This window comes from Oryx dammah, unplaced genomic scaffold (genome assembly GCF_014754425.2).
Source record: "Oryx dammah isolate SB20612 unplaced genomic scaffold, SCBI_Odam_1.1 HiC_scaffold_23, whole genome shotgun sequence".
NCBI lineage: Eukaryota > Metazoa > Chordata > Mammalia > Artiodactyla > Bovidae > Oryx > Oryx dammah.
Genome location: NW_024070207.1, coordinates 88,599,188 through 88,671,276, shown reverse-complemented (window position 1 = coordinate 88,671,276; position 72,089 = coordinate 88,599,188). Strand labels below are relative to the sequence as shown.

At 40.6% G+C, this 72,089-nt stretch overlaps 1 protein-coding gene across 12 annotated transcripts; it reads left to right on the top strand.

Moving 5' to 3' along the window:
- Window positions 1-25,739: 25,739 nt before the first annotated feature.
- ZNF674 (zinc finger protein 674) lies at window positions 25,740-63,331 on the top strand. Of its 12 annotated transcripts, none has more exons than XR_005725449.1 (7): window positions 25,740-26,328; window positions 27,367-27,475; window positions 28,782-29,454; window positions 31,722-31,820; window positions 35,216-35,297; window positions 38,186-38,260; window positions 58,180-58,382. XR_005725449.1 is itself a non-coding variant. In XM_040266132.1 (7 exons), exons 4-7 carry the CDS (start codon window positions 29,440-29,442, stop codon window positions 61,290-61,292), a joined length of 1,731 nt encoding a protein of 576 aa, XP_040122066.1. In that variant the 5' UTR covers window positions 25,740-26,328; window positions 27,367-27,475; window positions 28,782-28,850; window positions 29,412-29,439; the 3' UTR covers window positions 61,293-63,331. The 12 variants fall into 12 exon arrangements, 6 of the variants coding, with proteins under 6 accessions (XP_040122066.1, XP_040122065.1, XP_040122064.1 ...); XM_040266132.1 differs by lacking the exons at window positions 35,216-35,297; window positions 38,186-38,260; window positions 58,180-58,382 and adding exons at window positions 31,279-31,405; window positions 59,803-63,331 and having other exon boundaries at window positions 28,782-28,850; window positions 29,412-29,454; XM_040266131.1 differs by lacking the exons at window positions 35,216-35,297; window positions 38,186-38,260; window positions 58,180-58,382 and adding exons at window positions 31,279-31,405; window positions 59,803-63,331 and having other exon boundaries at window positions 25,740-26,320; window positions 29,412-29,454.
- The last annotated feature ends 8,758 nt before the right edge of the window (window positions 63,332-72,089 follow it).

The window sequence follows — 72,089 nt, the reverse complement described above, 5'->3', positions numbered from 1 at the left end:
GCTCCAGACCTTCCTGTTAGACTGAGTCCTCAGTTGCAGTTGCTTTGAGGGTAAATTCTCCTTTTGTCAATACTATCCTCCTTAACTTCTTACAGATGTTTCTCCCCAACAAATCTTCTGTATGCAACTCTCCATCTCTGTTAAACCAGAACCTATACAAAGACAATGACAAAGATCTTTCTTCTCTTTTCATCTTTTTTTCATTTGTTTGTTTTTGGAGTATCACTAAGAACTCATGGGTTTTTATTTATTTAATGTACTACAACATACTGCAGCCATTATCTTCTTGGTGCTCAAATGATCAAATGTGGCCAGTTAAGGTCCTTCATGATGCCTCCTATGTCCTTTAGATGTTAGTCTTTAGGTGTGTCTTTTCTAGCATATGAAGATAACTCATGTTTATCACATATTCTTTCAGGTCCAGACCTAGAAAATGATATCACTCTAAAAATTTCTGGTTCCCTTAGTGGGAATGGTAGTTAAAGATCAAGATTTGGGCACTAGGGATAAACTGTTTGTTTCTTTGTTTGTTTTTGGTTGCACTGGGTCTTCATTACTTTGTGTGTGTTATCTTTAGCTGTGGTGAGCCAGGGCTATTCTTTCTTGCAGTCTATGGGCTTCTCATTGCAGTGGTTTCTCTTGTTGTGGAACATAGGCTCTAGGTATGCAGGCCTCAGTAGTGGGCTCAGTAGTTGTGGTGTGTGGGTTCTGGGGCACGTGGGCTTCAGTAGTTGCAGCATGCAGTCTTGTCAGTTGCAGCTCATGAGCTTTTAAGTGCAGGCTCAGTAGTTGTAGCACAAGGGCTTTGTTGCTCCATGGCATTTGGAATCTTCCCAGACCAGGGATCAGACCCATGTCCCCTGCATTGGCAGGTGGATTCTTATCCACTCTGCCACCAAGGAAGTCTGGGATAAACTTTTATTTTCATTTTCTAAATGTCTTTGCTGGTATATAGAAATACAATTTTTTTTAATATAGACATTTCTCTCTGATCACATTAGAATTAGAACCAAGTTACTCTGAATTTCAAACTCTATTAGTTAGAAATATTTTCAGCTGCAAATAACAGGAAGTTGACTCACAATGGCCTAAGAAAACAAGATGCTTAGTTAGCAGATATAATGAGTCTGATGTTAGCCAGTCCGGAACTGATGCAGTGGCTCTTTGATCCTGTCAAGGATACAGACTGTTACTATTTAACCACTTCTTAGTTTGCTCTCATGCGTCTTTCCTCATTCTTACAAGATGACTGGGCTCCTACAAGATATTATCTATATTCTAAGCAAGGACAAAGAAGAAAGATAAAGACGATAATGGTAAAAATATTTCTCCTTCCCAGGTCTTTCTTTTTTTTAATTTGAGAAAGATGCCTTCTCCATGTAATTCCACTTAATCATTACTAGACAGAACTCCAACTCTTGATAAGAGTCCAACTCTTGATATAAGATACGTGAGAAAATTGAGGGGTTTTATTTCTTAACTTCCAATAACTGCTAAAAGGAAAGTCAGAAGGAGTCAAGAATGGATATTGAAAGTACCTCTTGTGGTATCTACACTAAAGCCAGCATCCTTTCCACTAGATAATTCTGTTAGGTAAAGCTTTGAAAAAGTGTGACAAAGCTTGATTCATGTGAAAAAAAAAAAAAGGATTCCTTTGAGTAAAAAGACCTCAAAGTACTTTTATTTAATATGTGCAACTGAAGGCTACAAAAATGTGATCTTTATTCACTGGAGAAGAATTTATATTTCATTTTCTCAGTAAAATTGAGGCATAACATGAACATCATGTAAGAAGAAATTCTAGCAAAAGATTAATTACTTGTTTTGGACCAACTAGTACATGGAAAACAACTGGAAAAATTGGGGAAAACAACTGTTCGAAGGCATCACAGAACCATAGGCATTAAGACTGTACCGCTAAGACCAAGAAGCAGAAGGAAGCCAAGAAAGGCTGGCTTTCCTCTCAAAGTGATCACAATTCTGCACAGTCTACAAGTGAGAGCTGTTACTCAGAGATTTCAGCAGTCTTAGGTGGTTGTTGAAAGTTCAGGGCATGCCAATGCAGAGAGATCGTTATAAACACTCCAAGATTTTAACTGGAGTAAGTGTGAACTGAAATAGATCATTATTATTCCTAGGAATGAAGCTCCAATTTATATTAGCTCAATATCTGACTGGATTAAGGTGAGAAGTCACAAATAAATTAATATTGGGAATGAAAAAGGAGTATCACCACAGACCTTACAGACACTGGTGGTTTAGTCGCTCAGTCATAGCCGACTCTTTGCTATCCCTTGGACTGTAGCCCACCAGGCTCCTCTGTCCATGAGATTCTCCAGGCAGGAATACTGGAATGGGTTGCCATTTCCTTCTCCAGGGGATCTTCTCTACCCAGGGATTGAACCCGCATCTTCTGCATTGGCAGGCAGATTCTTTTAACACTCCACCACCAGAGAAGCAGGGTTTATTCCGGGAAAGCAATAAACTAAACTGGGTTTACTCTGAGAATGCAATATTTGTCAATCAATTAATGTAATATTATAATGACAGAATAAAGGAGAAAAGTCACATCTCAATAAACACAGAGAAGGCATTAATAAATTTAGCATCCATTCATATTAAAGCTTCTCTGTGAACCAGGGATAGAGGGAATCTTTCTTAAACCGGCAACTGATTTTTACAGAAATTCTACAGCAAGGACTTCTTCCAAATTTGACAGGTTATTGTCTCTCATAGAATTCTTTGGCTGATAGAAACTATGACAACTAGATAAAATATGAAAAGAGCTTTTTAAAGGTATCATAGATAAAGCAAGGAAACCAGCATTGCTGCTGCTGCTGCTGCTGCTAAGTCGCTTCAGTCATGTCTGACTCTGTGCAACCCCACAGATGGCAGCCCACCAGGCTCCCCCGTCCCTGGGATTCTCTAGGCAAGAATACCGGAGTGGGTTGCCATTTCCTTATCCAATGCATGAAAGTGAAAAGTCAAAGTGAAGTCGCTCAGTCGTGTCCAATTCTTAGTGACCCCATGGACTGCAGCCTACCAGGCTCCTCCATCCATGGGATTTTCCAGGCAAGAGTACTGGAGTGGGGTGCCATTGCCATCTCCAAAACCAGCATTAGAGAAGTCTAAATGATTAAGTGAAGGGAAACACATTGAGGTGAGCTGCTTCTTTTTCCCTTGAGGAATTTGTCAATTCCTAAGCAAAATCACTGCAGATGGTGATTGCAGCCATGAAATTAAAAGACCCTTACTCCTTGGAAGGAAAGTTATGACCAACCTAGACAGCCTATTCAAAAGCAGAGACATTACTTTGCCAACAAATGTCCGTCTAGTCAAGGCTATGGTTTTTCCTGTGGTCATGTATGGATGTGAAAGTTGGACTGTGAAGAAAGCTGAGCACTGAAGAATTGATGCTTTTGAGCTGTGGTGTTGGAGAAGACTCTTGAGAGTCCCTTGGACTGCAAGGAGATCCAACCAGTCCATTCTGAAGGAGATCAGCCCTGGGTGTTCTTTGGAAGGAATGATGCTAAAGCTGAAACTCCAATACTTTGGCCACCTCATGTGAACAGTTGACTCATTGGAGAAGACTCTGATGCTGGGAGGCATTGGGGGCAGGAGGAGAAGGAGACGACAAAGGATGAGATGGCTGGATGGACTCACCAACTCGATGGATGTGAGTTTGAGTGAACTCCAGGAGTTGGTGATGGACAGGGAGGCCTGGTGTGCTGCAATTCATGGGGTTGCAAAGGGTCGGATATGACTGAGCGACTGAACTGAACTGAAGTGAAGTTGTGTGGAGCCAAGGTGAAGAGTAAAAGGTAGTGATTCAGAACTTTGAGAAATTTAATGAAATAGGACACAAAAATTGGATTTATGGTTATTAAGAAAGCCAAGACTTCAAGGTCAAGACCCAATTAAAAAAAAAAAGTAACCAAAGAAAATGGAGCTCCAAATTTTGAGCACAATTTCTAAACTACATAAGACAAGATGTCAGGAAATCAAGTGGAAAGCAACAACTGAAAAGCTAAAAGTTTAAGCAGAGCTTTTGGATGTCTCATAGCAATAGAGGCACAAAAACTAGAAAACTAAAGATTAGGGTCTGCCAGGCTTTCAGGTAAAAGTTCTGAATGGTTTTGTCCTAGGAGAGGCAAACCAGTTATGGTTCAGCCTTCATGAAGACAAAATAGATTCTGAAATCATTTTAATCCTTGATGACTAAGGTTATCTTCTTCTACTATATCTGGCCCCAAGAAGAAAAGTAAGTTGTTTCTAGAGGATAAAACATCATCCAGAGAAATTTTTTAAAACTCTTCATATATAATTTATGGCATTCAGCAATAACAAAATATCACAAACATGCCATGAGTCAGAAGAAGGAAACCAAGATAAAACAGATAAGATAAATAAACCCAACAGTGATCCAAGTATTTGAGTTATCAAATATTTAACACAACTTAAAAAAAAATAAAACCTATGATTACTATGCTCAAGGAATTAGGTGACAAAATTATTGACATTAGAAAGAATCAAATGGAGATTCTAGAGCTAAAAAACACGGCCTTAAATTAGCACTAAACATATATTAAATGACAAAGTGCATGCTCAGTCGTGTCCAACTCTTTGCAACCCAAAGGAACATAGCCTGTCAGGCTCCTCTGTCCATAGGATTCTTCAGGCAAGAATACTGGAACGATTTGCTGTTTCTTCCTCCATGGGATCTTCCTGACCCAGAAAATGAAATCATATCTTCTGCATGGCAGGCAGATTTTTTTTTTTAAAGGGTAATTGCTTTATGGAATTTAGTTGTTTTCTGTCAAACCTCAACATGAATCAGCCATAGGTATACATATATCCCGTCCCTTTTGAGCCCCCCTCCCCCCTCCCACCTCCCACCCCATCCCACTCCTCTAGATTGATACAGAGCCCCTGTTTGAGTTTCCTGAGGCATACAGCAAATTCCTGTTGGCTATCTGTTTTACATATGGTAATGTATGTTTCCATGTTACTCCTTCCATACATCTCATCCTCTCCTCCCTTGTCCCCATATCCTTAATTCTATTCTCTATGTTTGCTTACTCCATTGCTGCCCTGAAAATAAATTCTTCAGTACCATTTTTCTAGATTCCATATATATGCATTAGAATATGATATTTAACTTTCCCTTTCTGACTCACTTCACTCTGTATAATAAGTTCTAGGTTCATCCACTTCATCAGAACTGACTCAAATGCGTTCCTTTTTATGGCCAAATAATATTCCATTGTGTATATGTACCACAACTTCTTTATACATTCATCTGTCGATGGACATCTAGGTTGCTTCCCTGTTCTAGCCATTGTAACTATTCCTGGGACGAACAATGGGATACATGGGTCTTTTTCAATTTTGGTTTCCTTGGGGTATGTGCCTAGGAGTGGGATTGCTGGGTCATATGGTAGTTTTATTTCTAGTTTTTAAGGAATCTCCATACTGTCTTCCATGGTGGCTGTATCAATTTACATTCCCACCAATAGTGCAAGAGTGTTCCATTTTCTCCACACGCTCTCCAGCATTTATTGTTTGTAGACTTTTTGATGGCAGCCATTCTGACCGGTGTGAAGTGAAAACTCATTGTGGTTTTGATTTGCATTTCTCTAATAATGAGGGGTGCTGGGCATCTTTTCATGTGTTTGTTAGCCATCTGTATGTCTTCTATGGAGAAATGCCTGTTTAGGTCTTTTCCTACTTTTTGGTTGGGTTGTCTATTTTCCTGGCAGTGAGTTCTATGAGCTGCTTGCATATTTTGGAAATTAATCCTTTGTCAGTTGTTTCATTTGCTATTGTTTTCTCCCATTCTGAGGGTTGTCTTTTCACCTCGCTTATAGTTTCCTTTGCTGTGCAAAAGCTTTTAAGTTTAATGAGGTCCCACTTGTTTACTTTTGTTTTTATTTCCATTACTCTAGGAGGTGGGTCATAGAGGATCTTGTTTTGATTAATGTCATCGAGTGTTCTGCCTATGTTTTCCTCTAAGTTTTACAGTTTCTGGTCTTACATTTAGGTATTTAATCCATTTTGAGTTTATCTTTGTGTATGGTGTTAGGAAGTGTTCTACTTTCATTCATTTACACATAGCTGTCCAGTTTTCCCAGCACCATTTATTGAAGAGGCTGTCTTTGCCCCATTGTTTGTTCTTGCCACCTTTGTCAAAAATAAAGTACCCATGGGTGCATGGGTTTATTTCTTGGCTTTCTATCTTGTTCAATTGGTTTATATTTCTGTGTTTGTGCCAGTACTGTCTTGATGAATGTAGCTTTGTAGTATAATCTGAAGTCAGGAAGGTTGATTCCTCCAGCCCCATTCTTCTTTCTCAAGACTGCTTTGCCTATTCAGGGTCTTTTGTGTTTCCATATAAACTGTGAATTTTTTTGTTCTAGTTTTGTGAAAAATTCCATTGGTAATTTGACAGGGATAATATCGAATCTGTAGACTGCATTTGGTAGTATAGTCATTTTCACAATATTGATTCTTCCTACCCAGGTACATGGAATCTCTCTCCATCTGTTTATGTTGTCTTTGATGTCTTTCATCAGTGTCTTATAATTTTCTGTGTACAGTTATTTTGTCTCTTTAGGTAAGTTTATTCCTAGATATTTCTTTTTTTTTTTTTTGCAATGGTGAATGGGATTGATTCCTTAATTTCTCTTTCTGATTTTTAATTGTTAGTATATAGAAATGCAAGTGATTTCTGTGTGTTAGTTTTGTATCCTGCAACTTTGCTAAATTCACTGATTAGCTCTAGTAATTTTCTGATTCTATCTTTAGGGTTTTCCATGCACAGTATTATGTCATCTTCAGTGAGAGCTTTACTTCTTCTTTTCCAATCTGGATTACTTTTACTTCTTTTTCTTATGATTGCTGTAGCTAAGACTTCCTGAACTATGTTGAATAGTAATGGTGAAAGTGGACACCCTTGTCTTGTTCCTGATCTTAGGGGCAAAGCTTTCAGTTTTTCATCATTGAGAATACTGTTTGCTGTATGCTTATCATATATGTCCATTACTATGTTGAGGTAGGTTCCTTCTATGCCCATTTTTTGAAGAGTTTTCATTATAAATGGGTGCTGAATTTTGTCAAAGGCTTTTTCTACATCTATTGAAATGATCATATTTTCTCTTTCAAATTCTTAATATGGTATATCACATTGATTGATTTCTGTATATTGAGGAATTCTTGCATCCCTGGAATAAACCCAACTTGATCATGGTGTATGAGCTTTTTGATGTGTTTCTGAATTCTGTTTGCTAAAATTTTGTTGAGGATTTTTGCATCTATGTTCACCAATGATATTCGCCTGTAGTTTTCTTTTCTTGTGTTGTCTTTGTCTGGTTTTGGTATCAGGGTGATGGTGGTCGCACAGAATGAGTTTGGAAGTGTTCTTTCCTCTGCAATTTTTTGAAAGAATTTTAGAAGGATAGGCATTAGCTCTTCTCTAAATGTTGCATAGAGTTCTCCTGTGAAGCCATCTGGACCTGGGCTTTTGTTTTTTTTTTTTTTTTTGGAGATTTTTGATCACAGCTTCAATTTCAGTGCTTATAATTGGGTTGTTCACAATTTCTATTTCTTTCTGGTTTAGTCTTGGAAGATTGAACTTTTCTAAGAATCTGTCCATTTCGTCTAGGTTATCCATTTTATTGCCATATAGTTGTTCACAATAGTCTCTTATAATCCTTTGTATTTCTGCATTGTCTTTTGTAACCTCTCCTTTTTCATTTCTCATTTTGTTCATCTGATTTTTCTCTCTTTTTTTCTTGGTGAGTCTGACTAAAGGCTTGGCAATTTTGTTTATCTTCTCAAAGAACCAGCTTTCAGTTTTATTAATTTTTACTATTGTTTCTTTCATTTCTTTTTCATGAATTTCTGCTCAGATCTTTATGATTTCTTATCTTCTACTAATTTGGGGGTTTTCTTGGTCTTCTCTTTCCAGTTGTTTTAGGTGTAAAGTTAGGTAGTCTATTTGATGTTTTTCTTGTTTGTTGAGGTAAGATTGTATTGCTATAAACTTCCCTCTTAGAACTGCTTTCACTGCATCCCATAGGCTTTGAGTTGTCTTGTTTTCAGTGTCATTTGTTTCTAGAAATTTTTTTATTTCCCCTTTGATGTCTTCAATAAACTCTTGGTTATTTACAAACATGTTGTTTAGTCTCCATGTGTTTGTTTTTCTTACAGTTTTTTTTCCTGTAATTGATATCTAGTCTCACTGCATTGTGATTGGTGAAGATGCTTGATACAATTTAAATTTTCTTAAATTAACTGAGGTTTGATTTGTTATGCAAGATGTGGTCTATCCTGGAGAATTCTCTATGTGCACTTGAGAAGGTGTATTCTTCTGCATTGTCCTCAAGATATCAAGGAGATCCATCTCATCTAATGTATCATTTAAGACTTGTGTTTCCTTATTAATTTTCTGTTTGGAAAATCTGTCCATTGGTGTGAGTAGGGGTAGGGTGTTAAAGTCTCCTACTATGATTGTGTTACTGTCAACTTCTCCTTTTTGTCTGTTGGTGTTTGTCTTATACAGAGGTGCTCCTATGTTGGGTGCATCAGTTCAGTTCAGTTGCTCAGTTGTGTCCGACTCTTTGCGACCCCATGAATCACAGCACGCCAGGCCTCCCTGTCCATCACCATCTCCCGGAGTTCACTCAGACACACGTCCATCGAGTCCGTGATGCCATCCAGCAATCTCATCCTCGGTCGTTCCCTTCTCCTCCTGCCCCCAATCCCTCCCAGCATCAGAGTCTTTTCCAATGAGTCAACTCTTCACATGAGGTGGCCAAAGTACTGGAGTTTCAGCTTTAGCATCATTCCTTCCAAAGAAATCCCAGGGTTGATCTCCTTCAGAATGGACTGGTTGGATCTCCTAGCAGTCCAAGGGACTCTCAAGAGTTTTCTCCAATACCACAGTTCAAAAGCATCAATTCTTCGGCGCTCAGCCTTCTTCACAGTCCAACTCTCACATCCATACATGACCACAGGAAAAACCATAGCCTTGACTAGACGGACCTTAGTCGGCAAAGTAATGTCTCGCTTTTGAATATACTATCTAGGTTGGTCATGACTTTTCTTCCAAGGAGTAAGCATCTTTTAATTTCATGGCTGCAATCACCATCTGCAGGGATTTTGGAGCCCCCCAAAATAAAGTCTGACACTGTTTCCACTGTTTCCCCATCTATCTCCCATCAAGTGATGGGACTGGATGCCATGATCTTCGTTTTCTGAATGTTGAGCTTTAAGCCAACTTTTTCGCTCTCCTCTTTCACTTTCATCAAGAGGCTTTGTAGTTCCTTTTCACTTTCTGCCATAAGGGTGGTGTCATCTGCATATCTGAGGTTATTGATATTTCTCAGGGCAATCTTGATTCCAGCTTGTGCTTCTTCCAGTTCAGCGTTTCTCATGATATACTCTGCATATAAGTTAAATAAGCAGGGTGACAATATACAGCCTTGACATACTCCTTTTCCTATTTGGAACCAGTCTGTTTTTCCATGTCCAGTTCTAACTGTTGCTTCCTGACCTGCATACAGATTTCTCAAGAGGCAGGTCAAGTGGTCTGGTATTCCTGTCTCTCAGAATTTTCCACAGTTTGTTGTGATCCACACAGTCAAAGGCTTTGGCATAGTCAAGAAAGCAGAAATAGATGTTTTTCTGGAACTCTCTTGCTTTTTCCATGATCCAGCTGATGTTGGCAATTTGATCTCTGGTTCCTCTGCCTTTTCTAAAACCAGCTTGAACATCAGGGAGTTCACGGTTCACGTATTGCTGAAGCCTGGCTTGGAGAATTTTGAGAATTACTTTACTAGCATGTGAGATGAGTGCAATTGTGTGGTAATTTGAGCATTCTTTTGCATTGCCTTTCTTTGGGATTGGAATGAACACTGACCTTTTCCAGTCCTGTGGCCACTGCTGAGTTTTCCAAATTTGCTGGCATATTTATCGCAGCACTTTCACAGCATCATCTTTCAGGATTTGAAACAGCTCTACTGGAATTCCATCACCTCCACTAGCTTTGTTCATAGTGATGCTTTCTAAGGCCCACTTGACTTCACATTCCAGGATGTCTGGCTCTAGATGAGTGATCACATCATCATGATTATCTGGGTCGTGAAGATCTTTTTTGTACAGTTCTTCTGTGTATTCTTGCCACCTCTTCTTAATATCTTCTGCTTCTGTTAGGTCCATACCATTTTTGTCCTTTATCGAGCCCATCTTTGCATGAAATGTTCCCTTGGTATCTCTAATTTTCTTGAAGAGATCTCTAGTCTTTCCCCTTCTGTTCTTTTCCTCTATTTATTTGCATTGATCATTGAAGAAGGCTCTCTTATCTCTTCTTGCTATTCTTTGGAACTCTGCATTCAGATGCTTATAACTTTCCTTTTCTACTTTACTTTTCGCCTCTCTTCTTGTTATGTCTTCCTCTTGGATTGATCCCTTGATCATTACGTAGTGTCCTTCCTTATCTCTTGTAATGCTCTTTATTTTAAGGTCTATTTTGTCTGATATGAGGATTGCTACTCCATCTTTATTTTACTTCCCATTTGCATGGAATATATTTTCCCCTCCTCTCACTTTCAGTCTATATGTGCCTTTAGGTCAGAAGTGGGTTTCTTGTAGACAGCATATGTATGGGTCTTGTTTTTGTATCCATTCAGTCAGTCTGTGTCTTTTGGTTGGAGCATTTAATCCATTTAAATTTAAATTAATTATTGATATATATGTTCCTATTGCCATTTTCTTAATTGTTTGGGGTTGATTTTGCAGATCTTTTTTCTTCTCCTGTATTTCTTGACTCTATAAGTCCGTTTAACGTTGTTGTAAAGCTGGTTTTGAAGTACTGAATTCTCTTAACTTTTGCATGTCTGAAAAAATTTTATTTCTCCATCAATTCTGAATGAGATCCATCACGGGTACTGTAATGTTGGTTGTAGATTTTTCCCTTTCAATACTTTAAATAAGACTCATCAAGAGAAAAAGGTAGAAAGATCAACAAAATTAGAAATGGAAATGGAGAAATCTCAACAGAGAACACAGAAATACGAAGGATCATAAGAGACCACTATCAGCAACTATATGACAGTAAAATGCACAGCTTGGAAGAAATGGACAAATTCTCATAAAAGTATAGCTTTGCAAAACTGAACAAGGAAGAAATAGAAAATATTAACAGACCCATCACAGGCATGGAAACCGAAACTGTAATCAGAAATCTCCCAGCAAACAAAAGCCCAGGACCAGATGGCTTCACAGCTGAATTCTACCAAAAATTTAAAGAAGTGCTAACACCTATCCTACTGAAAGTCTTCCAGAAAATTGCAAAGGAAGGTAAACTTCCAAACTCATTCTATGAGGCCACCATCACCCTAATACCAAAACCAGAAAAAGATGCCACAAATAAAGAAAACTACAGGCCAATATCACTGATGAACATAGGTGCAAAAATCCTTAACAAAATTCTAGCAAACAGAATCCAACAATATATCAAAAAGATCATACGTCATGATCAAGTGGGCTTTATTCCAGGGATGCAAAGATTCTTAAATATTTGCAAATCAATCAATGTGATACACCACATTAACAAATTGAAAGATAAAAACCATATGATTATCTCAATAGATGCAGAGAAAGCACTTGACAAAATTCAACATCCATTCATGACAAAGACCCTCCGGAAAGCAGGCATAGAAGGAACATACCTCAACATAATAAAAGCCATATATGATAAACCCACAGCAAACAATATCCTCAATGGTGAAAAATTGAAAGCATTTCCCCTAAAGTCAGGAACAAGACAAGGGTGCCCACTCTCACCACTACTATTCAACATAGTTTTGGAAGTTTTAGCCACAGCAATCAGAGAAGAAAAAGAAATAAAAGGAATCCAGGTTGGAAAAGAAGAAGTAAAACTCTCACTGTTTGCAGATGACATGATCCTCTACATAGAAAAACCTAAAGACTGCACCAGAAAATTACTAGAGCAAATCAATGAATATAGTAAAGTTGCAGGATATAAAATTAACACACAGAAATCTCTTGCATTCCTATATACTAACAATGAGAAAACAGAAAGAGAAATTAAGGAAACAATTCCATTCATCATTGCAATGAAAAGAATAAAATACTCAGGAAGATATCTACCTAAAGAAACAAAAGACCTATGTATAGAAAATTATAAAACACTGATGAAAGAAATCAAAGATGACACAAGTAGATAGAGAAATAAACCATGTTCATGGATCAGAAGAATCAATATAGTGAAAATGAGTATAGTACCCAAAGCAATCTATAGATTCAATGCAATCCCTATCAAGCTCCCAATGGTATTTTTCAGAGAAATGGAACAAGTAATTTCACAACTTGTATGTTAATACAAAAAAACCTCAAATAGCCAAAGCAATCTTGAGAAAAAAGAATGGAACTGGAGGAATCAACCTGCCTAACTTCAGACTATACTACAAGGCTACAGTCATCAAGACAGAGTGGTACTGGCACAAAGACAGAAATATAGATCAATGGAACAAAATAGAGAGCTTAGAGATAAATCCATGCACCTATGGACACCTTATCTTTGACAAAGGAGTCAAGAATATACAATGGAGAAACGACAATCTCTTTACATGCTGGGAAAACTGATCACTTGTAAAAGAATGAAACTAGAACATTTTCTAACACTATACACAAAAATAAACTCAAAATGGATTAAAGATCTAAATGTAAGACCAGAAACTATAAAAGTCCTAGAGTAAAACACAGGCAAAACACTCTCTGACATAAATCACAGCAGGATCCTTTATGACCTACCTCCCAGAGTAATGGAAATAAAACAAAAAATAAACAAATGGGACCTAATTAAACTTAAAAGCTTTTGCACAATGAAGGAAACCATCAGCAAGGTGAAATGACAGTTTTCAGAATGGGAGAAAATAATAGCAAACGAAGCAACTGACAAAGAATTAATCTCAAAAATATACAAGCAACTCCTACAGCTCAATTCCAGAAAAATAAGTGACCCAATTAAAGAAAAAATGGGTCAAAGAACTAAACAGACATTTCTCCAAAGACGACATACAGATGGCTAACAAACACATGAAAAGATGATCAACATCACTCATTATCAGAGAAATGCAAATCAAAACCACAATGAGGTACCAGCTCATGCCGGTCAGAATGGCTGCTATCAAAAAGTCTACAAACAATAAATTCTGGAGAGGGTGCAGAGAAAAAGGAACCCTCTTATATTGCTGGTGGGAATGCAAATGTGCAGCCACTATGGAGAACAGTGTGGAGATTCCTTAAAAAACTGGAAATAGAACTGCCATGCAACCTAGCAATCCCACTGCTAGGCATACACACCAAAGAAACCAGAATTGAAAAAGACACGTTTACCCCAATCTTCATTGCAGCACTGTTTACAATAGTTGGACAGGGAAGCAACCTAGATGTTCATTGGCAGATGGATGGATAAGAAAGCAGTGGTACATATATACAATGGAATATAACTCAACCATTAAAAAGAATGCATTTGAATCATTTCTAATGAGGTGGATGAAAATGGAGCCTATGATACAAAGTGAAGTAAGTCAGAAAGAAAAACCAATATAGTATACTAATGCATATATATGGAATTTAGAAAGATGGTAACAATGACCCTATATGCGAGACAGCAAGAGAGACACAGATGTAAAGAACAGACTTTTGGACTCTGTGGGAGAAGGCGAGGGTGGGATAATTTGAGAGGGTAGCGCTGAAACTTATATATTATCATACGTGAAGTGGATCGCCAGTCCAGGTTTGATGCATGAGACAAGGTGCTCAGGGCTGGTGCACTGGGATCACCCTGGGAGATAGGATGGGGAGGGAGGTGGTAGGGGGATTCTGGATGGGGAACACATGTGTGCCCGTGGCTGATTCATGTCGATATTTGGCGAAAACCACTACAATACTGTAAAGTAATTAGGCTTCAATTAAAATAAATAAATAAATAAAATACTTTAAATATATCCTGCCATTCCCTTCTGGCCTGCAGTTTCTGCTGAAAGATCAGCTGTTAAGGGTATGGGGTTTCCCTTGTATGTTACTTGTTGCTTCTCCCTTGCTGCTTTTAATACTCTTTCTTTTTTAGTCTGTGTTTATTCTTTCTGTGTTTAGTCTTTGTTAGTTTGATTAGTATGTGTCTTGGTGTTTCTCCTTGGGTTCATCCTGTATGGGACTCTTTGTGCCTCTTGGACTTGATTGACTATTTCCTTTTCCACATTGGGGAAATTTTCAACTATAATCTCCTCAAACTGTTTCTCATATCCTTTCTTTTTCTCTTCTCCTTCTGGGACCCCTATAATTTGAATGTTGGTGCATTTGATATTGTCCCAGAGGTCTCTAAGACTATCCTCAGTTCTTTCCATTCTTTTTACTTATTCTGCTCTTCATAAGTTATTTCCACCATTTTATCTTCCAGCTCACTGATTTTTTCTTTTGGTTCAGATATTCTGCTTTTGATTCCTTCTAGAGTATTTTTAATTTCAGGAATTGTGTTGTTTGTCTCTGTGTGTTTATTCTTTAACTCTTCTAGGTCTTTGTTAATTGATTGTTGCATTTTCTCCATTTTGTTTTCAAGGTTTTTGATCACCTTTACTATCATTATTCTGAATTCTTTTTAAGGTAGTTTGCCTATTTCCTTGTCATTTATTTGGACTTCTGTGTTTTTAGTTTGCTCCTTCATTTGTGTATTATTTCTCTGCCTTTTCATTATTTTTTTTAACTTATTGTGTTTGAGGTCTCCTTTTCCCAGGCTTAAAGGTTGAATTCTTTCTTTCTTTAGGTTTCTGCCCTCCTAAGGTTGGTCCAGTGGTTTGCATAAGCATCACATAGGGTGAGATTTGTGCTGAGTTTTTGTTTGTTTCTTTTTCCTCTGATGGGCAAGGCAGAGTGAGGCAGTAATCCTGTTTGCTGATGATTGGGTTTGTATTTTTATTTTGTTTGTTGTTTAGATAATGCATCCTGCACAGTGTGCTACTGGTGGTTGGGTGACGCTGAGTCTTGTATTTAAGTGGTTTCCTTTGTGTGGGTTCTCACTATTTGACACTCCCTAGGGTTAGTTTTCTAGTTGTCAAGGGTCTTGGACTCAGTACAAGGCCTTTTAGAACTAACACCCCAAAAAGATGTCCTTTTCATTACAGGGGACTGGAATGCAAAAGTAGGAAGTCAAGAAACACCTGGAGTAACAGGCAAATTTGGCCTTGGAGTACAGAATGAAGCAGGGCAAAGACTAATAGAGTTTTGCCAAGAAAATACACTGGTCATAGCAAACACCCTCTTCCAACAACACAAGAGAAGACTCTACACATGGACATCACTGAATGGCCAACACCAGAATTAGATTGATTATATTTTTTGTGGCCAAAGATGGAGAAGCTCTATACAGTCAGAAAAAACAAGACCAGGAGCTGATTATGGCACAGATCATGAACTCCTTATTGCAAAATTCAAACTTAAATTGAAGAAAGTGGGAAAAACCACTAGACCATTCAGGTATGACCTAAATCAATTCCCTTATGATTATACAGTGGAAGTAACAAATATATTTAAGGGACTAGATGTGATAGAGTGCTTGATGAACTATGGTCAGAGGTTCATGACATTGTACAGGAGACAGGGATCAAGACCATCCCCAAGAAAAAGAAATGCAAAAAAGTAAAATGGCTGTCTGATGAGGCCTTACAAATAGCTGTGAAGAGAAGAGGAAAGCAAAGCTATACTCATTTGAATGCAGCGTTCCGAAGAATAGCAAGGAGAGATAAGAAAGCCTTCCTCAGTGATCAGGGCAAAGAAATAGAGGAAACCAATAGAATGGGAAAGACTAGAGATCTCTTCAAGAAAATTAGAGATATCAAGGGAACATTTCATGCAAAGATGGGCTCAATAAAGGACAGAAATGGTATTGACCTAACAGAAGCAGAGGATATTAAGAAGAGATGGCAAGAATACACAGAAGAACTGTACAAAAAAGATCTCCATGACCCAGATAATCACAATGCTATGATCACTCACCTAGAGCCAAACATCATGGAATGTGAAGTCAAGGGGGCCTTAGGAAGCATCACTATGAACGAAGTTCATGGAGGTGATGGAATTTCAGTTGAGCTATTTCAAATCCTGAAAGATGATGCTGTGAAAGTGCTGCACTCAATATGTCAACAAATTTGGAAAACCCAACAGTGGCCACAGGACTGGAAAAGGTCAGTTTTCATTCCAATCCCAAAGAAAGGCAATGCCAAAGAATGCTCAAACTACTGCACAATTGCACTCATCTCACACGCTAGTAATGTTCAAAATTCTCCAAGCCAGGCTTCAGCAATACGTGAACCATGAACTTCCAGATGTTCAAGCTGGTTTTAGAAAAGGCAGAGGAACCCGAAATCAAATTACCAACATCTGCTAGATCATCAAAAAAGCGAGAGAGTTTCAGAAAAATATCTATTTCTGCTTTATTTACTATGCCAATGCCTTTGATTGTGTGGATCACCACAAACTGGAAAATTCTGAAAGAGATGACCTGACCTGCCTCTTGAGAAATCTGTATGCAGGTCAGGAAGCAACAGTTAGAACTGGACATGGAACAACAGACTGGTTTCAAATAGGAAAAGGAGTACGTCAATGCTGTACACTGTCACCCTGCTTATTTAACTTAGATGCAGAGTACATCATGAGAAATGCTGGGCTGGAGGAGGCACAAGCTTGAATCAAGATTGCCGGGAGAAATATCAGTAACCTCAGATATACAGACGACACCACCTTTATGGCAGAAAGTGAAGAAGAACTAAAGAGTCTCTTGATGAAAGTGAAAGAGGAGAGTGAAAAAGTTGGCTTAAAGCTCAACATTCAGAAAACAAAGATCATGGCATCTGATCCCATCACTTCATGGCAAATAGATGGGAAAACAGTGGAAACAGTGGCTGATTTTATTTTTGTGAGCTCCAAAATCACTGCAGATGGTGACTGCAGCCATGAAATTAAAAGACACGTACTCCTTGGAAGGAAAGTTATGACCAACATAGACAACATATTAAAAAGCAGAGACATTACTTTGCTGACAAAGGTCCATATAGCCAAAGCTATGATTTTTCCAGTAGTCACATATGGATGTGAGAGTTGGACTATAAAGAAAGCTGAGTGCTGAAGAATTGATGCTTTTGAACTGTGGTGTTGCTCCCTTGGACTGCAAGGAGATCCAACCAGTCCATCCTAAAGGAGATCAGTGCTGAGTGTTCGTTGGAAGGACTGTTGTTGAAGCTGAAACCCCAATACTTTGGCCACCTGATACAAAGAGCTGACTCATTTTAAAAGACCCTGATGCTGGAAAGACTGAATGCAGGAGGAGAAGGGGATGACAGAAAATGAAATGGTCGGACTCAATGGATATGGGTAAACTCTGAGAGTTGGTGATGGACAGGGAGGCCTGGTGTGCTGTGGTCCATGGGGTCGCAAACAGTTGGACACAACTGAGGGACTGAACTGAACTGAACTTGGAGATCTATCTAGTAAATTAGTATTCTTGTGGTTCTAGAAGTCCCTCCATTAAAAAATAACAACAACAACACACACACATGTAAACAATGTTTCCCAAGTTTTCATGATTTATTGTTGTTCAGTCGCTCAGTTGTGTCACTCAGTCACTCTGTTGTGTTGTTTAGTCACTCAATTCTTTGTGATACCATGGACTGCAGCATAACATTCATGATTAGAGAACCTTTTAATCACATCACGATTTTTAATAAGCCAGCGAATCACTGTTTCATTGAATAGATTCTATGAATGCTGACCCAGGACAGGCATGGCAAATAGATTTCAGCATGATTTCCAGCTCTGACCAGTAGAGGTAGTCTAGAACATACTGTTGAGAAGAATATAAGAGTTTGACTGATCTTATCAGAATACAATTATTGATAAACCATAGCTTCTGTGTAGGCAGACTATAATGGCAGCATAAAGGCAATGGACTTGCTGGTCTTGATCTAGGTTCTTTAGCTTCATTTTCTCTGGCAAAGGATTCCTCTAGTTCAGAATTAGTGACACAAGAATTCCTCCAATAGGAACTCAACTAGGAAAATGTGAAATCTTTATTCCTTATAATTTGTTCATGTTCACTGAGTCTTTACTGAGTGGACTGGTCCTTCAGGAAGGGGAGGAGGTGCTTTATATTGAAGGGAATGCTCTCAAAGCTACCATATAAAATAAATCCTGGAATTGGAATCTATCTCCAAGCTCAGTACCCAGGAGGATACTCCATACCCAGATGTCCCCATGCCTGTAGCCTTGGTCTGGAGCATTTGAGCAGAATCTAGGAATTTCTCCCTATTCTCTGAAGCCTCTTGGCTCTATCACCTATGAATATTTTGGCTCCTCCACTGTGAAGCTGCTCAGGGATTTGGAGCCCAGTGCTCTCCACTTGGGGATCTGTTGTCAGAGATGTGGGTTTGTGTGTGTACCTGTACACCTAGAAGTACATACATGTACAAGTGTGCACAAACAGTGGGGTATACAAGCATAGTGGAGGGCACAGATTAGAATTCACCTGATATCCACAGGGTCCAGGGCCAGGAGGAGAAAATTCTATGATACAAACCACTTCAGCAGCTGATGCTTCTTCGGTTTGCAGAGTGTCACCAGAGACACTGGTAGTCTGGAATGAGGAAAAGGGAGACAAATGTTTCAGCTTTAATGGGATTTTCCAAGATGTGCCAGGTATTGTCTGTTGGCACTCTGTGACACTCCCACCCCCATCCCCTCTCCTGTGCTGAGGAGACTGGAAGCATTGAGATGAGAGTTCTCAGACTCCCTTGCCAGTGTGAGCTCTCTGCATGAAATTTGGAAGGGAGAAGGGAGTTAGAAACCATACTTCCCCTCTAGCTGAAAAAGTAGACAAGTATCTTTCAACAGATGAGAGTTTAGTTTTCATTTTATTGTAGTTGATTTACAGTGTTACATTAATTTCTGCTATAAGCAGATGTGGGCTTCCCAGATAGCTCAGTTGTTAAGAATCCACTTGTAATGCGGGAGACCCCTGTTTGATTCCTGGGTCAGGAAGATCCCCTGGAGAAGGGATGGACTACCCACTCCAGTGTTCTTGGGCTTCCCTTGTGGCTCAGCTGGTAAAGAATCCGCCTGCAATGTGGGAGACCTGGGTTCGATCCCTGGATTGGGAAGATCCCCTGGAGAAGGGAAAGGCTCCCCAATCCAGTATTCTGGCCTGGAGAATTCCATGGACTGTATAGTCCATGGGGTCACAAAGAGTCGGACATGACTGAGCAACTTTCACTTTCACAAGTAGATGTGAGTTTTGCAGCACCTGTTAGACTCCCTTACAAGTTAATCACCCAGTCACCCTGGAGCCATGAGACTCCTGTGCTGTCAGCAATGATTTTCTGCAGTTTTTTGACCTCTGGGTCTCAGAAAAAAACTTCCTGACCCTTTTCTGTACCATGGTGATCCTGAAAGGCAGTGGTGGCTCCTGATCTGTACTCCTCCATTCTCTTTCTCACTTCTGGAATGATGACAACCAGAGTTCCCTGGAAATCATGTTGAAGAGGGCAGAAATGTCAACAGCCTGGGTCCATATGGGGGAATGCCATCTGTCTTTATGAAATACCCATGGTTTATTCTTTTTTCTTGTTTTGTTATTCTTTCTTTAAAAAATTAATTTGTTTAATTGGAGGCTAATTACTCTAAAATATTGTGGTGGTTTTTGCCATACATTGACAAGAATCAGCCATGGGTGTATATGTATCCCCCATTCTAAACCCCACTCCTACCCCCTTCCCCATCCCATCCCTTTGGGTTGTCCCAGTGCCCCAGCTTTGAGTGCTGTTTCATGCATCGAATTTGGACTGGTGATCTATTTCACATATGGTAATATATATGTTTCAATGCTATTCTCTCAAATCATCCCACCATTGCCATCAGCCACGGAGTCCAAAAGTCTGTTCTTTAGATCTACGTCTCTTTTGCTGTCTCGCATATAGGGTCATCATTACCATCTTTTTAAATTCCATATATATGCATTAATATACTGTATTGGTGTTTTTCTTTCTGACTTACTTGGCTCCAGTTTCATCCACCTCATTAGAATTGATTTAAATGCATTTTTTAAATAGCTGAGTAATATTCCATTGTGTATATGTACAACTTTCTTATCCATTAGTCTGCTGATGGACATCTAGGTTGCTTCCATGTCGTAGCTATTGTAAACAGTGATGTGATGAACATTGTAAATGGTAATAAACATTATAAACAGCTATTGTAAACAGTGCTGTGTGGTAAACATGTCTCTTTTAATTCTGGTTTCCTTGGTGTGTATGCCCAGCAGTGGGATTGCTGGGTCATATGGCAGTTCTATTTCCAGTTTTTTAAGGAATATCCACATTGTTCTCCATAGTGGCTGTACTAGTTTGCATTCCCACCAACAGTATAAGAGGGTTCCCTTTTCTCCACACCCTCTCCAGCATTTATTGTTTGTAGACTTTTTGATGGGAGCCATTCTGACCAGGGTGAGATGGTACCTCATTTTGGTTTTGATTTGCATTTCTCTGATTATGAGTGACGTTGAGCATCTTTTCATGTGTTTTCTTTTAGCCATCTGCATGTTTTCTTTGGAGAAATGTCTGTTTAGTTCTTTGGCATATTTTTTGATTGGGTCATTTATTTTTCTGGTAATGAGCTGTATGAACTGTTTGTATATTTTGGAGATTCTTTGTCAGCTGTTTCATTTTCTATTATTTTCTCCCATTCTGAAGGCTGTCTTTTCACCTTGCTGATGGTTTCCTTCATTGTGCAAAAGTTTTTAAGTTTAATTAGGTCCCATTTGTTTATTTTTGCTTTTATTTCCATTACTCTGGGAGGTGGGTCATGGAAGATCCTGCTATGATTTATATCAGAGAGTGTTTTGCCTATGTTTTCCTCTAAGAGTTTTATAGTTTCTAGTCATACATTTAGATCTTTAATCCATTTTGAGTTTAGTGTATGGTGTTAGAAAGTGTTCCAGTTTCATTCTTTTACAAGCAGTTGACCAGTTTTCCCAGCACCACTTGTTAAAGAGATTGTCTTTTCTCCATTGGATATTTTTGCCTGCTTTGTCAAAGATAAGGTGTCCATAGGTAGGTGGATTTATCTCTGGGCTATTTTCTTCCATTGGTCTATATTTCTGTCTTTGTGCCAGTACCATACTGTCTTGATGACTGTAGCTTTGTAGTACAGTCTGAAGTCAGGCAGGTATTCCTTCAGTTCCATTCTTCTTTCCATGGTTGATTCATATGTAAGTAGGAAAGCAGTTGTGTCTGAGCCATCATATATATATATCTTTTGGTCTAATTCAGCCTAATACAAGTGTTGTTCCATATATGTAGTTACTGGTAGTCCCTGGAGTTTTTGGACAGGCAGTTGAGCTTACAAATAGTGTCTGGGCATTTGAGAGGTGCCTGGGGGACTATTTTCCGCATGGTGTTACCAGCACAGGTATGTAGACTTACAGAGAGAGCTATTTGGACCTTTTTCCTGGGCTCAATACAGCCAGGTCCTCTTGAGTGGCTGAGTCCTGTACAGCATGGTGGACAAGGAGGCCTGGATTGGAGATCACCCCAGTGGTTCTTGAAAAGTCTTAAGTAATCCATCATTGAGCACCCATTCCTTTACTATTCTCCTCCCTCAGAAGCTCCTGTACAACAGAGGGAGGGAAGGAGCAGGGAGGAACGTTGGCTGGGAAGTCAAGTAGATTAGGTCCTAGTCTCAGCCTATTAACAACTCTCTGAAGCTTCCTTTCCCTCCATGGTCTTGAGAGTCTTCAAACCCAGAAGGAAGTTAGTGAGAAGTCTCAGTACTGAGATTCAGAGAGCACCTCAATCCTATCCCTCATCCCTGATTACATCTGTGTCTCTGTGTGTTCCAAGCAGAAGTCATAGCTGCTAAACTAGAGGGTCTGAGAAACCTTATTTGGATTCAAGGTGTATATTCTGAGGACCAGTACATTAGCACCACCTGGGAGCTCATTAGAAACACACTCTCAAGGCCCACCACATAACTACTGACTCAGAGTCTGCAATTTGATCCCAAGGGGATCCCTCTGTGCCTTCAAGTCTCAGATGTACTGATCCAGAGGCGTGGGGGAAAAGACCAATGTCAGCTTGAAAATAAAGAATGGGATTTGCAGTCAGGAGACCTAGGCTCTACTTTGAGTTCTGCCCTTTACTTGCTCTACACATTTCACCAAAATATGTAATCACCCTCATCCTTATTCTTAAATGAGGTGGCTCTCATAACCACTGAATGGAGTAGAGGTTAATGGTATATATTCTGGAGCCAAACTGCCTAAATCTTAATTCTTTATTTCATTTACTAGCTGTGAAGCTTTTGGTAAGTCACTTGACATGCACATCCTTCTGTTCCCTTATCTGGAAAGTATAATATAATAATGAGGGATTCTAATAATAATTTTAAGTTAGAAGTGAATATAAATAACATAGGACAGTGCCTGGCACAGCCTAAGTCCACAGCACATATTATTACACACTGGCTTTTTACAGCATCTTTAAAGAACACAAAGAGACCTTATTACTTATGGGGTTTGCATCGTGTACACCCTTCTCAACTGAAGGACACAATCACCCAAAGGCTGAGGTTCTAACCTCTAGGCCATCAGACATCCGTGAGACTGGCTTCATGCTACCATTCGGGAGCCATCAACCAGTCCCCTGGGTTCGATTCCCACCTTGTCTATTCCAGCTCCACTCACTCCACACACTTTCCTGCCTGTGGGAAATCTGCAGGAGTAGCAGATTTCCTTCCCTTTTCCTACAGAAACTCATGCAGTTCAAAAAGCATAATGTCATCAAGGCATTGCTCAACAGACCTGTCACCACAGTCATTGCAGGGAAGACTTCCAGGAAGGTGGAGGTACCAGGGACCTTCAGCAGAACCCTACAGCTCAGCAAGAAAACAAGCTCCCTCAGCTGCCACTAGGCAAACCTAGACAGTGTATTAAAAAGGTCCATATAGCCAAAGCTATGATTTTTCCAGTAGTCATGTATGGATGTGAGAGTTGGACCATAAAGAAAGCTGAGTGCTGAAGAATTGATGCTTTTGAACTGTGGTGTTGGAGAAGACTCGAGAGTCCCTTGGACAGCAAGGGGATCAAACCAGTCCATCCCAAAGGAAATTAGTCCTGAATGTTCAGTGGAAGGACTGATGATGAAGCTGAAACTCCAATACTTTGGCTACCTGATGTGAAGAACTGACTCACTGGAAAAGACCCTCATGCTGGGAAAGATAGAAGGCAGAAGGGGACGACAGAGGATGATATGTTTGGATGGCATCACCGACTCAATGGACATGAGTTTTAACAAGCTCCAGTAAATGGTAAAGGACAGGAAAGCCTGGTGTGCTGCAGTCCATGGGATCTCAAAGAGTCGGACATGACTGAGTGACTGAACATCAACAATAGTTGCTGCCCAGTGCACATCCTCAGGACCTCTGCTCCTCAGAGGTGGGAAAATCCCAGCCTTGCTCTCCAAGTGCTGTTCCTTAGGTTGGCCACCTCCTCACAAACACCAAGCAGATGTACTGCTGAGGGCACAGTCAGACTGGATTCATGAGCCCCACCCACTGGGATGTTTGTAACAACCAACCCGGGAATCTACAGCAACAATGTGTGCAGGGTCCCCATGGCTGGATGATTCCCTAGGATGACTCAGGACTTGGAAACACTGTTATGACTTCTCAGAGTCTGGGAGTCCTACTGAGCTGTTATATACATAGTTGATTTATGACAGTGAAAGTAAAATCAGCAAAGGGAAAGGCACAGGGGTGAAGTCCAAGGGAAACCAGTTGTGAGATCCAGTTGTTCTCTCCCAAAGGAGTCACATGGACAACACTTAATTCTCCCAGAAACGATCTGTGACAACGTGTGCAGTGTCACCAGTCAGAGAAGTTCAATCATGACTAGGGGTCCAGAGATTGTACTGGAGGTCAGGCATGCAGGCATGCAGCTTCCATGTGACCACTTCAGTTACTCAGTCTACAGCCCCCAGATGTCAAATGAACACAGCATGGCCCAGGGCCTCAGACACAAAACAGATGCTCATCATAAATCACACTGTTAGCAGGAGCTACCTGGTCAAATGAAACAGAGAGGGCTGGAATACAGAAATACCCTATTAGGCAGAACATGCCAGAGTCTTTGGGGTGGCTTCCCAGGAGTGCACAAAAACCAGTCTTCATCAGACAGACTTTTCTTTGGAATATAAGGGTTTGAGTAACTGGGACCTTCTGGAGTTACCATTTACAGTCAATTTTTAACTTATTAATATTTAGAGACTTAATTGCCATTTAGAAATGTTTTCAGTTGGGTATGAGTGGTGATCCTGTGCAAGGGTGATGACAAAGTGAAAGTCCACAGTGCAGGAAGGAGCAGTAACGGGGACTAGCATGCTCCCTAGTGCTGGGGAGAGGACAGCAAATGCTGCCACCAATTGCCAGGTGCCTGCTGTGGGCAAAGTCCTGGGCTTGGAGTTCTAGAGATGTTCCTTCAAACAATCATGAGAACTGTTTGGATGGGTGGTCTTTAGCTATGATATAAACAAGGCTCAAAGGGCCAGTAAGTGGTGGAGCCAATCCTCTTCTATGGACAGAAAGATCCCAACAGCTGGGTAGATTGTGGGCTAGAAGAATACCTTGGCATGTTTCCTGGATCCTGGACACCCAAGTCACACTAGGAAAAGCTGGTACTGTGTGAACAACCACACGTCCTTTACCAGCCCCTTCTTTCTGTGTGAGCACTCATTCCTGCCAAGTCAGGATATGGGCAGAGTCTGACCAGGACAAAAGACCAGGTCTTTCTGCAACTAGGGGTTTCTCTACTGTCCTTGGGACACTATCACACTAACTCTATTAAATTTCTCTTGCCTCTTGACAGTGTTGTCAGAAAAGGTTGTCAGGTCACTTCTTCTGGAAATAGGTTAGGATCCCCAAATCTGGCCATCATTTACAAATGCACCAGGAATTCACAGGTCCCTACTCACACGACTGACAGTAAACAGACTCTTCTCCTAGGACTTCTACACAAGACTGGGGCAGAGTCACTTCCCAAGAGACCTCCAGGTTGTAGATTTGGGCTATGATTCATCCAACTACCCTGGGAGTGTCAATTAACTCATAGGAGCGTGTTCACATGGAAGAATAAATAAATGTATGTTGGATGCCATGACTGCTTTCCTCACTTGTATCTCTCAACAGTGCCTGGCAGATATTGGCTGTAGCACAGGAGTGGGCATCCTGAGCCCAGATTCTGCCCTGCCCACACCAAGTTCTGCTTGCAATCAGGGAAGTGCCACAGGCACACAGCACACACTTAGCCTCTCTCCCCAAGACCCTGACAAGAAACAGAAAACTTTCCTGAAGAGCACTACAGGACTTTTTAGCAGACCACGTTGCCACAGGCTGGCATCATCAGAGAAACAGTTCTCCCCTACTTTATGCTGCATTTTTAAAATGGGCAAAGCCCAGGTTCTCCAAAGATCCCCAGGCTCCAAGAAATCAGAACTCCTATATTTATTTCAGGAGAATCAGGCATCATGGTTTCTTCATTCGTGCATGCTGCCGGCCCAGCAACCTGGCTCCCATCCGCTGCTCCAGGAAGCTTCCCGAACTGTGCCTGACCTCCGCTCTCTGATCCCTGACCTGACACCAGAGCCCGGCTCCAACGGGCCGGCCCCGCCTCCAAGATGGCCGCACCCATGTAGGTTGTAGTTATCGCTGAGGCTTCTTATTCTGATCTAAAGAAAGAGGAGAGCGTGGCTTTGCGGGATGGAGGGATGGGAACTCCCCAGGGAGCACAGCCACAAGGAGTCCCGGCGGCGCAAGAGGACTGGGAGACCAGGCCTCGGAGACAGCGGACCCGGCTCCGCTACGACAGTCTGCGCGGAGCCCGCTTGCCTCCCGCCTCTCGAGACGCTTCCCGTCCCCCCACCCCCCCGCCCCAGCCTTTCGTACGACTCGTCGCGGAAAATGGTCGCACTCCCTCGTCGCTTCATCTAACCTCAGAGGGAGCCACGTCAGAACCAGCGTCCCTGAAAGGCGCCATGTTGCCCATTGGCTGTCTTGCTATCCCCCAAGCCCCCTCACCTCCCTCCTGCGCGTGCGCAGCACTTGGGCTCCCAGGGCAACAGGGAACGGAAGTGTTCTGCTCACCCCGAGGGAGGTGCGAATTGGTGCTGGCTGTTTTACGTCCTCAGACCTCGGGTTCCTGGTAGTTTAGTAAGGGGAGGCGAAATTGGGGACGGGCTGAATGGGGAGGTCGGAGGGGCTCTGCGCCGGGGGGTAATGAGCTCGCGCCCCTGGGGTGTTGAGTGACAGGGCTGTGGGGGGGGGGAGGGGACTACGGAGTTAACGAGTGACTGGTTCATTAATTGATTCCTTTAGCAACTGTTTACTTGGTGGTGGTTTAGTCGCTAAGTCCTGTCCGACTCTTGTGACCCCATGGACTGTAGCCCGCGTCTGTCTATGGGAGTTTTCAGGCAAGAATACTGGAGTGGATTGCCATTTCCTTATCCAGGGAATCTTCCCAACCCAGGAATCGAATCCGGGTCTTCTGCATTGCAAGCAGATTATTTACCGACTAAGCTATGAGTGAAACCCAACTGTTTACTTAGTGCCTAGTGGAGAATCCCAGGGACGGGGGAGCCTGGTGGGCTGCCATCTATGGGGTCGCACAGAGTCGGACACGACTGAAGCGACTTAGCAGCAGCAGCAGCAATGAATACCAGACACCATTGTTTCACGTTAGTCATCACAATAGCCCCATGAGTAGGCACTACGATTCTTTTCATTTTACAAAGAGAAGGCAAGAACAGAAAGGCTCGGACACTTGACCAAAGTCACACAGTAAACTAGAGGGATCCTTGTTCTTTTTTTCAGCATACTATTTATGTGTTTCTAACTAACATACCCTGAATTTATCAACTTAATGGCTTACTGTCTCTCCCCTGCTCCTCAGGATGGGGGAACTCTGTTCATGTAGAACAGGCATAGTAGGCACTCACTTCTGTTATTAACTGAAGAAAAGCAGCAGAGCACGTGGTCAGTTTCATTCCATAGCCCAGACTCTTAGGAAGAAGGCAGTGCCTAGCTCTTTATCCAATGGTGGTGGTAACTGAACTTACTAAATGTCAATTCTTAAAACTAGAGGGAGGCACTGTGTCTTCTAGTGTCAAGGGAAACATTTGGATTTTCCTCAACTTTGCTCCATCGTAGACGTTGCTAACTGCACCTCCTGTGTGGTCATTCCCTTTCCAGGGTCAGGGTTCATGACAGCCAACAGCTCACCAGCTTCAGACGCCAGCTGATGTACCATGGGCTTCCTTAGTTAGTCTACAGAAGACCCAGTCTGAGACCTCAGAAGGAGGTGAGTTTGCCTGGTCAGAGGTAGAGACATGGTTCTGAAGGGAAGGTCCTAGCAAAGATATCTTTGTCTTTGAATCCTTGGGTTCTGCCTCCTTAGTAATAAGACAGATCATTTGGGAATTCCCTGGCGGTCCAGTGGTTAGGACTCAATGCTTTCACTGCTGAGGGTCCAGGGTTCGATCCTGGGTAAGGAAACTAAGATCCCACAAGCTGAGCAGCCAGACCAAAAGAACAAAAACAAAAACAAAAACCCTAAACCCCCAAAAGACAGCTTCTCTGAGGGGAGCTGGAAGAGAAGCACCACACCAGACCTCAGGGCAGAGTGGGGAGATCCACAGGACAGACTCAAATGCTCTGGTTAGAGGGAAGTGGGTCAGAGGATAGCAGGTTCTGAACCTGCAGTGCCCTCTGTCCCTTCCTTCAGCTGAGAGAGAGCAAGACTTCTAGCCACCATCAAGAGCTATGTCATGGTGGTCAGTTGAACCTCTATTTCAGGAGAGAGATGAAAGTTATGGATGGATGGAGGGATGCTGCCCTGTGGTAGTGCTAGCAAGGACATTATCAGGCTGGAAAGATTGACTCCCTACCTCCCAGGACTTTCTCCACTCTTAACACAATTGTGCACACACATTTGTGCTCCCCTCTTGTGCCGTGGGCTATTTCAGTCAGTCCCATAGTAGGAACAATCCACTTGCCTGTGGCAGAAATGTTGAAACTCCTCTACCCTGACTAAATGACTAAATGTTTCTGGTTTCTGCATTTCTGTGAAATCTCAGAGTAGTCTCTAGGTAGCCATCACCTAGCTATGCTACCCAATTTTCATGCTAGTAACTGGGTCTGGAAGCATGACTCACTAAGCTCCATCTTGCTGAACCTTGTTGTACTGATACTAAGGCAGGGATTGCTAGAGTGGCAGTGGTTAACAAAAGCTCCTTGCTGAAAATTTGTTTTGAAAACTGCCAAATAAGGAAGAGCTTGGCAATCAAATGGCCATGATGGGAAATAAGGAAGTATTAGAGAGGGAATAGGGAGGTGGTGGGCTGGAAGGACCAGGGTGGCGGGGAGCAAAGTCAGTGGTTTCCAGTTCCATGTGGACCTGACCAATGCCAGGCCCTTAACCTCCCTCCATCACCCTACCTTCCGCCCTCCACCCCTTTCCCTTCTGCCCTGCACTCAGCCCTGGTTAGTCTCCTTCTTCCAAACTGTAGCAAGTTGTCCCTATCTCCAGACTGCTCAGGGTGTGTCACTTAAGGGCTCAGTGTGATAATTAGGTGATTTGTAATGATTTCTCCTTTTTATTTTACTAGTAATTAATATTGTCAAAAGTGATAAAATGCAAGTAAACAAAAAAGGAAAGGTGAAATCAACCCTCAGAGGTAAGCAGGGTCAACGTTTTAATAGATGTTCTTCAGTACATGCATATAGCTTAACAAAGGAGATCCCACCCACCTGCTTTCTGGTAACCTTTTAAATATGTTAATACATGAGAACAGGATTCCATTGCATTTTTAAAGCCCATGTGGTATTTCCCATTTTGTGTATCTTTTTTTTTTTTTAAACTTGAGTCCCTGTTACTGGAGGTTTAGTTGCTTCCAGATTATTGAATGGTGGAAACACCTACAGTTAACATCTTTGCAAATAAATTACAATAAATTCCCAGGCGTAAAATTCTTGAGAGAAAGGAAATATCAGGTTGTTAATGGCTTCTGAGTAGAGGTCTTTAAACACGAGTCATACATCTGTCCAGGGAGAGAAAATCAATTCCCGTGGGATTGTACAAAACTCATGGGATCTTAGCCAAGGGAACAGCCTGGAGCTACCACGCCTTGTGTTCTGATCATCCTCACTGTGGGGCAGGGGTTATTGTTATTAGGCTGGTGATGGTGGTCTCAAGGCTGTGTGCACTGACCTCGACCCTCCTGATTCTGCCTTCCTAGATCTCCATCCTTGGTCTGAGCAGGAGCGATGGCCATGTCCCAGGTGAGTTCCTAATTTACCCCTACTTTGTTTCCAGTTAATTTGAGGCAACAATTAGGAAATTATATTGCAACCTTGAAAAAATATCTGTTAGTTCCCTCAGCTCTGGCTGTTTTCTGCTCAACCTGTCATCCACCTCAGGTTTCTCCAATCCTTCCTCTTTTCACCAAAAAGGAAAAAAAAAAAAAAAAGGAACGAGATAGAGAGGAAAAGACATTTTTGTCTACTTCTTACTCTTGGAACTGAGCTTCATATTTTTGCCTTCTCAAAGAAAATTGTTTAAATGCATAGATTTATCTTGCTTTTTCTATTCATTTTCAGTTCACTTTTTGCCTTTTCATTATGTTTGAAATTGTGAAAGTAAATCCATGTCTCATGTTCTAATATGCATAAAATAAACAGTATCCAAAAGATCCCTATTTCTTCTTCCCCCAGTACCACATCCTTCCTCAGAGATGCCCACTGTTAGCAGTTTGGTGATAAGGTGCTGTAGATGCATTTACTTCAGTTTAATTAACTAAAAATAGAGGTACATGTTGGAGAAGGAAATGGTAACCCACTCCAGTACTCGTGCCTGGAAAATCTCATGGACAGAGGAGCCTGGTAGGCTACAGTCCATGGGGTCTTGAGTCCAACAGGACTGAACGACTTCACTTTCACTTTTCACTTTCATGCATTGGAGAAGGAAGTGGCAACCCACTCCAGTGTTCTTGCCTAGAGAATCCCAGGGATGGGGGAGCCTTGTGGGCTGCCATCTGTGGGGTCGCACAGAGTCAGACATGACTGAAACAACTTAGCAGCAGCAGCAGAGGTACATGTAATGTGTTTTTTCTCAAATGCCATCACACTCCCATACCCATTTTGCTTTTCCCACTTGATTATATTATGAGTGTTGTTCCCCATCAGTACATAGAGACTGTTTCAGTTCCTCTTTTTATGGTATGGATGTCTCATTTAACTATTTCTTTCTTCATGAATATTTGTTTTTTTTTGTTTGTTTGTTTTATTTTTCTATTGTAAACAGTGCCTCATGAACCGCTTTCTATGTATCTGTTGGCCCATTAGTACAGGTATTTATGGAGAGTACACCTGGAAGAATTTTTGAACCAAAGGTATTCACACTTTAAATTTGCTTTCCCAAATCCTGGACTGATTGGTACTTTCACAAAATTTTAAATACCAGATAATTTTTGTGTTCAACTCTTCTAGGCTGTTGTTGAAAGACTAGAAGGAATCCAGTTCATGCTATGATGCCACCTAAATTTGAGGAAGATACTACAGAAAAGTAAAAAGTGAAAGACCACTTTTATTTAAGAATATGGATGTGGAAATTCTAAAAATGTGTTCTGAATAGAGCATTAATAAATTGAATTGAGCATTTTTTAAAAAGTACTCTGTACCTATGGTAAAACATTCAAACAAACACTTTGTTCAACAAAAGGTGAAAAATAATTTTCCTTCTTACATGTTTCCATATCTCCTTCATATTTCATGCATGCTGCCAGAAATCATGTGTGCATATTTATTTGTCTCGATGGAAGAATCCCCTTTTCTTTTATTTTCTTCCTTTTCACATATTACAGCACATTCTAGTCCTTTCTATGTCCATTCCATTTCACTGTGTGTTTGATCAACCTTAGCTTTTCTCACCTCAGCACTCTTGACCTTTGAGTCAGATAATGCTATGTTGTGGAGGGGTGCCATGTGCATTGGAGGATATTTAGCAACATATCTGGCCTCTATCCTCTGGGTAGAGGGATGCCAGTGCCCTGCCGCCCAACCCCCCCTTGTTGTGACAGTGGGCTAAGGAGAAGTGTGTTGTTGCAGGAAACATTGACCTTCAGGGACGTGTTTGTGGACTTCACGCAGGAGGAGTGGCAGCAGCTGGATGCTGCTCAGAAGAATCTCCACAGGGATGTCATGTTGGAGAACTACAGCCACCTGGTCTCCATTGGTGAGGAACCCTCCACAGGGTGACTGGAACACACCCCCTCGTGTTTCCCTCTCTGGGCTGCTGCAGCTCAGGGGTGTCTGGGCCCTGAATGAGTCAGGCCTCAGGCTCCTGGTCAGGAATTCCTAATGGCATTTGCCCCCTGCCCAGGATGGTCATGCTCTTGCCTTCTCTGTGGATGGTCTGCGCTGAGGGCCCACTGGCTAGGCTCACAGGGCAGTCACCAAAGCCAGATCATCCCCGCCCTGCAAGGATGGGCGTTGGTTCTGGGATGCTGCAGATGTTCATAACCAAGTCCTCTGTCATTTCCCCTCAACAGGATACCTTGTGGCCCAGCCACATGGGATCTTCAGGTTGGGACAAGGAGAAGAGGAGGCCAGGATGGCAGCTGGAGAAAGTGTGATGTGGAGCTGTCCAGGTAAGCTCACGCCAGTTCAGCTGGGCCAGGCAAGGGGACCTTCATGGCTCAGGGAGATCTTGGCCTCAGTGGCACACCCAGGAACTTATCTCAGAAACCCTAGGCTTGGGGACACAACTGAGGGCTGATGGAATGAACTGCTATGATAGCTACATGATGCCCCACATGCCACCCCTTATTCTTGGGGTTCAGACAGAGGCGGCTGCTATTGTTCTCTAGATCCTGTCTCCACCTTTTAGCATCTCCAGTATAGGGAGATGTGCCCAGGTTTGTCTCTTTCTTCTTCCCCTCCTTTCCGAAAGCTGTTAAACCTTCTCTCTTGGGTATTCACATGTACATCAGAAGCCAGGCAGATGGGAGGATGATCTTTCTTCTTTATTTGGCATATTGTGGGCCCTTAAAGTCTGAAATGCAGTGTCTTTTACCTCAGGGAAATTATCCTGCCTGGCTTATTGATTTATTGGAGTTGGGATGGACAAAAGAGCTTTGCTTAGTGACCTTTAGCTCTACCAGGCCAGGTACCACCGTGTCCTTGTCTGCTCTCAGTTTGAGGCTAAACAGTGTCAACTTCACACAGATTTCTGTTGCTTATTTCTCTCATGCCATTCCAAATCTGACTTGATTGCACCTGTTGTCAGATTCCTCCTCTTATCAATACTTCTCTCCTGCTTAGCTCTTTTGTCTTTTGTATTATCTCTATTTATTAAAATAAATAAACCTGAGAGCATATCATATTACTTCCACAGTGGCATGCTTCAGTGAGCACTGTCTGCTTTCCTATTTGTTTGTTTGTTTGTTTTTGCTCAGGGTCCCTTATGGTGACCGAGGAAGTCGTGAGACATTGGTCTTCATCTTTTTCTCTCCCACTCTTAGTGGTTACCCTTCACTGTGCTCCATGGACCAGCAGCCTGGGCATGGCCTGGGCTCAGAGTAGAAGTGCACATTTGGGATCCACTTCAGCTTTACTGAATCTGCATCTGCTTTTCAACAGCTGTTCAGAGATTAGTTTCATGGCTGTAGCTGTAGTCAGGCGGGCCCAGCTGATTCCAGGTGACTCTCTAGATGGCTTCCCCAGAGCCCACTCCTGCCTGGCAGGTGCACCCTCTCACTCAGAGCATCCCTGAACCTTCTCCCAAGGACATTTTGGCCTACAATTTACAATTTATCAATCAGTCCCATATCTGCTGCTCCACAGAGATTCATCAGGGTTTCTGGTCTGCTGATGGCCTGCTTTTTTCTGCTTCCAGTGTTTCCAGGAATTGAGTCTCATTCTTATTTCAATATTAATTGTGGAAGGAGGAAGCATAGACTCAAAGGCAGCTTCCACTCTTTGAAGTCATGTTTCCTATGTTGAGTCTGAATGTGCAGAACAGTCTGGGATATGAAGTAACCTCAGTGCATTCGCAGTCACACCTCGAAGGGCAGCTTCTTTTCAAGGTTTCTAATTCCTCTGATGAGCATCTCCAAAGGTCCAGGGAATACCTTCACACCTACATTTCTTTGTTCGCTTTCCCTCCTATGAAAAATAAGGATTTAGTTCAATTAACCTTGATCTTCTGCTCTGCAGGGCTTCACAATGTTCGTTAAATTTTTATTTTTCCTTTCTTTGTTGGCTATCTTTGTAACTTTCAACAACATAGCTAAGCTTCTGTTTTTGCATTCCAGTTGGTAACTTTCTTTAAACTGTAGCCAAATGCCTGTGGCTTAATTTTCTACCTGGAACACAAACCCTTAGAGGCAAGAGTCCACATCTTATTCTCATTCATCCAGGTGTGGGGCTGTAGAGGCACTAAGTAAGTATTGCTTTGATTGTTTAGGACTGGGGCAGAGGAAGGAGGTTAGTTATTCTTCCATAGCCCAGTGGTGAAGAGCTTGGACTTTGGAGCTCACAGCCTAGATTCAGATTCTAGCTTCTTCACTCACAAGCTGTCACTTTGTACATTTGACTTAGCCGCTCTTTGCCTGTTTGTAGAATGGGGCTAAATGCTAGAACTTACAGGACTGACAGAATTTAATGCATTGATAAATGTCAAGCACCAAAAAAAAGTGCCTAGGAATAAAGGAAGTTCTCAATATATGTTATCATTCTTTGTATTGTTGTTATGCCATATAGAATATTTGTTTAATGTAATGGTTGTCAACCAGAGGAGTATCACCTGTGGAGGCCTAGTTATGTGCATTGTAACATTCCAGATAGTTCTGATATCCATGTCTAGTTCAGATTCATTGCTTTAAATGTCTGCTGACAGAGGTTCAAAGGACTGTGAGACTTAGCAAGGCCGTCACCCAGGAGCATGGGTCAGATGGGGTAGTAAATAGGAGCACACAGCCTCACTACTGGATAGCTTGGTTCTCTTCCCCCATCCCTCCATTCTTCAAGCTACTTCAGGGCTTATGTTCCCCTCTGGGCCCTGGATGAAATCTCTGACAGATCTCATAAATTCTCGGATTGTTCTGAGATAATAAAAATCTTCTGTCAAGATCCACATATCAAGAGTAGCCTCGCTGTCATATTTATTATTTTCAATTTGTTGAGCTTTTCACAGAAAGAACTTCTACCTTTGTTAATTTTCTTTATTGTGTTTTCCATTTTGTTGATTTCTCCTTTTACATTTATTTCCATTTCTACTTCTTTGGGTTTACTTTGCTGTTCTTTATCCGTGTCTTTTTCCCTTCAACATTTTATTATAAAAATTTTCAGACAAAACAAGCAAAATAATTATAGTTTGAACATCCATGTAATACCATTTAGGTTCTACAATGAATGCTTTGCTGTATTTGCTTTATTGCCTATCTGTGTGCTAATTCCTCTCTTCTTCCATCAATCTCCCTTTTTTTGTGTGTGGAATACATTTCAAAGTAAGTTGTAGATATCAGTACACTTCACACCTAAATACTCCCACAGGCATATCATTAACTAGAATAAAATATTTCTTAGTATTTTTTCTAGCCTTAATGCTTAACAGGTATTTTCATAAAAAGAAATGCAAAACTAGCACAATATGATAGTGGGTTGTATATGGAAATGTTTTAATGTAATTTCCAGATGCATTTTCCATGTACTGTCATATATGTAACTGCAGTCTCTTCTTGAAAATGAGGTTTGGGTTATTGAGGTATAATTTATATACCATGAAGTTCACATCTCTTAAGTGTACAGTTCTATATATATTGACAAATATATAGTCATTTAAATACCACCACAGTCAAGCTATTGGACATTTTCATTCCCCTAAAACATTCCTTGTTCCTGTTTACAATTAAACTTCTCCCCTACTCTCATATCAGATCTTGTTTCTTCTAGTTTTGTTTTTTTCAAGAATGTGATATAAATTAATCTTATAGTATATAGCCTTATGCATCTTGCTTCTTTCATTTACCTTAATGCTTTTTAGGTTCATCTGGGTTGTGACATGTTTCAACAGTCTGTTCCTTTCTGTAGTCAAATGATACTCCATTTGCTTACCATAGACCAAGGTATGCACTTTTGAATTTTTTCTTATTTTTGGTTATGATGAAAGAAGCTGGTATGAACACACTCATGTTTAGGCATTTGTGTGGGCCTATGTTTTCATATTTCTGGGGTAAATAGAGTGGGATTGCTTGGTCATGTGGTAAGTGTATGTTTAACTTCACAAGACACTACCAAACTGTTTTACAGTGTAACTGTACCATTTTGGATGCCTACTAGCAACATATAAGAGTTCCAGTGTTTTGCTCTCTTGCCAGCACTTGGTATTATTAGTATTGTTAGTCTTTCTAGATGCTGTGTAAGAGTAGCTCATTGTACTATTAATTTGCATTTCCCCAATAACTGATATTCAGCATCTTTTCATGTTCTTTTATTTGCCATCTATATATCTTTGGTATATCTTTGGTGAACTATTTCTTGTAATCTTTTGCCATTTTTGTTATTATTAAATTGTGAGAGTTCTTTATGTATTCTGGATGCAAGCCCTCTATCACTATGTGTTGTCCAAGTCTTTACTCCCATGCTGTGGCTTGTTTTTATCTTAACAGTGTCTTTCCCAAAAAAGACGTTTTTAATTTTGATAAAGTCCAATTTATCAAATTTTTCTTCTACAGTTCATGCTATTATACCCTGTATAACAATTCTCTAACACAAGGTAACAGAGACTTTCTCATATTTTTACAATGTTCAGTTCACTTCACTCTCTCAGTCATGTCCGACTCTTTGCAACCCCATGAATTGCAGCACGCCAGGCCTCCCTGTCCATCACCATCTCCCGGAGTTCACTCAGACTCACGTCCATCGAGTCAGTGATGCCATCCAGCCATCTCATCCTCTGTCATCCCCTTCTCCTCCTGCCCCCAATCCCTCCCAGCATCAGAGTCTTTTCCAATGAGTCAACTCTTCACATGAGGTGGCCAAAGTACTGGAGTTTCAGCTTTAGCATCATTCCTTCCAAAGAAATCCCAGAGCTGATCTCCTTCAGAATGGACCGGTTGGATCTCCTAGCAGTCCAAGGGACTCTCAAGAGTTTTCTCCAATACCACAGTTCAAAAGCATCAGTTCTTCAGCACTCAGCCTTCTTCACAGTCCAACTCTGACATCCATACATGACCACAGGAAAAACCATAGCCTTGACTAGACGGACCTTAGTTGGCAAAGTAATGTCTCTGCTTTTGAATATGCTATCTAGGTTGGTCATAATTTCTCTTCCAAAGAGTAAGCGTCTTTTAATTTCATGGCTGCAGTCACCATCTGCAGTGATTTTGGACCCCCCCCCAAAATAAAGTCTGACACTGTTTCCACTGTTTATAATGTTAGCTCTTATATTTATTAGGCTTCCCTGATAGCCTAGTTGGTAAAGAATCCACCTGCAATGCAGGAGACCCTGGTTTGATCCCTGGGTCGGGAAGATCTGCTGGAAAAGGGATAGGCTACCCACTCCAGTTTTCTTGGGCTTCCCTTGTGGCTCAGTTGGTAAAGAATCCACCTGCAATGCAGGAGACCTGGGTTCAATTCCTGGGTTGGGAATATCCCCTGGAGAAGGGAAAGGCTACCTACTCCAGTATTCTGGCCTAGAGAATTCCATGGACTGTATCCCCTGGAGAAGGGAAAGGCTACCCACTCCAGTATTCTGGGCTAGAGAATTCCATGGACTGGAGTCCATGGGGTCACAAAGAATTGGACACGACTGAGTGACTTTCACTTTCACTTATATTTAGGTCCATGGCCAATAATGAGATGAATATTTTTATATGGTACGAGTTAAGGGTCATTGGTTTCCTTTTTTTTTGGCATATGCATATTTAATTGTTCAAGCAGCATTTTTTAGAAGACTGTCTCTTCTCCATTGACTTACCTTGGTACCCTTATCAAAAACTGTTGAGCACATATGCATTGATCTGTCTGCCAACATGGCACTGTCTTAATTACTGTAGCCTACATGTTCACATCAGGTACAGTGAATCTTCCAACTTTGCTCTTTTCATAATGTTTTGGTCCTTGATATTTTCATATAAATTTTAAAATCAGCTTGCCAATTTCTGCATGAAAGCCTACAGGGATTTTGTTTGGGATTACATTGAATCTGTGGATCATTGAAGTGCTAAGAATATTGAGTCTTCCAATTCACAAACATAGTGTATCTCTCAATTTATTTAGGTCTGTAAAATTTATCTTAGTATCTCAGTAATATTTGGTAATTTTGAGTGCATAGGTCTTGCATAGGGAATATAACTGCAATTTAAATATTTCATTTTAAACACACCTATTTGCTTTTTGTCAGTATCTCCTTTTTTTTAAAATTTAGTGGTTGCTCTAGCAATTAAGAGATACATACTTTATTAACCCTTTCACCGTATATAGTTATGTTTTAAGACTTTAAGTCATATGTAGAAAGTTTATAGCAATATAGGTCACTTCCCTCCCCTCCTTTATGTTATGCTATAGGTTTCAAATTTATCCACAACTGCCATACATATCTTAAAGAATTCAAAAGGAGAAAAATAGCCTGTGTGTGTTTTTTTTTTTTTTGCAACCCCATGGACTGTAGCCCACTGTCCATGGGATTTCCCCGGCAAGAATACTGGAGTGGGTTGCCATTTCCTTCTCCAGGGGATCTTCCCAACCCAGGGACTGAACCTGTGTCTTCTGCAAGTCTCCTGTATTGCAGGTGGATTCTTTACTGGTGAGCTACCAGAGAAGCCCATTCTGTATATTTACCCAGATGTTTTGTTTTGTTGTTGTTGTTAATTAATTTATTTTAATCGGAGGTTAATTACTTTACAATATTGTAGTGGTTTTTTTCCATACATTCACATGAATCAGCCATGGGTGTACATGTGTCCCCCATCCTAAACCCTCCTCCCACATCCCTCCCCATCCCATCCCTCAGGATCGTCCCAGTGCACTGTCCCAGAGTGCCCTGTCTCATGCATTGAACCTGGACTGGCGATCTGTTTCACATATGGTAATATACATGTTTCAATGCTGTCTCTCAAATCATCCCACCCTCGCCTTCTCCCATACTCCAAAAGTGTGTTCTTTACATCTGTGTCTCTTTTGCTGTCTCACATATAGGGTCATTGTTACCATCTCTCTAAATTCCATATATATGCGTTAATATACTGTATTGGTGTTTTTCTTTCTGACTTACTTCACTCTGTATAATAGTCTCCAGTTTCATCCACCTCATTAGAACTGATTCAAACACATTTTTTTTAATAGCTGAGTAATACTCCACTGTGTATATGTACCATAGCTTTCTTATCCATTCAGCTGCTGATGGACATCTAGGTTGCTTCCATGTCCTAGCTATTGCAAATAGAGCTGCAGTGAACATTGGGGGACACGTTTCTTTCAATTCTGGTTTCCTCAGTGTATATGCCCATCAGTGGGATTGCTGGGTCATGTGGAAAATTCTGAAAGAGATGGGAATACCAGACCACCTGACCTGCCTCTTGAGAAACCTATTTGCAGGTCAGGAAGCAACAGTTAGAACTGGACATGGAACAACAGACTGGTTCCAGATAGGAAAAGGAGTACGTCAAGGCTGTATATTGTCACCCTGCTTATTTAACTTATATGCAGAGTACATCATGAGAAACACTGAGCTGAAAGAAGCACAAGCTGGAATCAAGATTGCCAGGAGAAATATCAATAACCTCAGATATGCAGATGACACCACCCTTATGGCAGAAAGTGAAGAGGAACTAAAAAGCCTCTTGATGAAAGTGAAAGAGGAGAGTGAAAAAGTTGGCTTAAAGCTCAACATTCAGAAAAATAAGATCATGGCATCTGGTCCCATCACTTCATGGGAAATAAATGGGGAAACTGGAAACAGTGTCAGATTTTATTTTTGGGGGCTCCAAACTCACTGCAGATAGTGATTGCAGCTATGAAATTAAAAGACACTTACTCCTTGGAAGGAAAGTTATGACTAACCTAGAGAGCATATTCAAAAGCAGAGACAATACTTTGCTAACAAAGGTCTGTCTAGTCAAGGCTATGGTTTTTCCAGTGGTCATGTATGGATGTGAAAGTTGGACTGCAAAGAAGGCTGAGTGCTGAAGAATTAATGCTTTTGAACTGTGATGTTGGAGAAGACTCTTGAGAATCCCTTGGACTGGAAGGAGATCCAACCAATCCATTCTAAAGGAGATCAGTCCTGGGTGTTCTTTGAAGGACTGATGCTAAAGCTGAAACTCCAATACTTTGGCCACCTCATGTGAAGAATTGACTCATTGGAAAAGACTGATACTGGGAGGGATTGAGGGCAGGAGGAGAAGGGGACGAGAGAGGATGAGTTGGCTGGATGGTATCACCGACTCAATGGACATGAGTTTGGGTAAACTCCGGAAGTTGGTGATGGACAGGGAGGCCTGGTGTGCTGCAAAATTCATGGGGTCGCAAAGAGTCAGACACGACTGAGTGACTGAACTGAACTGACCTGAACTGAACTGATGGCCGTTTTATTTCCAGTTTTTTAAGGAGTCTCCACACTGTTTTCCATAGTGGCTGTACTAGTTTGCATTCCCACCAGCAGTGAAAGAGGGTTCCCTTTTCTTTGCACCCTCTCCAGCATTTATTGTTTGTAGACTTTTTGATAGCAGCTATTCTGACCAGGTTGAGATGGTACCTCACTGTGATTTTGATTTGCATTTCTCTGATAATAAATGATGTTGAGCATCTTTTCATGTGTTTATTAGCCATCTGTATGTCTTCTTTGGAGAAATGTCTGTTTGGTTCTTTGGCCCATTTTTTTATTGTTACCCAGATATTTTATCTTTTCTGTTAGTCTTCCCATCCACCCTGCAGAAGATCCTGTTTCATTTCTCTTAGAATAAGTCTGATGACAAAATCTCTTTGCTTCAGTGTAGAATTCTGGGTTGACATTTTTTTGCCTTTAGTAATTTTAAGAAGTTCCAGTATCATCTGATCTTCATTGTTTCTGATGAGAACATCACAGTCATTTGAATAATTGATTCATATGCAGTGTGCTTTTTTTTTTAACTGACTACATTCAAGATATTTTAACTTTGCTTTCCAGATATTTGACTGTAATATTCCTGGGTGTTTCTGTGAGTTTATGTTGTTTCTGCTATGCTGAGTATCTTGAATCTGTCATTTTATGTCTTTTTCCAAATTTGGGACTTTTTTGGCCATTATTTCTTCAGACCTTTTCTTCTGCACTAGTCTCATTTCCTTGGAGGACTCCAATGATGTGAATGTTGGGCCTTCTGATACTGCTCCATGGATATTTGATGCTGTATTTCTTTCTTTTATTTTTCTCAGTCTTTTTGTCTCTGTTCCTCATATTGGCAGGTTGGACCATTTCTGTCAGTTTAACTCCAAGTGTATTGACTCTTGCCTCTTTCGTCTCCATTCTGCTGCTCAATTCACCCCAGGTGTTGGTTTGTTTGTCTTTCTGATTTCAGAAACTATCTTTTTTAGTTCTAAAATTTACACTTTTTTAATAGTTTCTGTATCTCAGTTGAGAACTTCTGTTTATCCATTCACTTCAAGTGTGTCTGCCTCATAGAGGTGTTTCCATAGCTGCTTAAAATGTCTTTGGTATTTCCAGCATCTGGCAGCTGTTGGTTATCTTTTCTCTTGAGAATTGGTCACATTTTGCTAGTTGTTTGTCGTGTTAAATGATTTTGGATTCTATCCTAGATAGTGGTGATTGTTTTGTTGCTTTTAATCTTTATTTATCACTTAATAAACCTAGTTAGATTCATATCACTGGTTTTGTGTTGCCTTCTGTGGGTATTGATTCTAATCGATGTGGTGTTCAAAGCCTTTGCTTTGTGTATGCACCATTCAGGGGTTAATTTGAGACTTGAATGATGGCTTAAGTCTTTGTGCAGCTTTCAGAACCTTTGCTGGCTGGCTTCATGGTTGTCTCCATGCATTTGTCACTCAGGTGTTAGTCTCAGATTGAGCTGTGGTTGAAATATTACTTTCATTCAGTTCTTAAAGCTTTGATGTGAGGCTTTTGCTTGGATGAGCTCAGGACTTCTGGAGGTTTATATACCATTAGGACAGAGTCTTGTGAAAAAAGAATGGGGACTGAAAAGAAATGCCCTGGTATACGGGCTGCTTCTTCACTTGACTCACCTTCAGAGTCTATCTGCTTTTTTTTTGCTTTTAACTTGTCAGAATCCTGCATAGCTGCTTTACATATTTTGTCCAGAGTTCTTAGTTGCAATAATCAGTAGGAGAGGGGCTGTAGTAGACATACTCCATTGTGCCTAGAAATGGAAACCTTAGTTTCATTCATTCTTGCTTTTATATTTATTATTTCTATCCTCCTGGTAATTTAATTTTCTCTTTTGCTAGTTTCATAAGGTAGAAGTTTAGATAATTCATTTGATAGCTTCCCTGTCTAATATAAGTATTGTGAATGCTATGACTGCCTCTAAGAACTGATTAAGCTGTTTCAGCCTCTCTGTATTATACCACAATATACAAGAAACATACAAGAAACTGCATGTATTTAAAGTATATAATTTGATAAGTTTTCTGCATGTATTTAAAGTATATAATTTGATAAGTTTTGACATGTAAACACCCAAGAATCTATCACCACAATCAAGATGGTGAAGTCATAGAATGAGCTGGGAAGTATTCCCTTCCCTCTTTAGTTCTTTGGGAGAATTTGTATGAAATTGGTGTTATTTCTTCCTTAAATGTTTGATAGAATTCCCCAGTGAAGTCATCTATGCCTGGAGTTTTCTTTATAGGAAGGCATTAAACTACAGTGTCAATTTCTTTAATAGATACTGGATTATTCAGATTATTTCTTCATGAACGAACTTTGGTAACTTGTGTCTTTCAAGGAGTCTGTCCTTTTCACCTAAGTTGGCAAATTTATTGGTATAAAGTTGTTCATAGTTATTCCCTTATTATGCTTTTAATTTCTGAGGGTCTGTGGTAGTCTCATTTTAGTTTTAAAATAGTAATCATGTGTGAAGTGAAAACTATGAACTTCATTTAAAGGGAAATCTCTCCCCCCCAGCGAAGCTTTTAGTACTAAAGGAAGCATGCTCAGCTTTTTCTTTCTTCACTCCACTCTCCACCACCCACCCACCCCCTCTGCCCCCTGCCACTCGCTGAATCACCAACTGGGCCATCTCTGGCTCCTTGGGTGAAGCAAGTGAAGAAGGGAGTTAGGACAAAAATAGTTTGCCCTAACTGATAAAGATATAATCTGATATTGACACCCTCTGCATGTGGCAGATTCTAGAGACCGATTTCTTTCTGTCCCTGGTATGTTTTGGGCTTTCCAAGTGGCACTAGTGGTAAAGAACCCACCTGCCAATGCAGGAGACATAAGAGACACAGGTTCAATCCCTGGGTCGGGAAGAACCCCTGGAGGAGGAAATGGCATCTCCATGGCAGCCCACTCCAGTATTCTTGCCTGGAGAATCCCCATGGGCAGAGGATACTGGTGGGCTTCAGTCCGTAGGGTCACAAAGAGTTGGACACGACTGAGCACACACAAACTGGTATGTTTATGGTTTCTTTGGAGATGCCCCAGCTAGGGCCCTTGATTGCAGTTCCCTCAATATAGGTGGTGCCTCTTTTCCAGCAAGTTATTTAATATATCTCCTCCTTGCCCTCACCAAACAGCACCGTTGTAGACATCCAGTCTCTTTTTGCTGAGGTCACCTTGATGCTAGGAGAAAGCCCCCTCTCCAAAGTAATCCAACCCTGTTTCTATCCAGAGGGTCCATATATCTGGCTTGTGGAATGCGTGTCTGTGTGATGGGGCCTTGATCTCTTCATCATCTCCCACCACCACTCAATGCAACCTCTTTTCTGTGGCCACAGACTGCCACAACCTGCCTGTCACATGTAGAGTTTTCTAGCCACAAACCAGGTGCCAAGTCCCATGGGTCCCCCAGAGTCTAGTAGACATATATCAAGCAGGTTGTCTCCTTGAAGTTATCCTTACTAGATTAGGGCTGGGGCAAAAGTACTCCTGCCCCTGTTGTGTGAGAGAGAAAATGCCACCACTTTCCAACAGCTCTGTCTGAAGAAGGTTTCTTCCTCAGCTTCTTAAACCTTAATACTCCTACTTTTATTTTTTTAAACTACTACTTGTAAGGTGTCTTACTGCAGAGGGACTCCAAGTGGTTTTGACCTACTCTTTTAAGTCCTGCAAAGGTCTCTGGACTGCAAAAGCACTTGGTAGTATTTTATTACCAGCCTTTGAAATGAGTAGGTTTTTTTTTTTAATGTTTTATTTTCTTGTAGTGAGAACTTTTAAGATTCACTCTTTTAGCAACTTTCAAATACACAATACAGTATTATTAGCTATACTTGGGCTTCCCAGGTGGCTCAGTGATAAAGAATCTGCCTTCCAGTGCAGGAGATGCAAGAGACATTTGATCCCTGGGTTGGGAAGATCTCCAGAGGAAGAAATGACTACTTGCTCCAGTTTTCTTGCTGGAAAATTCCATAAACAGGAGGAGCCTGGCAGCTAGAGTCCATGGGATTGCAAAGAGTTGGACATGACTGAGCGACCAAGCATACACACACAGCTATAGTCACCATGCTGTTACTACTTCTGCAGTGTTTATTTAGAAAGCCCCAGGCTGGAATCAAACTAAGAAAAAATGTCACTGCTGTTTCCCAATTTACAGTGGAGCTGCCTCCTCACCCCTCCCCCCAAGTTAGTATCACCTTAATCCATGTGTACAGATCATTGTTAAATCTTGAGATGTGGGCAAGAGAAGTAGAAAAATAAAGGGCTCTACCAACAGTTTTTTTCAAAGCAGATGGCCTGCAAAGAGCTGTACTGATATCATGTTAAGCCAGTTCCTTCAGAGCATGGATTGCAGCTGGGTGGCAGATGTAGCTTCTGAAATATGTGAAACTTCTGGTTTTGAACAGGAAGCATCAATGTAAAAATGCAAAGCTCTGTAACCTTATGCAGCCAAACTGATGATACAGACAACGCATGATTTAGACCAGTGCTGTCCAAGAGAACTTTCTACAATGATAGCACTGTTCTCTCTATATAGAATTGTAGTATGGACACACTCCTTGGGCTTCCCAGGTGGCACTAGTGGTAAAGAACCTGCCTGCCAATTCAGGAGATGTAAGAGATGTGGGTTTGATTCCTGGGTCAGGAAGATTCCATGGAGGAGGGCATGGCAACCCACTCCAGTATTCTTGCCTGGAGAATCCTGTGGACAGAGGAGCCTGGTGAGCCATGACTAACAAAGAGTCAGACACAACTGGAGCAACTTAGCACACATACATACAGGGGCACACTCTACATTTAGTAATCTGTTAAGTATGAATTGGTATCTTACTGTAATTTTTGTTTCCCTGATTATAAGTAAAGGGATTTATCATTTCATATTTGGTGTGGACTAGATTTCCTCTTCTGTGGTGTGGTTTAATTGTTCATATCCTTTATTTGTGTTTTTGTTGGGGGTATTTGACTTTTTCAGATTTATACAGATTCTTTATATAGTCCTGATTCTGATTTTGTGTATAGTATCTTTTTAAAAAAATTTTATTGGAGAGTATAGTTGATTTACAATGTTGTGTTAGTTTCAGAGGTACAGCAAACTGAATCAGTTACACATACACATATGTCCACTCTTTTTAGTTAGTATTCTTTCTTCATCTTGGTTATTGTTGGTGTTTTTTGAGTAGAAGTTTTCTTTGTAGTGTAATTTCTTTGTAATTGATTGATTTTTTAGTTTGTACTTTTTGTGTAATTTCATGTAACTTTTCTCTGACTGAGCTCATAAAGATGTAATTTTCTTCCCAAAATTTCAAATTTTGCATTTTACTCTCTTAAAATCTGCCTAAGTCAGTTCAGTCACTCAGTCACGTCTGACTCTTTGTGACCCCATGAATTGCAGCATGCCAGGCTTCCCTGTCCATCACCAACTCCTGGAGTTTACTCAAACTCATGTCCATTGAGTCAGTGATGCTATCCAACCTTCTCATCCTCTGTCATCCCCTTCTCCTCCTGCCTTCAATCTTTCCCAGCATCAGGGTCTTTTCCAGTGAGTCAATTCTTTGCATCAGGTGGCCAAAGTATTGGAATTTCAGCTTTAGCATCAGTCCTTTCAATGAATATTCAGGACTGATTTCCTTTAGGATGGACTGGTTTAATCTCCTTGCAGTGCAAGGGACTCTCAAGAGTCTTCTCCAACACCAGAGTTCAAAAGCATCAATTCTTTGGCGCTCAGCTTTCTTTATAGTCCAACTCTCACATCCATACATGACTACTGGAAAAACCATAGCTTTGATTAGATGGACCTTTGTTGGCAAAGTAATGTCTGTGCTTTTTAATATGCTGTCTAGGTTGGTCATAGCTTTTCTTCCAAGGAGCGAGCATCTTTCAATTTCATGGCTGCAGTCACCATCTGCAGTGATTTTGGAGCCCCCCAAAATAAAGTTTCTGTTTCCATTGTTTCCCCATCTATTTGCCATGAAGTGATGGGACCAGATGCCATGATCTTAGTTTTCCGAATGTTGAGTTTTAAGCCAGCTTTTTCACTCTCCTCTTTCACTTTCATTAAGAGACTCTTTAGTTCTTCTTCACTTTCTGCCATATATATAGGCATATTTAAAATCTGCCTAGACTTTACATAATTCATGAAGAAGGGAACTATTAATTGCCCTTTTTTTCCCCAAGTGGGCATCCACTTGTACCATGCCACATACTGAACCTGTTCAATGGTGGTGTGAGATACCCCTTCAGCTAGAGGACAAGTTCCATATCTGTGTGGGGCTTTTCCAAGGATCTATTTTGTTCCATTGGTCTTTTTATCCCTTTGCCGTTTGCGTGTTTTTCTAACTTTATAACTTTAAAGTGCCTAATTGAATGCTATATAAATGTCAACTGTTATATCATTCTTACTGTTGTTGATGTTGTTAATAGCTGGTAGGATGATTCTCCTTATTCTCCTTATTCTCTCTTTGGACTCTTTGGTCTTCAAGTAGGAATCTAAGGATTAGTTTGTCAGGTTCCATGGAAAACTATGGGGATTTCAATTGCAATTGACCTGTGTGTGGAGATGAGTTGGAAGTATGTTGGGGTTTGGTATGTTTACTCTATTGAATTTTACCACCAGTAAACTCTTATTCAACCTGTCCTTTCTGCCATTTAGTAATATTTTGAACTTGTCTTCAGGACATGTTTGCACATCTTGTGTTACTTATTCCTAGATACCTCCTAGCTATTATTGCAATTGTGATTAGGATTTTTTTTTCATAGTATGGTTCCTAATTGGTTAATACTAATGTATGACAATGCATTGGTATTTATACATTCAGTTTGTGTACAGAAACCTGTCTGAATGCTTTTATTAATACTAATAGCTTTTAGATTCTCTTGGGTCTTCTATGTAAACAATTATCTTCTTAAAAGCAATTTTAGATTTCCAATTATCAGTACAGTTCAGTTGCTCAGTTGTGTCTGACTCCTTGTGACCCCATGGACTGCAGCACACCAGGCTCCCTGTCCATCACCAGCTCCCGGAGCTTGCTCAGACTCATGTCCATCGAGTCAGTGATGCCATCCGACCATCTCATCTTCTGTTGTCCCCTTCTCCTCCTGCCTTCAATCTTTCCCAGTGTCAGAGTCTTTTCCAGTTATACATTTTCTTTTTCATTTCCCATTCTATTAGTCAGGGCCTGTAATACAGTGTCTAATAGATATAATGATAGTGAATTCCTTGTTTCTGATTCTAATGGAAATAATGGTGAGGACAATGATAGAAATGTAATGATAGTCAATGTGTAAGCATGTGCTGTGTCCCACAAATGCAGTGCTCTGTCTGCTTTATATACATTACAGAGTTTAATCCTCCAAATGATCTTGTAAAGGAAACTGGTTATTATTTTATAGATGAGAAACTGAGGCACAGAGAATGTGATTTCTAAAACGTTCATCATTAAGTATATTTGCTGTGGTTTTTTGAAAAAATATCTTTCATCAAAAGCTTTTATGTCCCTGGTTTACTAAGACATTTAAAAAAAAATCATGAATGTGTGGTATTTTCTTGAATGCTTATTTTCTGCATCTATTGAGAAGATACTTTTTTCTTCTTTAATCTATTAATGTGGTAGATTATATTAACATTTTTCTCATGTTGTACTGTTCTTGCATTCCTGCGCTAAACTCTTAGTTTTAAAGCATTTTTAATTGATTGAATTCAGTTTACTCATGTTTAAGAGTTTTCCATTAATGTTCAGAGTGAGACAGATCTTAGATTTTCTTTTCTTGTACTGTTCTCTTATTTTGGTATCCAAGGTTATCCTCACTGCATAAAAAAAAAAATGTACTTTCCCCCCCCCTTTTTTTTTTCTAGTTTCTGAAACTATATTGACTGAACTATACCTGTTCTTAAGAGTTTGATAGCAGTCATCTACAACAGCATCTGGATAGGAAGCCTTTTTTAGGGCAAGACTTTCAAGTACACAGTAAAATTTACAGTTTTTTTTTTTTTAGGGTAAATTTTATTTTATTTATTTATTTATTTTAAATTTATTTATTATTTTACTTTACAATTCTGTATTGGTTTTGCCATACATTGACACAATTCTGATTTATTCATGTTTTCTCTATCTTCTGTCAGTTCTGATAATTTTTTAAGATAATCATGTTTCATCTGAGACTTCAGATTTACTGACCGAGGGAAGTATTCTCTTGATTAAAAAAGCTTTAATTTTTATCAAATTAAATCATGTCCATGGTTTAAAGAATAAAATGAATGTGATAAAACTATAATGAATGTCAAGGGCATAATACTGTACTTGGTCTTAGCTAACAAGCTGAGAAACAGTCAGGGCATGAGAAATATAAAATTCAAGATAGTGATTATCTGAGAAGAAAGAGAATGAAATGAGCACATGAACTTCAAAGGTAAAAATAATTTTTTTAATGAGTGGTGGATATGCAGATAATTTTTGGTATCTCTGTTTTTTATAATTTACATATTTCTTATAAAAATTATTTAAAACTTTCTGCTATGGAAGATGAAGATTTAGCTCACTTCATTGTTTTTGCCATTCATACACACACACACAAAGACTTCTTTTTTGAATATCAAGTTTTTTTCTTTTTTTTTGAAGTATAGTTGATATATTATACTGTGTTAATTTCAGGTATACAACACAGTGATTTGATTTTTTTATAGATTATACTCCATTTAAAGTTATTCTAAAATATTGGCTGTATTCCCTGTAACTAGTTTTTATTTTATACCTAGTAATTTTTATCTTTTTAAAAATATTTATTTGGCTGAGCCAAGTCTTAGTTGCAGCATTTGGGATCTTTAGTTGTGGCACATGAACTCTTAGTTGTGGCATGTGGGACCTAGTTCCCTGATCAGGGATCAAATGCAGGCCACCTGCATTGGAAGCACATAGTCTTAGCCACTGGACAACTAGGGAAGTCCCAGTTTTTATCTCTTAACCCCCTTCTCCTATTTTGTCCCTCCCTTTTCCCTCTCCCAATTGGTAACAGCTAAATTGTTCTCAGTATCTGTAAGTCTGTTTCTCTTTTGTTACATTCATTTGTTTTATTTTTTAGATTCCACATACAAGCGAAAACATACAGTATTTGTCTTTCTCTGACTTATTTCACTAAGCAAGACTCAATGGATATGAGTTTGAGCAAACTTTGGGAAATAGTGAAGAACAGGGAAGCCTGGCGTACTGCAGTCCATGGGGTTGCAAAGAGTCAGACATGACTTAGCAACTGAACAAATATACCCTCCAGGTCTATCCATGTTCTTACAGATGGCAGAATCACATTCCTTTTTATGGTTAAGTAATATTCCATTGCATGTATGTGTTTGTGTATGTGTGTGTCTTTGTTATCCATACATCTGTTGGTGGACACTTAGCTTGCTTCCATATCTTGGCTTTTGTAAATAATGCTGTTTTGAACATTGTGTCTTTTCAAATTAGTGTTTTCGTTTTCTTCAGCTGTATAACTAGGAGTAAAATTACTGGATCATATGGTAGTTTTTGTTTTTAACTTCCTGAGGGACTTCATAGTGTTTTCCATAGTGACTGTGCCAGTTTGCATTCCCACCAACAGTGTGGGAGGGTTCCCTTTTCTCCACATCTCTACCAACATTGGTTGTGGTCTTTTTCATAGTAGCCATACTGACAGGTGTGAGGTGATAGCTCATTGTGATTTTGATTTGCATTTCCCTGATGGTTAGTGATGTTGAACATCTTTTCATGTGCCTATTGGCCATCTGTATATTTTCCTTGCAACACAAAGACTTCTTGTTTGCCCATGTTCCCAGTATGATTATACCATAAATTTGCTTTCCATCAATACTGTTGTTTACATAATGACTATATGAACAAAATGACTATATGAACACTATAGATAGCTTAGCCATGTAGTGACCTATGATTAATTTACCTTTTCTGTATAACTTTTAGTTTCCTCTGGTTAATAATTGCCTTGTTTCTTTCATTTGCTTCTTTCTCTGAGTACTTCTCGCTAGTTCAGCTTAAACACTTCATGACCCATGATCCACAGTGATTTTAAATGTTTCCAGAGCTAAAAAGTGCTCCAGCAATGTCATATCCCTGCGTTTGTCTGGGGCCCTCTGACCACTCCCTTCTGGGTGGATTATCTTCATTCCTGTTTTGTGCAGCCACCATCCTGACATCTCTCTCCACCATCATCCTGGGAATTCCCCCCACTTTCTCATTGTTGGAAGTCCTCATTTGCTTTAATGCCATGCCTTCTACATTTCACTGGAGCACATTCTTCCAGTGCTTTCCTAAGAAAGAATGTAGGTCCATGGGAGGTAATTTTTTTTTTTTTAGATTTTTGAATATCTGAAAGCATTTGTTGAAACCTCATCCAAGGTGGGGAGTTGAGCTTGGAGTAGAGTTCTAGGATGGACATTTCTTTCCCTTAGACTTATGAAGGCATTGTTCCATTGTCTTCTGACTGAAATTTTCCTTTTGCAAACTCTGAAGCTTCTAAGACTTTTCCTCCCTTTATTTCCTGCTTTCTGACATTTCTTCATGTGTCCTAATAGGGTTCATTTCCACCCATATTGCTGGGCACTTGGTAGGAGACAAATCCCTACAGGGATAGTTGCCCCTTTCTCATGCAAAGCCAAGATGCTGCAGGGCTAGACAGCTGCAGTTCAAGTCCACGTGGCATGTAAGACTTTTTAGAAAGCCCTTTTCACTTTGTGGGAGATTCTCAGTTGACCCACTAAATAAAAATAGGCACATCCAGGCGTCTAGACACCCAGGAGAAAATCAGGTATTTAGTACCCCAGGTAGGCTAAAATCATCAAAATAGGGAACATTCCACAATCTGCATTCCCAAACATCAGCCAGGAGCCACGCCTGCCACATTAACACCTTGCTGGACATTACCTTTACTGGTGCTCTCTATTTTTTCATGAGGATTGTAGTTACTATATACTGTTTGGAACCGAGTTCCAAGTTAGATCAAGGTAGTAACAAAACTCTGGAGATGGGGCTTTCAGTGGAGCTCCCTTCAGTTGCTGTGAGGATGCCAGTTTTCATTCCTTCCAGACCACACAGTTGAGGAGCCAGGGGTCTAGGGTGGAGGTGGAGGTGGGGAGAAGTAACACCAAGTAAAAACCATGTACTTGGCTGTACTCAGTGAGGTTCACTGGTGGTTCTTAAATGAATGCTTTTCAACGTGGTGTATCACTTTGGTTAATTTCCAAAGTCCTGAAATGATAGATTTTTATAATTTTGCCAATATTTTCATTGCTTTTAAGGGTAAGACAATTTACTAAGGTCCTCACTCCACTGTTCCAGAAGCCCTGCTTTAAGGCATTTCTCTTAAAACTGCACAAAAGTATAGAAAGTCATAGTCATAAGAAATACTGTCATAGTTACCTTCCAATAATAGCAAATGCTAAAATTTTGTCATTTGGTGGTGATTTTTTTTGTTTATAAAAGAAATAGAGGTTTACAAATAAAGGTGAAGCCTCCCTTTTCCCCTCCTGAGTCCTGTTGCCTTCATTCCTTCCATAGGCAAACAGTATCATGAATTTGGTGAATATCCTCCTAACCCGTGTTTTTATACTTTTACTACATAAAGTTGCACCGGTAATCAATATAGCATTCTTTTTGTAAATTTACCAGATTAGTGCCCTAGAAACCATAGGAGATCTTTCTACAACTAACTTTCTATATTCAGTATTCACCTTTGAGTTTACCTGTGTTAGATTTAATTCATTCATTTTAACTCCTGTATAGCATTCCAACATCTCAGTATCAGAGTCCACCAATCTAAGCCTCTATTGGTGGGCATTTAGTTGTTTCTAATACCTTGTTGCCATTCTTGTACATGTACATATTTGCAGAATTTCTCTGTGGTGTAATTGTAAGTAGAATATGTAGTAGAATGTATACATTTTCAACGTTATTAGATGTCTAACCTTTTTTCTCTCATAATCAATTTGTCATATATATTTAAGTGTTTTGCATCTATGTAACTGAAATTGCTTTATAATATTCTCATATTCTGTCCTTATTTGTTTTTGGCATCCAGCTCATTCCGTTTTGTATAACATCAGATCAGATCAGTCGCTCAGTCGTGTCTGACTCTTTGTGACCCCATGATTCGCAGCACGCCAGGCTCCCTGTCCATCACCATCTCCCGGAGTTCACTCAGACTCACGTCCATCGAGTCAGTGGTGCCATCCAGCCATCTCATCCTCTGTCATCCCCTTTTCCTCCTGGCCCCAATCCCTCCCAGCATCAGAGTCTTTTCCAATGAGTCAACTCTTCACATGAGGTGGCCAAAGTACTGGAGTTTCAGCTTTAGCATCATTCCTTCCAAAGAACACCCTGGGCTGATCTCATTAAGAATGGACTGGTTGGATCTCCTTGCAGTCCAAGGGACTCTCAAGAGTCTTCTCCAATACCACAGTATAACATAAGCATTGTTTTACCAATTTTCTTTGGTTATTAAGTGCCAGGTGTATCTGTCTATGATTTTAACATTTCCCATTTTGTTGTCATTGTCTTTTAAAAACACATAGCTCATTTTTAAAAGTACAATTTAATATGGTTGGCCTATACTTAATGGGGTTAATATTTATTTATTGTTCTATTACTGTATTTGTATTTCTTCTTTTAGAGGAAACTGTATTTTCTAAAGATCCTGCTTTTCCTTTACCTCTTTTCATGCCTTTGCTGGATTTTCTTTACCCTCCCCCCCATACCTTTTTCCCCTTTACTCATTTTCCTCTTGAATAATTCAAGTACAAAGCATATTCTTCACAAGCTTTGTATGTGGCAAATTCTCTCTTTTCTTGTCCAGAAGCATCTTTATTTTGTCATCTTCCATTGCAATAATTTAGCTGGGGATAGAGATATCTAAAAGGTTGTCTAAGGTGACAGCTTCTCTCAGGACTTCAAAAATATTCTTTTGGCTTCTTTTTTAGCTGATGAAATCTGTTGTTGATCTAATTGTTTCTTTATAGGTGATTTTAAAAATTTCTCCATGGTAGCTTTCAGTACTTTCTTAAAGTCTTACAGTTACACAGAACTGTGTCTCAGTACTGTGTCTCACCACACTCAGGACTCTGGACATTCAAGGGTAGGATATAAGGGATATATGTATGCCTATGGATGATTCATGTTGAGGTTTGACAGAAAACAACAAAATTCTGTAAAGCAATTATCCTTCAATTAAAAAAATAATAAATTTTAAAAAAGGGTAAGATACATGACAGAAATCTCTCATTCATTATCTCTTCAAATGCTGCCTAGACTGGGGGTCCCTCAAGACCACTGCCACTTTCACAGATTCTTGGGAGGGATTCCCAGGCCTTGGCATTTAGCTGTATATACAGCTAAGATTATTACAGCAATGTAATAAGGTTATACAGGCCTCCCTGGTGGCTCAGCAGGTTAAGAATCTGCCTGTAATATAGAAGACACAGGAGATGCAAGTTCAGTCCCTGGGTCAGTTAGATTCCCTAGAGGAGGAAATGGCAACCCACTCCAGTATTCTTGCCTAGAAAATTCCATGGACAGAGGAGCCTGGCAGGCTGTAGTCCATAGGGTCTCAAAGAGGCAGACATGACTTATCGACTGAGGATATAAGGATATACAACTAGAGCATAAAGGGAGGAGACAGGAGCAGAATCTGGAGAACTCCATGTAGAGTTCCTTATGTTCTCTCCCTCCCATCTAGGGTCACACAGCACACATTTCTCCCAGCATTGAAAAGGCAGCAACATGTGTGTTTTTGTGCACAGAGAAGCCCATTAGAGACTCAGCATCTATACATATACCAACTGCCCCGCACATACCAACATTCCAGACTCCCGGAAGGAAAGCAGATCACCTTGTTTGTACAAGCAGCCTTATCAGTTAGTGAATGGTGGGGACATTCCTGAACTCTAAATTTCCAGATGGCAGCCAAAGACCAGCTTTGCAAGCTGGACTTTCTAAGTATAGCAGTCTCAGTATTGCTCTAGTAACCCATTTCTTGGCATATTGCCTCTCCCTTTTTCTCTAGTCTTCCATTTGGATTAGCTGTTAAACCTATTCTGAAACTTATCATTTCTCTATTTCTCTTACCATATTTCCATTGTTAGCTCTTCATGCTGCATTCTGGGTGATCTCAAGGTCTGTCACCTAATTTGTTAAATCTGTCTTTATCTGTGACTAGATAGAAAGTAGGTAGAGTTCTTCCCTTATTTCTTTGAACAGTTGAAATATATTTATCTTGAAATCCACATGGTATTACTAGCTATAGTTCTAGAAATGGGAGTATCTTTAAATATATCTGCTGCTTCCCTTTCATAGTAGGTCATTTCCTTGTGAGATTGTTAATTTTTCACTGTTAACTCTTCAGTGATAATTGGTATTCCATAGACATCCTGTGAGCCCTAAGCTATAAAAATACAAAAATATATCTTTTGGAAGATGTGCCACCACTGGGAACCTATTAATATAGGACTGATTTTCAGTCTAATTTTTTGGCTTAGGGGGCTCTCTACTACACTTATAATAATTTGGATTGAGTTACAGAACTAGGCTTTTGATTTTTAAAATCTTATTAATGTATAATTACAATGTTGTGTTACACTCTGCTGTACAGAAAAGTGACTCAGTTACACATACATATATTTTTCATATTTTTTTCCATTATGGTTTATCACAGAATATTGAATATAGTTCCCTGTGCTATACAGTAGGGCCTTATTCATTAATTCTATACATACTAGTTTGCATCTACTAATCCTAAACTCCCAATCCAACTCTCCCCCATCCCCCCTCCCCCTTGGCAACCACAAGTCTGTTTTCTATGTCTATGAGTCTGTTTCCGTTTCATTTATAGGTTCATTTGTATCATATTTTGGGAGAAGGCAATGGCAACCCACTCCAGTACTCTTGCCTGGAAAATCCCATGGATGAAGGAACCTGGTAGGCTACAGTCGATGGGGTCGTGAAGAGTTGGACACGACTGAGCAACTTCACTTTCACTTTTCACTTTTATGCATTGGAGAAGGAAATGGCAACCCACTCCAGTGTTCTTGCCTGGAGAATCCCAGAGGCAGGGGAGCCTGGTGGGCTGCCGTCTATGGGGTCACACAGAGTCGGACACGACTAAAGCAACTTAGCAGCAGCAGCAGTATCATATTTTAGATTCTACATATAAGTTATTTCATAAGGTATTTGTCTTTCTCTGACTTCACTTAGTATGTTAATCTCTAGGTCCATCCATGTTCCTTCAAATGGCATTATGTCATTCTTTTTGTGGCTGAATAATATTCCACTTTGGATATATATCTTTCTTACCCATTCATCTGTCAGTGGACATTTAGGTTGTTTCCATGTCTTGGCTATTATAAATAGTGCTGCTATGAACATAGGGTGTATGTATCTCTTCGAGTTAGTGGTTATGTCCAGATATATGCCCAGGAGTGGGATTGCTGGATCATATGGCAACTCTTGTTTTAGTTTTTAGAGGAACCTCCATACTATTTTCCAGTGGATGCACCAATTCACATTCCCACCAACAGTATAGGAGGGTTCCCTTTGCTCCACACCCTCTCCAGTATTTATTTGTAGACCTTTTAATGATGGACATTCTGACCTGTATAAGGTAGTACTTTATTGTAGTTTTCATTTGCATTTTTCTGATAATTAGTGATGTTGAGCATTTTTTTTCATCTACCTACTGGCCATTTGCATGTCTTCTTTGCAGAAATGTCTATGTCTTGTGCCCATTTTTTTTTTCAGGAAAAATTTTTTTATTGCCATATAATTGCTTTACAATGTTGTGTTAGTTTCTGCTGTACAACAGAGTGAATCAGCCATATGTATACATATATCCCCTCCCTCTTGAGTCTCCCTCCTCCCCGCCTCATTCCATTCTTCTAGGTCAAAACAGAGCACCAAGCTGAGCTTCCTGTGTTATACAGCAGCTTCCCACTAGATATCTGTTTCACACATGCTAGTGAATGTATGCCAGTGCTATTCTCTCAATTTTTCCTACCCTCTCCTTTGCCCCTTTGTCCAGAAGTCCATACTCTACATCCACACCTCTTTTTCTGCCCTGCAAATAGGTTCACCAGTATTATTTTTCTAGATTGCAGATGTATGCATTACCGTATGATATTTTTTCCTACTTACTTCACTCTATGACAGACTCCACGTCCATCCACATCTTTATAAACGACCCAAATTCATTCTTTATAGCTAAGTAATAGTCCATTGTATATATGTACCATATCTGTATCCCTTTATCTGTTGATGGACATTTAGGTTGCTTCCATGCCCTGGCTATTGTAAATAGTGCTGCATTGAACATGGGGTGCATGTATCTTTTTTGATTTTTAAATTGGAACTCTAAAAATTTATTTGTGCATGTGTGCTCTGCTACTGCTAAGTCGCTTCAGTCATGTCTGACTCTGTGTGACCCTATAGACGGGGGCCCACTGTCTCTGGGATTCTCCAGGCAAGAACACTGGAGTGGGTTGCCATTTCCTTCTCCAATATATGAAAGTGAAAAGAGAAAGTGAAGTCGCTCAGTCGTGCCCGACTCTTAGCGACCCCATGGACTGCAGCCTACCTGCCAAGGTCCAGCCTCAGCAGAGTCCAGGGATATCCTCAGGATGGATGACGTCGGTGAATGACGAAAGATAAAGAGATAAGGAAACAATGACAAGGGGTGACCAAGCTTCAGTGAGCGAGGCCCCTTTACTTGATTTTTCTCGGGGCTTTTATACCCTGAGTTGTACATATAGCAAGGTGAAAAATGCAGAGTCAACTCAACATTCCTTCAGTATTAACTTTTATCGATATCCGGTTCCTTCTTGCAAGACTCTTATTTTTTGTACATTATCTTCTGGCCTGGAGGCCTGTTGATATTTTATGACCTCTTTTTGATAAAGATTGGTCAGCCAGAACAATAATTTTCCCTTAAAGTGTTTCTTCTTAAATTCCTAGCCTGTGTCACCCTTAAAGTACAGAGTTACATTTTTATGGAGCAAAGATTCAGTGGGTTACAGCAAAGAAAGAACTTATTAACTCAAAGTCTGATGTTGCTAATGCTAAAGCTACTGCTTGTTATTTCTACATCCTGACTATATGCACTCCCAGGAACACAATGGATAAGGGATGTGAGAACTTGGCAGCAAGCATAGGCTCAACAATGTTGCAAGAGTCTCAGTAAACCTGCCAAGTAAGCTAGAATGCTAACAGGGGGTTTGAAACACTCATTTCATGCCCAGAAGAATTATCAACTAGAGCCCTAAGTTAACTCTTTCTAGAGAAAGGTGGTCGGGGACAGCCCCCTGTTAGTGTCAGAAGAGTTGGTGAAAGTCATGAAAAACCAGATTCTGGTTTTGGGGTAGATGCTCGAGAAAGGGGGGCCCCTTGAGGCCTGATCTCGCCTTTGCCCATCAGGCCTCTTCCTCATGACCTTTGCCATGGGCGGGATTCTCCACGCTGGCTCCCAGCACCTACCAGGCTCCTCTGTCCATGGGATTTTCGAGGCAAGAGTACTGGAGTGGGGTGCCATTGCCTTCTCTGGCATGTGTGATCAGTCATATCCAATTCTTTGTGATCCCATGGACTACAGCCCACCAGGCTCCTCTGTCCATTTTTCCCAGGCAAGAATACTGGAGTAGGATGTCATATCCTTCTCCAGGGGATCTTCCAAACCCAATGATCAAACGTGTTTCTGGCATCTCCTGCACTTGCAGGTGGGTTCTTTACCACTGTGCCACCTGAGGAGCCCCCAAAATGAACTGTTGCTCAGTTGTGTCTGACTCTACGTGATCCCATGGACTGTAGCCCACCAGGCTCTTCTGTCCATGGGGATTCTCCAGGGAAGAATACTGGAGTGGGTAGCCATTCCCTTCTCCAGGGGATCTTCCTGACCCAGGGATCAAACCCAGTCTCCTGCATTGCAGGAGGTCTCTTTACCATCTGAAGGAAGCCCCCCTCACAAATTTATTTGTCCATTTATTTATTTATGGCCTCCCTGGGTCTTCGTTGCTGTATGCAGGCTTTCTCTAGTTGCAGCGAGCAGGGGCTACTCTAGTTGCAGTGCAGTGGCTTCTCTTATCATGGAGCTCAGGCTCTAAGCCCATGGACTTCAGTTGTTGCAGCATGCAACTTCAGTAGTGAAGGCACATGGGCCCTGGAGTGTTCGGGCTTCAGTAGTTGTGGTGCATAGGCTTAGTTGCTCCACAGGATGTGGGATCTTCCCAGACCAGGGATTGAACCCATGTGCCCTGCTTTGGCAGCTGAATTCTTAACCACTGGACCACCAGGGATATCCAGAATACACTTTCTTCTTACCTGAGAACAGTTTTTCAAACACTCAGTTACCATCCTTTCTGTGTCTATCTTTTTTTTCAGGAAGGCAGAAAGGATCCTTAGAAACAACACCTCCTTGCATCCCAGGGCCCTCCCTTGACACAGTACTCACCAAGGACAACCTGAACCACAAGATGACCAGCATGATGACCCTTAGGCCCATTTTTTGATTAGGTTGTTTTCTTGTTATTGAGTTGTATGAGCTGTTTGTATATTTTGGAAATATACAAATATAGTTTGTATATTTAAGCCCTTGTTGGTCTCATCATTTGCAAATATTTTTTCCCAGTCCATAAGTTGTCTTTTCATGTTGTTTATGGTTTTGTTTGCTATGCAAAAGCTGGTGGCTGAGATGGTAAAGAATCAGCCTGCAATGTGGGAGACCTGGGTTCAATCCCTGGATTAGGAAGATCCCCTGGCAGAGGGCATGGCAACCCACTCCAGGATTCTTCCCTGGAGAATACCCATCGGCAGAGGAGCCTGGTGGGCTACAGTCCATGGGGTCACAAAGAGTTGGATACAACTGAGTGACTAAGCACACATGATTTCATTTGCTGTGTGAAAGCTTATAAGTTTGATTAGGTCCCATTTGTTTATTTCTGCTTTTATATCTATTGCCTTGGTAAACTGATCTAAGAAAACATGGGTACGATTAATGTCAGAGAATGTTTTGCCTATGTTCTCTTCTAGGAGTTTTATGGTATCCTGTCTTATACTTAAGTCTTTAAGCCATTTTGAGTTTATTTTTGTGCATGGTCTGAGAGTGTGTTCTAACTTCATTTATTTACATGTCATAGGTAATTTGATAGGTATTGCATTAAATCTGTAAATTCCTTTGGGTAGTATGACCATTTAAACATATAAATTTTTCCAATCAAAGAGGATGGGAGTTTTTTTCCTTCAGACCATCTTCAGTTTCCTTTATCAATGTTTTATGGTTCTCAGTGTATTAAGTCTTTCACCTCTTTGGTCAAGTTTATTCCTAAGTATTTTATTTTTTGATGTGATTTTAAAAGGGATTTTTTTTTACTTTTCTGATATTTCACTGTTAGTATAAAGAAACATAACCAGTTTCTTTGTGTTAATCTTGTATCCTGCTACCATGCTGAATTTATCAGTTCTAGTAGTTTTTGTGTGGAATCTTCAGGGTTTTCTATATATAGTATCATATCAGACTTTTAATTTCTTATATATAATATCATTCTTTCCAGTTTCCTTGACCAGTGGGGAGTCTTTCTAGTTCCTGTTTAACAAGCATGGATACCCTTTGTGGTTCCTACTTTAAGTGAAAATTACATTCCAGTTTCCTGAACATTTGTGCCCTGTGGTCTGGATTCCCCAGTAAATCTTCAAGCTTCAGTTTCTGTTCACCCCATCACTTTAATTCTCATTTCACTTTTGATGTCTAAAATTTATATTTTCTTAGTCTTGAGCTTGACTGTGAATTAAATTATTTTTGTTTAATATAGGCCAGCATTTCTTTGTATATACAGTTCAGGGAAGTGGTGGAGTATAGGAAGATGGTAGAATATAGGGAGGGTTCATTCACATCAGCTCAGGTCCATTAATAGGAGTTCACAGCAGGGCATTTGTGAATGAATTTTGTCCCATAACATTATCATAGAAATACTTACAAGTTTGATGAATCATTGCATTTTTCCCTAGAATTCTGGAAAGTTAATGACCAGACAGATAACCACAAGGAAAGCCAAGACAAACCTCTATGGCAAGCTGCATCCATAAATAAGGAAACACTGAAGGATAAAAGTGGCCAAGAATTCAGAACATATGGAGAAATCATTTATCCAAGCACAGGCTTTGTTTCTATAGGACAAAGACTCACTAAATATTATTCATGGGGAAAGCGTTCAAAACATAATTTCAATTTTCTTAGTCAAAGTAGAAGCTGTGTAAGAAAGAAAGGTGATGAATGTAAGGCATATTGGAAATTATTTTTTTATTCTAATCTTGATAAAGCTCAATCTGGAGAGAAATTCTTTGAGCCTAATGAACATGGAAAAGCCCTCCACCGTAAGCAAGCTAATAAAAGTCCAAGAATTCAAAATGGGGAGAAACTCTATCAATGTTCTGAATGTGGAAAAGTGTTTATCCAGAAAGCAAACCTTGTTGTACATCAGAGAATTCACACTGGAGAGAAACCTTATGAATGCTGTGACTGTGCAAAAACTTTCAGCCAGAAGTCAACCCTAATTGCACACCAGAGAACTCATACAGGGGAAAAGCCGTATGAATGCAGTGAATGTGGGAAAACATTTATCCAGAAGTCAACTCTGACTAAACATCAGCGAACTCATACAGGAGAGAAACCGTTTGTATGTGGTGAATGTGCAAAAGCTTTTAAGAGTTCATATCACCTTATTAGACATGAAAAAACACACATTAGACAAGCATTTTATGAAGCTATCAAATGTGATAAGTCCAGCATTATATATCAAAGGACTCATATGGGTGAAAAACCTGAATGCAATAAACATGGGAAAGCCTTTGATGAGACACCTACACCCATTAAACATCAGCTAACTCATACGAAAGAGACACTTTATGAGTGTAGTAAATGTGGAAAAGGCTTCAGGGGAAAGTCACATCTTTCTGTTCATCAGAGAGTTCATACACGAGAAAAATACTATGAATGCAGCATATGTAGGAAGACTTTCAGTGGAAAATCACATCTCTCTGTCCATCATAGAACTCACACAGGAGAGAAACCTTATGAATGCAGAAGGTGTGGGAAAGCATTTGGTGAGAAGTCAACCCTTATTGTACATCAGAGAACTCATACAGGAGAAAAACCCTATAAATGCAATGAATGTGGGAAAGCTTTCAGTGAAAAGTCACCACTGATTAAACATCAGAGAATTCATACAGGAGAGAGACCCTATGAGTGCAGTGAATGTAGGAAAGCATTCAGTAGGAAGTCAACTCTCATTAAACATCAGAGAATTCATACAGGAGAAAAACCTTATGAATGCAGTGAATGTGGGAAAGCTTTCAGTGTGAAATCAACTCTCATTGTACATCACAGAATGCATACAGGAGAGAAACCTTATGAATGCAGAGAATGTGATAAAGCCTTCAGTGGGAAGTCAACTCTCATTAAACATCAGAAAAGTCACACAGGAGATAAAACCTATTGATATACTTACTAATAACCTATAATATGATATAATAACCTATCATAACCTATTAATATATTAATATAGAGATAATTTCACTAGTTGTACCTCTGCTTCTGCTGCTGCTGCTAAGTCGCTTCAGTCGTGTCTGACTCTGTGTGACCCCACAGACGGCAGCCCACCAGGCTCCCCCGTCTCTGGGATTCTCCAGGCAAGAATACTGCAGTGGGTTGCCATTTCCTTCTCCGATGCATGAAAGTGAAAAGTGAAAGCGAAGCCACTCAGTCGTGTCCGACTCTTAGCAACCCCATGGACTGTAGCCTACCAGGCTCCTCCGTCCATGGGATTTTCCAGGCAAGAATACTGGAGTGGGGTGCCATTGCCTTCTCCCAGTTATACCTCATCGTATATCAATTCATCCTGGGGAGTAACCTTATAAATATCAAGAATGTAAAAAACTTCATATTACTATTTAATGTTCATTTAACTTAAGACAGAGCACAAAAGCATAATTCCAGAAGCATCTGATAAATGTGACCAATTTTTCATCCAGAATTCTTACACGAATGGAGAAAATTATATATCAGAGAATTCAGAAGTGACAAAACTGTGAATATATTGATGTAGAAAAGAATTTAGAAAGAATTTAAATGTCATTGAGTATCAGAGTATGCTGAAAAGAAACTAAGAATTTAAAGTCTAGAAAACTGTTAGAAATTATGAGAAAAATATGTTCCATATTCTATACCACACATTTTGTGGGAAAGATCTTGAGGTTCCAAACAAGCACTCAGTAATTAAGACATGTTCACTGTGGAGTAAGTATGACATTTTTGAAAGAAAAATATAAAGTATAAAATTACTAATCCTAGCTATGGCAAACTACGTTCACTTCTTAAACAAGTAGGAAAATTCCTCCCTTAAGTGGTATAAAGGGGAATGAGTCATCATGATCCCTGAAACAAGCACTCAAACAGGAGATCTTACACATGTTCATCAACACTTTCAGTGCAAAATACAAACCCCTTTCAGAAAAGGCATATAGTATCTTTGGAAGGAATGATGCTAAAGCTGAAACTCCAGTACTTTGGCCACCTCATGTGAAGAGTTGACTCATTGGAAAAGACTTTGATGATGGGAGGGATTGGGGGCAGGAGAAGAAGGGGACGACCGAGGATGAGATGGCTGGATGTCATCACTGACTCTATGAACGCGAGTCTGAGTGAACACCGGGAGTTGGTGATGGACAGGGAGGCTTGGTGTGCTGCGATTCATGCGGTCGCAAAGAGTCAGACACGACTGAGCAACTGAACTGAACTGAAGCTTTGACACACTTCACTTAGGAACATTGCTTACAACTTAATATTTAAGGGTAACCATTTTATGGTTACATTTTATGCCTCATTTTATTAGTCAATAAAAGATTTTTAATTTTCAGATTATCTCCCTTAATACAATATTATTTAAAATAGGAAAAAATTGACTATCCAGTAGTCAATTGATTCAAAATTGACATATCAGTAGGATAGAATAGTATGCACTAGTTAAAAGTGTTCTTGCTGCTGCTGCTGCTAAGTCTCTTCATTCGTGTCCAACTCTGTGCGACCCCATAGATGGCAGCCCACCAGGCTCCTCCCTCCCTGGGATTCTCCAGGGAAAAATACTGGAGTGGGTTGCCATTTCCTTCTCCAAAAGTGTTCTTAAGTTTGAGGATTTAGGGAAATGTTCATGATAATTGGCTAAGTAAAAAAAATTTTTAAATGTACCACATTATTTACATTGTAAAAATGTATTGAGAATAGATATGCAGCATTATATCAGTGATTCTGGGTGGCAGAAAAGTAAAATTATATGTACATATATGTATACAAATATATTTGTTTTATATTTGTATGTGTTTTAGATTGTATAGTTGGACACATAACAAAATGCTTAGAAGGAAATATACCAAATTATTAAGCAGATTATCCAGATTATTACTTGGGTGTTAGGACTGTTGATTTTTTAATTTTTAAATGTAGTCTCCAGAAACTACCGGTAAAATAAATTGTTTAGAGTAATCTTGGGCATGCTTGATTCTGTCTTTCCATCCATACTTTAATGTATGACATCATTGTTTTCTTAAAATAACCTCATTTTCACATATGTGTACATATTCTTTATTCCTTTTTCATGTAATTATCTGAGGGTATGGTTTTGAGTATATGTTTCGGATCTTGACAATGAATATCCTGCAATTTTAATATCTGTGTGATTTTTTGGATAAAAATGTGTCTCTATAGTTCTTTACTCTGTGATCACCACACCTCATTACATAAATTATCAGCTAACAAACTATACAGGTGAGGAGAGAGGTAGTAAATTGGTCAAAGGTACAAGTAATGAAACAAAACTGACTTCTGACACCAAATAGAAATCTCTTCAACTGTGATACCTGTGAATGTTCCTCTTCCCTCTTTTCTCCTTGTCCTGTTGTCAGCAGTTGTGTCAGGCACATCCTAGGTGACTCCAATGATTTATGCTCTATATAATCCTCTCTGCTTAAGTGTAGGCAGAACTGAGACTTGCTTTCAGCCAATAGTTTATGGCAGAGGTATAGGATATCACTCCCATGACTATGTTATGTTATACAACACTTCATCTTAGGAGACCAGAGAGAAATTTCCCTTGCTGGCCTGATAAAGTAAGCAGCCATGTTGAGGAAATACATGTGACAAGGAATTGCAGCTGGTTTCTAGGGCCTGAAGGAGCCCTGAGCTAAGACAGTGGGACTTCGGTGGCAAGCTCATGCAGGCAAGAAAAGTAGCAATAGACAGCTACTTTTTCCCCACAAGGAGCTCGCTGATTGGTAAATGGCATAGGACAGATTCAGAGATGTATAGCAGCCAAGAACCTTATGTGCTAAGGAGATCAACTTAGAGATCAGACCCCACTAGTGATTATGGGCCCAGGTAATTATCAGAGTTTCAGTTGGAACCTCTGAAGAACTTAGGAGGAAATTCATAAGAAAATATAAATTAATCCCAATTATTTACTTTTTTGCTTAGTTTTTTATTTTCCTGGAGTTTCTGCTGCTGCTAAGTCGCTTCAGTCGTGTCTGACTCTGTGCGACCCCATAGATGGGGGCCCATTGTCTCTGGGATTTTCCAGGCAAGAACACTGGAGTGGGTTGCCATTTCTTTCTCCAATGCATGAAAGTGAAAAGTGAAAGTGAAGTCGTTCACTCGTGCCCGACTCTTAGCGACCCCATGGACTGCAGCCTACCAGGCTCCTCCGTCCATGGGATTTTGCCCACTGGAGTGGGGTGCCATTGCCTTTTCCGGGAGTTTCTAACAGTGCTTTTAAAATTTTTGTTTATTTTTCCAGGGTCATAAAACATACAATCATATCTATGGAATTCTCCTCTCTGGTATTAGAATTCAGGATAGTTAATAACTTTGAGGGGGAGGACTTAGAAAGGGCAAAGGGAAGATCCTCAATTAGGGTCAATAGCAGGCTAGAAATTTTTTTTCTCTGAAGACTATCTGTCTGCAGAAGATGGTATTGCTATGTTCCAAAACCCTCACAGACTGTACTGTGACTCACATACAGGGACCTTCCAAAATTTCCATACACCATGTCCATCTGCCACAGACACTTCATATGCTAGGTCATTTGGTAATCTGCACCTATTGCAAAGTCTATTCTTGTTCTAGGTCACACTGAAAACTGGCAGTTTTGTGGGTTATTCAGTAAATGGAGCAGAGCAGCAAGATAGAAGGAGGTTTATTGTGCCTAGTGACTCTCATGAGTTATGGGACCCTGCTATCTCAAAAGTAGTATAATTCTCTGACACGTATTTCATGGCCTTACTCAAAAATCTAAGGCGCTTGTTTCTCACTCTGCATCTTTTCCCACCACTGACACCTTCAGCCCCTTAGGGCAGCCAGACCATATGGTGCAAGCAACAAGGCTGTTGGCACTAGAGCCTGGGCTAACTGCAGAGCCTTTCCTGCCCTAGGCCCCAGTCAAAGCTGGCAGCCTTTTGTGTCACCTGGAATATGGGCCAGACAAGTATTTCTAGGTGTAAAATGTGTCACCTCTGATCCCAAAGAGGACCTCAAGGTGCTATATTTCTCTTTTGTGAGGTTAAACCTGGTGTGGTTGAGCTTGTGGTAGTTTAAACTTATTCTCTGGGATCCAGCTGGTTTCTTCAGGGGCCAGAAAGATGAAATAAATATAACTGTGGTAAGGACCTCCACCCCTTAACCCCTGACTTGGCATGGGCTTACCTGGACAGCTCCACGGTGGGCTTTCTCCAGCTGCCATCCCGGCCTCCTCTTCTCCTTGTCCCAACCTGAAGATCCCATGTGGCTGGGCCACAGGGTATCCTGTTGAGGGGAAATGACAGAGGACTTGGTTATGAACACCTGCAGCATTCTGGAACTGAGGCCCGTCCCTGCAGGGTGGGGATGGTCTGGCCTTGGTGACTGCCCCGTGAGCCCAGCCAGTGGGCCCTCAGTGCAGACCATCCACAGAGAAAGTGAGAGCATGACCATCCTGGGCCGGGGGCAAATGCCATTAGGAATTCCTGACCGGGAGTCTGAGGCCTGACTCATTCAGGGCCCAGACACCCCTGAGCTACAGCAGCCCAGAGAGGGAGACACGAGGGAATGTGTTCCAGTCACCCTGTGGAGGGTTCCTCACCAATGGAGACCAGGTGGCTGTAGTTCTCCAGCATGACATCCCTGTGGAGGTTCTTCTGAGCAGCATCCAGCTGCTGCCACTCCTGCGTGAAGTCCACAAACACGTCCCTGAAGGTCAGTGTTTCCTACAACAACACATCCTTAGCCCAGTGATTAGCTTGCAGACGGAGATAGTACATCAAATCAAGTGCCCACTCTGTGCCCATCCTATGTTCTTCATATGTAGAAAGATTTCAGCCCTCCCCACCACCCAGGAGAGCCCTGACAGATGAGTTCAGGAAGGTTCATAGAGTGCAAGGTCACCTGTCCCGGGTCACACAGGAACTAGGAATCAAAATCCATGCGGTCTGATTTCTGCACACACACTTTTAGACACTGCATTGCCTTTCTTTATGTAATTGTTGTTATGCTGTTCATCATCCACAATTTGACATAGTATAGTGTATAGGGTGCTTATGTAACTAAAATTACTTTAAACTGTGGGAAAAGAGATGAAGTGTTAGAAATATCTCACCCTGGAAGTACATTCTTCCAACACATATTGACTAGAGACCAAGCTGATAAGTTCTGAGGATTTAAGATTAATAAAAACAAACACCTCCTGAGTTGAAGGCGTTACATACATTCTAGTAGAGGGAGAAAAACACCACTTACACATGAAAGGGTGGGAGGAAAGGAAGAAGGCAATGGCAGAGGTAGGGCAGGGAATCCAAAAGAGGAAGAACTCAGTTCTGCTTGGGACTGACAGAGAAGGCTTTGAAAGGGATGTAGATCTAGAACAAACAGTTCAAAACATAGCCACTCAGTCATGACCAACGGCATGGATAATCCGATCAATCATGAGTCAAAGAACAGGACAGTATCTGGCCTGGTCAGCAAATTTAGGTAATAAAGAAAAGGTCTATATTTGATCTTATCACCACCAAACAAGGATTTACTTCTTTAACTTCCTGGAGAGCAATAACCCACCCATTTCCATTCTGGATCCCATCCTGTCCCACTCACCCTCGGTGGCCTTAAATTCAAGAAGACATGTTGCAGACACAAGGCCTCCGTGGGCCATGTGTGGCACCAGTTTACTCAGCTTTGCAGAGGGAGACAGGAAACAGTGGGCCAAAAGGTAGTGACAGGCCTGTGTCGCCAGCAGGAGGACTTTGTACAATCCAGTAGCTCAACCTGCCCCTGCCACTACCCCCGCCATGTGCTAGTTGAGGTGCCCAGGAACAAGGCCACACTGTCAAACACAGCCACTATCCGGCCTAGAAGCCGAAAGCTGCTCCGTACACCAGTATGTCTTGTAACAGACCCCCCAGGCACACGTTTTGCCAAAAGTTTTACTTTCATTTTAGGTTCAAAGGATTCATTAGAAAAAAGAAACCACTCATTACTCACACAACAATTTGAATATTTAATAGAAGATTATCTGACTTATTTTCAATATACAGTCATTAAAAGAAAAGAAATAGAAGCAAGAGAGAGAAGTAATAGCATATACATCACCAAATTGGACCAACACCTACATCCAGAATTTAACAGCGCTGGGACGTCCCAAGTAACAGCAATCTGGAGTCCCAATTGGGAGAGGGTCCTGGGCAGTGCCTCCACCCCACTGGCGAGATCAAATTGCAGCTTTGGGGGCTCCTGCTTATAATCCCAGGCCGCAAATTGATACAATCATCAGTTTGTGAACAAAAATGCAGCTCTGTTTTTTCTTTAAACTTTGACAGTGCTGTTTATTCCATCTTCTGAGTCACCAGATATTCCAGACCCCAGAGGCTGGCCAGGCCTCCAAGAACTCAAGAAAATTCCAAGACCCATTCCCTCTCTTATCTAAAGAGGTGCTTGATAGCTGGTAATAATCTTCATGCTCATGGGCAGGCACATAACCCAGGGAGTGTCCAGGCAGGTCAGAAGCAGGTCAGAAGCAGGTCAGAGGCCTGATCCCTTGCCTCTGAAGCCTGAACAAGACTACCTCCATTTTAATTTCCCTAACGGCATATTTTCCAGGGTCCTGGTGAAGGACATGCTCAGTTATGAGAGTTACCCTGGACCCAGGAGAACCCAAATCAATGGCTTCCTACCAGCTATTTTTAGTTATTCACAGGCCTCCCAGTCCAGGTGCAGTTTGTTTACCAATCAAGAGTCATATTGATCCTAAGTAACAATGCCTGGTAATACAGCTGTTATTCCACAATTATTGGATTTCCAGAGACACAAAGCTAAAGCCAGGTTATCTCAGATTTCTGTGATGAGGAGAAAGAGTTTTATTCATACTAGACTCAGTGTTATGCTTTAATAATGACAATGAAGGAATTTAAAAACTACTAACAGATCCTACACATACAGGGTCAGAATTTAGTTCAGAACGAAAGCATCTCAAATTGCTGCAGAAAAGAGGTTAGTAGCAAAATCTGGCTACGTATTTATGCAGGGAAAAAGCATACCATAAAACTGCATTAACTACCCCACTCCAAATTCCAAAATAAATTACAGATGAATTAGAGATTTAAATGTGTGCAGGATAACCATAAAATTATTAGTTAAAAGTTTTTATAAATGCAAAGTAGTGAAAGTCTTTCTAAGCCATCCCCAAATTCAGAAGACATACAGTTAAAGACTGGCAAACTTGATTACCTAGACATTAGAAATATCAAAATTGAAGAAAATAACTTTTTAAATTCTCAAACATCAATATCAAAGTGGTAATGATATTTGTTTATTATATAACAATGATCTAATTTCCTTCATACACTAAAATTCTAACATCTTTAAGAAAAGAACCACAACCTCCTCCAGTATAACTGGAGGAATGTGAAATAAATTTATAATAGTATACCATTTATTACCCTTCAGATTATTTTTCTTATTGAGATACAATTGACATAGGCTGCTGCTGCTGCTAAGTCGCTTCAGTCATGTCTGACTCTGTGCAACCCCATAGATGGCAGCCCACCAGGGTCCCCCGTCCCTGGGATTCTCCAGGCAAGAACACTGGAGTGAGTGGGTTGCCATTTCCTTCTCCAATGCATGAAAGTGAAAAGTGAAAGTGAAGTCGCTCAGTCATGTCCGACCCTCAGCGACCCCATGGACTGCAACCTACCAGGCTCCTCTGTCCATGGGATTTTCCAGGCCAAGAGTACTGGAGTGGGGTGCCATTGGCTTCTCCGTAATTGACATAAAACACTGTGTAAAGTCTGGATTTCCCTGGTGGCTCAGTGGTAAAGAATCAGCCTGCAATGTGGGAGACTCAGGTTCGATCCCTGGGCTGGGAAGATCCCCTGGAGAAGGAAATGGCAACTCACTCCAGTATTCTTGCCTGGAGAATCCCATGGACAGAGAAGCCTAGTGGGTTGCAGTCCATAGGGTCATGAAGAGTCGGACACTGAGGAACTGAGCACAACACATAAAACATATTGACTTGATACATTTATATTTTGTAATATGATTACCACCAGTAGCATTAGCTAACACCTCTCTCATGTCACACAATTATAATTTCTTTTTTTGTAGTGAGAACAATAAAATGTAGTCTCTTGGCAACTTTGAAGTTTATAATACAGTATGGTTAACTATAATCACTATGCTGGGCATTAGATCTCCAGTAATTATTTATACTCTTCAGCTTCTTAAACATTAAACAGGTTAATACTTAGTGCAATCAAGTGTGTAGAAAAACAACAAAGAAGTTATAAATGATTTAAAACATTGGGTATGGGTGGAGCAACTGGTTAATATACATCAAAATGTATATTATAAATACTCTTTAATGCAGCAGTGCCATTTCTAGGATTTTACTCTAGAGTTTTTGATATGTCAGTTAAGAAAAGACAACAGAACGGATAAAATGTTCATACTAACAGAAATAATTAGTTGACTGAAAATTTCATTTGGGTTTTTCCGTAAGATGGTATGGAAAAACCTGAATGAACTTTTTGGCCAAACCAATATAAGCAGCTGCTAAAGATACAAATAGATTATAACTCTCAATAAAGTTCAAATATATGCTAATTAAATAGTAAGATACTCTTTTTTACCTATAAGGTTAGTAAACATTCAAAAGATAGAGAAGAGCCACTGTTCATGAAGGTATAGGAACACGAGTACTCTTAGTGTGGCAGTAACTATTACATTTTTTTTCTCATATTTTAACCAGGACTCTATCCTACTGACTTCCCTGGTGTCTCAGACAGTAAACAATCTTGCCTACAATGCAGGAGACCTAGGTTCGATCCCTGGGTCAGGAAGATCCCCTGGAGAAGGAAATGGCAACCCACTCCAGTATTTTTGCCTGGAGAATTCTATGGACAGAGGAGCCTGCCAGGCTACAGTCTATAGGGTCACAAAGAGTCAGACTCCACTGAGTGACTAACTCTTTCTATCCTACTGGAATATTTATATGGCCATAAGGATGTTAAGGGCAGCATTATTCATATTAGCTAAAAGAAAAGGGTCATGACTCAATGTCCTATGTTCCTGAAAATTCAATAATGGTGGCATGACAGTTATATGACCAGGTGACGTTGCTTCTGATAAAAATAACCTGATAGTAAACAAGCTGCATCTGGACTTGGAGGATGACAGTGTTTAAGTTGTTATGGCTACACTCTGAAACGGCCATTATAACAATTGGCTGACATGAAAAGATGTCTGATATATTTTTGTTAAATGATAAAAAGCACTTTAGTCAGAATGGAGAGTGGAGGGATATTCAACATTTCTGCCAGAGGGAGGAGGGATGTTCATACTAAGGGATTGACTCAAACCCAGAAATAGCCCATGGCATAAGGGAAGAATAAAGTGTGTACACAAGTATGTCAGCATGGGGGAAAGTCCTGTGAGATTGTAACCGAGCAGGACCCTTTGGGGTCTTCCCAGGCAGATGTCCTCCACCTGCCTCTTGTTTGTAGAAAAACTAGTCTCTTAGGCCTTTCCTCAGGTCCAAAGAATAAATTTAATCAAAGAAATGAGAAAATGCAGAAACAAAGGAAAACAGTCAAGCAAGACAAAAGAGTAATAGTTAAGTCATTAAACAAAGTCAAATACTTTTAGTTCCTTCTCAAGGACTCCAGATAATACTTCTGAGCCATATCCTTTGAGCTGTTTTGCAGAGACGGAAACCCTCACCAGGTGGAAGAATTTAACTGCATGTTGACTACAAGCACGGAGACCCCCAGACGGGTTGGAACCAGAAGGTCCATGATGTTAACTCCCAATTATCTCACAAGTCAATCAGAAAAATGTTCACCAGCTGATGATGGATCCTATAATTCCCCTCAGTCACCCTGTCTCAGTCACCCTGGTTTTTTTTTTTTTTTAAATCTTTCCTGACAGTTACCAGGGAGGTTGGGTCTTTTAAGCACTAGCTGCCTGGACTCCTTGCTTGGTGCCCTGTAATAAATGTTGCATTTTCCTTCACCACAACCCAGTGTCAGTAGATTTGGCAACCAGATGCAATTTGGTTTGGTTACATGGTGGGGAGTGATCCTTCCTAGCTTGATCCTGCCCTCACAGGCACTACAGCAGGGCACCTGCCCTCATGGCAGTGTCTCTCCAAACACTTGTAACTTTCATCTCTCTCCTCTAATAGGGATTTAACTGCCCTTTGTAACCTGGTCCTTCATGGGTGGCTGGAAGCTGAGTCACCATGCCAGTGTTACTCTCTCTCAGCTGGGAGAAGGGACAGCACATTGCAGGCCCAGCTCTTGTAGGATCTGCTGTTCTTTGAGCCTTCCTCCTCTGCCCTGGTGTCTGGGTTCAGGGTTGAGGCATCTCCTGCAACTCCCCTCAGAGGAACTTATTCCTAAGTAGGCAGAACCAAACACATTTCTGCAGAAACATCACTTCAGCACCATATCTCTGCCTCTGATCTGGGAACTTGCCTCCTTATGAGGTCTTCTGTAGACTAAGGAAACCCATGGCAGGAAGCTGGTGTTTGAAGCTGGTGAGCCGTTGGCTGTTATGAACCCTGACCCTGGAAAGGCAATGACCACACATGAGATGCTATCAGCAAACCATATGATGAAGTAAAGTTGAAGAAAACCTAAATGTTTTACTCAACACAAGGAGGCACAGTTCTTCATTCTATGTTTAAGAGGTAAGGGCTCAACTGCTGACAGGGTCTCCTTCAGTGTCT

What these genes read in the sequence shown, in the direction of transcription:
- ZNF674 (XM_040266131.1), top strand. An exon ending in CAGCCACCTGGTCTCCATTG is followed by an intron (nt 31,406 to 31,721) that starts GTGAGGAACCCT and finishes TCCCCTCAACAG; the next exon opens with GATACCTTGTGGCCCAGCCA. An exon ending in TGTGATGTGGAGCTGTCCAG is followed by an intron (nt 31,821 to 59,802) that starts GTAAGCTCACGC and finishes ATTTTTCCCTAG; the next exon opens with AATTCTGGAAAGTTAATGAC.